This window comes from Periplaneta americana, chromosome 15 (assembly GCF_040183065.1).
Source record: "Periplaneta americana isolate PAMFEO1 chromosome 15, P.americana_PAMFEO1_priV1, whole genome shotgun sequence".
Lineage (NCBI taxonomy): Eukaryota > Metazoa > Arthropoda > Insecta > Blattodea > Blattidae > Periplaneta > Periplaneta americana.
Genome location: NC_091131.1, coordinates 81787035 through 81859123, shown reverse-complemented (window position 1 = coordinate 81859123; position 72089 = coordinate 81787035). Strand labels below are relative to the sequence as shown.

At 31.6% G+C, this 72089-nt stretch overlaps 1 protein-coding gene and 1 long non-coding RNA gene across 9 annotated transcripts in view; both read left to right on the top strand.

The window, feature by feature from the left end:
• Rbp6 (RNA-binding protein 6) overlaps positions 1 to 17757 on the top strand; it is a 1547649-nt gene extending 1529892 nt beyond the window's left edge. For all 8 annotated transcript variants that reach the window (XM_069847737.1, XM_069847734.1, XM_069847740.1 and 5 more), the window contains 2 exons: positions 901 to 967; positions 2690 to 17757. In XM_069847737.1, the coding sequence (XP_069703838.1) occupies positions 901 to 942 (42 nt within the window). In that variant the 3' untranslated portion in view covers positions 943 to 967; positions 2690 to 17757. The remainder of the gene's footprint in view (positions 1 to 900; positions 968 to 2689) is intronic.
• Positions 17758 to 46668: 28911 nt separating this feature from the next.
• On the top strand, positions 46669 to 55057 carry LOC138715648 (uncharacterized). Its single transcript, XR_011336527.1, has 3 exons — positions 46669 to 46783; positions 50911 to 50995; positions 54948 to 55057. It is a non-coding gene; the product is annotated as an uncharacterized lncRNA (long non-coding RNA).
• The last annotated feature ends 17032 nt before the right edge of the window (positions 55058 to 72089 follow it).

Below are 72089 nucleotides of genomic sequence, written 5' to 3'. Positions count from 1 at the left end.
TCACCTGCTGGCAAGACTTGGAACTAATTATTTTTATGCCTAATTCGCGAGCGCATTGCTTAATTAGATATCTACGAGGTTTCACACTCCTACGATCATTACAGTCCGTGCCGTGCCACGCTGAACACCGTCAGTTTAATTATAACCACCTTGTACTCGAGTTTATTGTAGGCTTCATATTTAATATATTTAGAGTTTCAGTCTTAATAATAATAATTTATTTACTCGTATTTAATCAGGCAGAGCTAAGCCAGTAGGCCTTCTCTTCCGCCCAGAAAGACTCTAGCCAGTCTTGGTACATTTATTATGATATACAAGACATGTTAATAATTATAATGACAACTTCTCTAGCACTTTCTAAATAGGTCTATGTGTTAAAAGTTAGGTGACATTGCATGTGTATCTATTCAGATAAAAAATATTTTGTAGAAGTTTATAAACTACATTTTTAATTACTTGATCCCCGTAAGTTTTAGAAACGATAAGATATCAATGTAAAGAACATTGAAAAAAATGTGTTTCTTTTTATTTCGGTTCCTTCCTTGTATCTCTTAGAATATGTGGGTATAAATGGCTTTAAAAGTACTGTAGAAATTTCTGTTAGTGATACAGTTTGAACGCCATTTGAACTACACCACCACATAGTTGGAGATAAATAATTATTGTCCTATTGAACCTGACCTTCAGCTAACAAGAGAAGTGTTAATTGATCATTGGTGGGCATTTGTTCTTGCAGACCAAATTCACGGTAAAATGTAGTTTTAGGTTAGGGAGGAAGTACAAATATGCTACGAGGAAGAAACGTCAGAACTTTCTTACTAATATTAAGATGGCGAGGAAATTGACACGATTTTCAGGTGCTTTAATTACGTGCAATGTGGTTTCTCTTCTATTTCGCAGGGTCCGCTGATTCCAGCGGCCTTTACTAATGGCTACCATTGAGGCTGGACTATCAGCTAATATACAGGTGAGGAATGCTAATTATTATTATTATTATTATTATTATTATTATTATTATTATTATTATTGTACAACATTCTGTTTTTAAGGGGACATTACAGGGTTGTTTTCGATCTCTGATAACGAATTTGAATGACGTCATGTGCGTCAGGAATCACACCGACAGCTGAATTACGGCGAGAGGTGATAGACCAGTAGTGAGTGATTTCATAATCAGAGTACATGGTGTACCACAGTAGTAATACCCAAGAAAATGGAGTCTTTTTGGAAGGGGTACATAACAACTCCTTCCAATGCCAAATACAGTTACGTGAAAATCATAGGAGCCTGCAAAAAACGTGGTTTCGTTATTTCCAAGAAAGACATCTTGTGTGTACCTAATAAGACTGGCAAAGCTCGGATGGGATTAATTCCAGAGTGGAAAACGCAAGAAAATCCATTCCCGTCACAAGTCGCCGCACCCCACGAGATGATACAAATTAATTCCATTTTAGTTTTACCAGTCTTATTAAGTAGCCTACACAGAAGATGCTTTTCTTGGAAATAACGAAACCTCGTTTATTGCAGGCTTCTTTCATTTTCACTTAACTGTACTTGGCATCGGAAAGGATTGTTATGTACCCCTCCCAAAAAAGGCTTGATTTTCTTGGGAATTTCTGCTGTGAGTCGCCGTGCACTCTATGAGATCACTAACTACTGATCTGTCACCTCGCACCACAGTTCAGCTGTCGTGTGACTTCTGACGTACATGATGTCATTCAAATTCGATATCAGAGATCGGAAACAACCCTGTATAATATGATAGTGTTCTCAGTAGTTGAAAATATTACTTCAAAATTATTTGGTATGTTTTATGAGTGTCACTGCGGTACAAAATCAAAACTTCTGAAAATAAGAATCTTTTTTTTTTTCATGTATATATTTATTAAACATCTGCTAAAAATGGGCATTCTTCTGATCTTTTCTCACGTTAGCACCGAGATTGTTGATTCGAAGTCGGCCTTGAGTGGATGTTTCTCGACATGTCGTTAAATCCTCTCTCCAAGGCCGACTTTGATGGCGCGTTCAGAAATCTCGGTGCTAATGTGAGAAAAAAAAACAGAAAAATATATGTTTTAGCAAAGCTTTAAAATATATAGGCTTATGCAAAAAAGACAATATTTTCTTTGGCATTTTTGTTTTTGTAACACAGTGACACCCATCTAAGACTAAACGTATCAAATAATTTTGTTAGTAATATTTTCAAGACTGGGAGCACTGAGCATGGACTATGAGTATTATTTAAAAAATGTCGTTTTCTGATGTGATCTTCTAATATTTAAAAATGTATTACTTATATAATACATGGCCTAAAATAATGACATCTAGCGAGGTACAGAATATACTAGGTACTTAAGTGTTCAGAAAAAAAATAATAGCTCTTTTGCAGCAAAAGTTTAAGTTCTAAGTGCTATTACGTGATATTTCGATGCTGTCTTAAGGTTTAAACCGGTTCTGGATGCCAAGATGATTTTTATCAAGCGATGACCAAGATTATTTCAAATCACCGGACCACCAGTCACTTAAATTTTTCACGAATCCCTTATACCATCTTTTTGTATAGATTAAAAGCGTGATGTAACATTGTTTTGTTTTCCAGATCTACAGCCTGTAATATAGCGTTGGTTTCTCTTCGTTTCGCATAAGTTTGCAAAATTAAGTGACAGTATTTTTTGTTTGTTTTACACAGGATTGGATCTTAGTGGGAAACTCAGGTTGTTCACTGGTTACTCGGCAACACAACTCATCTGATTTCCTCCCCTGGTCACTGCTGCCCCCTATCGGTCAACAGTGCAAAAAGCAAGAAATCGAAACAATTCGATGAGTATAAAATGACTTTTATTATACTGAACTATATATATAAATATTAATTATTATAATTATATATGTGACACGTCCTATCCTCGTAAATAGAGGAAGGCCTGAAAAAAATGAAAAAGCAAGAAACTCATTTCCGCCGGTTGTCTGTTGTGAACTTTAAATGTGTTTGTCTCGGTTTTTAAATTATCTGGTGTTATATTTTTTAAGAACAAGAAGTAAACTTTCCCTCTATTCACCCCCTCACCTCACCATCCGCTATGATTATATGTGTGATGACGTCATAAGAAGAATCAGCGGATGATGTATACTGAACTCTGTGCTTTTAACCACCCTCCACTCATTCAACACCCCTCAAAAACACCCTGCCAGGCCCCCTGATTACAGTGCTATGTAGTAAACGCTCAGATACGCCCCTCTTCACACAAGCTTTATTGGGCACTGCCATATATTCAACTCCTGACGGTGACGAAAAATTCAAGATGGCTTCAGCGTAGAAAATGGAGGGAGTTGCTGATGTCCTAAGAAGATTAATTCTGAACGACATAACTAAGGAGGCTTTAAATATATGAGAAGAGTTGAAAACGAAAGAGGCTATGTTGTACCCATTTTTTAATTTTTTTGGAAGAAAGAAAAATGAAAGGACTTAACTTGCACACTTCTGCTGCTCTATGAGAAACAAGTAATAATAATTAATAACTTTTCCCGGCGGAACTATAATAAAGCTCTGTGTGTATGTATATGTGATATGGTTTACCACCATCTTGTACCACTCACTACCCATATAATAATGGCTATTATCTATACTGTAGACATGTACAACACATATTAATCTTTTAAGAATGCTCCTAAAGGTACATTTCAATGGAAAAATATAAAATATTTAAAAATTTCATGGTGAGAAGAGAACAAAAATATATATATATTGATTTTTTTTTTTGTTTTTTTTTGTACAAATTGTTCGATGTTTGCCGGAAGAATGAATGCTGTGCTTCTTTGAACCCACAATGCACCGCGCCTTCAATGTCTTGGTAGATCGACTGCTTCCACAACCGCATTTGTCTTATCCAATCGTCGTATCGACTAAAAATATTAATATTAATAATAATAATACTATACGCTTTGGTGTCCTGTATTAATGTTATATTTTACAAGCTTTTTATGTTCTTTTATTGTAAGAGAAATGTAAAGATTTTGGTTCTGCGTTACATTTTATGGATTTTTGTTGTTTTATAACGAAAAATGACTATTTTATTAGATAAAAAGTTTCATTTCATCATCATCACGAACGACGAAATCACAATAAGGGATAAAGTATTATCCAAAATTGTCGCAGGATACTCTAGAAAAATATATTAGCCTATGTTTTATTACGTTAGACATTACTAAATCGCCTCCTGGCCAGGTTACAGGGTATCTAATTTAAAAAAAAGAGAAGATATGGAGACAAACTAAAGCTTAAATCCTCTATATATATGGAAACCTATCGTATATTTTATGGACCAAATGTGGTAACTGGAGGGTGCGAATTTGTAAACAACCCCTTGATGGCTTTACACACTCACAAGAGTATTATGGTGTATAATTGCGGATTGGTTTTGGCACTACAATAAATACATGGGCCTATACGATTTTTTCCTATACTGTTATCTAATTTTCGCATTGATTCACACCAGAAAAAAGAATTGCCCATTTACATGGAATGTGAGTTGTAAGTCCAAAGATGAGATGGAAAATTTTTGGGTCACCCTTCTGCAATCACGCTAAAAAACAATATTATATATTTTACATTTATATATACACACAAACTATATTTTAATTCTTTTATGCATTTGTACATATGATTATTGAATGTTTTAATATAGGCTATCGTAAGTTTTCGAGCATTGGGCACCTGGCGGAAAAAATATAAACCACGCCAGAAAAACAAAAGGAAGGTAAAACTATGCTGTATTGTACAGAATCTATAAATGCAAAAAAGAAAAAAATACTATTAAAAAGAAACAAAAAAATGAACAGAATATTAAACTGTCTAGTAGTAGGTATAGAACAAATATAGCTTCATGAAAAATACCTTTTAGATGTACTATTGGTTTAGGAAGTATAGCTATGATAATTGTTTAGAATTAGTTAGAGATATGAGAGCATACATGGGTAGCCATGTTTCCAGCAGTTGGAGAAGAAGAGGAATAAAATAATTGACTGTGGGAGGGGAACACTTGTGTAAATATATTAATATAAATGTCTTCTTCTTCTTCTTCTTCTCCCACTGCCACCCGATCTGCGACATTTTTTGCAACTCCAATGGACGGTGCAAGGATCGGATTTCCATGTAGGCCGCATACCACAAAACAATAATTATAATATTAATCACAACTAACTGCTAAGAAAGGAAAAAAAGCGATTCCAGTAAGCGTCTTATGATACGAATCTCGTTTTTATTTAATTTTTGAACTTGTTCTGATTTTATTTCTACTTTTTATAGTGATAATAAATTTGAGCTCTGCGTTATTCATTTCTTTCCATGCTTATTGTAATTAGGGACTGGAGTGGCCACCAGAGACGCCACTTATGGCCTATAGTGATGAATGATATGCGTAAAAGTAGTTTTTTTGTTAGACGAAAATTATTTTGATCATAAGGAGAATTTAATTTTTTCCTGGTGTATTACATATCTTTAATTCGTATTGAATGTATTTCTGTACCTTATTCTATACTCCCATTTGGTCTCTCTGTAAGTGAAATATGCGGGTTTTTTTCGGAAAATTAGTTGTTATGAATTTATTGCACTGGCAAAAAAATAACAGCATGAGTCGTCTCTTCGTAAAGGTGGCTTTAACTCCAAGTCCAAATATTCGTAAGTTGGCAGACCTGTTGGTACTCCTTATATAAAATGCTCCTCCGGTATTTTAACACTTTCCTTTTATATACCGCCCGTTAAGTTGTGGACCCGATACGATGTCTGTATGGGTTCTAAAATAAGAATATTTGATGATCCAGTATCATCGTCAGCAGCGGCAAAGAATATCCTCAGTACAAAACAAAAAACGGTATAATATATTATGGAAAGGCGTGTGGCCTATGATTACATGTATTTTTGTTTTACTCTTGTAGTTCACAACGTTTTTAGAGAAGAAACAAATTTGAAGCAGATAAATCGCGAAAGAAAAGTAGAAAAGTATCGCGTCGGTAGATAATATAAAATGGAATATATCTATATTATATATAAAAAATAAAATTATATATACATTGATAAAATGAAGTGTCCTATGATAATCAGTGACTGAATTAGTTAATATATTATAATTATTATTAATTATTATAGCCATTTTTAAATAATCGAGATAAATCGATATCTCGAAGTTGTTTCCGTTATTCTGTCACACTTACGTTTTTTTGAAGCCTTGTGAAGTAGTTACTTTCCGTTATATTGCGTGTTGTTTGGTCCCGATTGAGGTTAGAAGTCTCTTTGCATTTTGATGAGTACTATGAAACGTGATTAAATTATTTGTTAATAAAATAATAGGTTTTCAAAGGAGCAATAGAACAAAAGAAATAATAATAATAATAATAATAATGAAGTTGCGTTCATAAATTAAAATACGGCAAATCAGGGAATGGATATACATATAAAGTTTTCCTCGATAAGAAAAAAATGAATAATTAACTGTTAATTGAAAAAATTCTATTGTTAGGTCTGCGGATTTAGTTACATGTCTATTTTATTGTTAGGTGAGAAAAGAAACCAAATGAGAATATCGCATGACTTCCTATATGAAAAGGCGGGTAATGCAACCGTCTTTTTTTTTTTTTTTTTTTTTTTTTTTTACAAGATTCTGGAGTCTCGAATTAAGGAAATAATAAATACAATGATGTTGACTGTCGTCTATTTCAATGAGTTTTCTATTGTCTCAATGCAATTTAAATAATAATAATAACAACAGTGTTTTATTTGTTTCTATGCATCTTTTTATTGCGATAGAAATATTTTTATCTCTAGGAGAATTCAGAGCAATACAACTAATACTGTATAAATAATCTTCATTAAGCTTTTACTTCAAATCCTGTATTTTGATACGGTGAAATTGTTAAACAAATGATTATCAAAATGAAACATTGTATTAAAAAAGGGATATTTCTTTGAAGAGGTTATTGCGGTTGGTATTGATGATATGTTAATATGTTAATAATATAAAAAAACAATTGAATAGTCCGAGTGCTGATCGTTGGATTAAAAATGAACGTCGTCTTCATAGCTCTGAATAGATTTTTATATATAATTATATTATAAATCTCACTTATACTGGCAAAAAAAAAGTATCTTAGAGGAATGCTTGAACACGAGGTAAGAATGTTTGTGTGTGATCTTCGTACTGACTGATAAACTGAAAAGCAATAAGCAATAATGTTAAAACTTGTTCAAAGTAGTGTCCTTTCTAAGCCCTAAACCTCCCCTAAACGGCTGCGGCCATTCCTCACCCTCGTAAATAATGCTTTGCTTTGTACCCCTTTTAAATCTCGTCGTCATTATGAATTAATTGTTGTCGTAGTTGCTGTAACATGAATTTTTGAAAATTGCCTCGGTTTTCTGCAAGGGGACATCGATATTTTGATATAGTCTCTTGAGGACTTCCCCCCCACCCCAATAACTGACTGTGCAGGTCGTTGGGGGGTAAGTTCTGGCTGTTAAATGTGTTTCTTAATTAATATAATTTACTTAAGGAGTAAACCTTGTATGAATATGTTTGTTGTGATATGTATTGCCTCGGATTTGCAGAGAGGTATGAACTTAACAAAATGATGATGTTTGCAACAACGCTGCTTTGCAGTATGTTCTTAGTTTCGCCATATGTAAGACGTCCATTTTTCAATCAGATTAAAACTGAATTATGGCATTTTCTTATACTATTTATCAGGGAGATCTACCCTTTCCAACCGTACCCCTATTTAAAAAAAATGTAATCCAACAAGAGTTTAGTTTAATATTCGCAATTCCTTCCTTATTGCAGGCTACTCGTGCGCATTTAATTGTGTTTTTTTTTAATCTAACGGAAAGCTCTTATCGAAATGTATTATTGTATCCGTGTGTAATTAATAATTCACGTAAAAAAATTAAAACATATTTACAAACAAATTCTAGCACTCATTTTCATTTAATATCAATAAAATATATCCATTTTAACAATCAGAAACTAAAAAATTTGTAATACAATCCGAATTTGTTAAAACAAATTGAGTTTTTCTTCGTTATTGAAACTTACTTTTTTAATATTTCTAACGTTCATTTTCATATTGCCCTGAGTCGTCTGTATTGATTTATAGCGCTTTTAAAAATGTATTCTTATGTTTAATTAATTGTATAATGCATATTCAATATGAAAATATATTTACAAACAAAAAGAATAGCTAGCTTATATTGGAGATATTTTGTCTTTATTATCATGCGGTTATTATTTTTTACGACATTCTAAAATGAATACCTAATGTTAATTTTGATTTTCTTCGTTAGTATAACCAATTCGTGCAAAAATCAAATTGCGTTTTGAATCTAATGATGAAGACTATAAATCATCATTAATATGTAACGAAATATGCATTGTTTCTTTCATTTTTATGTTCTTTATTAGGTCACTTGATTTACAGCCATTCTTAAACGATTACTCAATACACAAGAATTATATAATGCAAGTTCAATATTAATTTACACAAAAATTTAGTTGTCTGTGGCTTTTAGTATCAAATAAAAGTATCTTTTCCAACCGTCTTGAGTTATAAAAAATATTCATTAACGTTACCTTCCTATATTATACATACTGCAAACAATTCGTGCAAAACTGCGGTTGGATTTTTTTTGTATCAAATTAAAAGGAATATAATTATTTCATTATTGCTTCATCAAAAATGTATAGCTTTCTATTCGCATTCTGATATTTATTACATTTCAGAACATTTAATTTACAGACTTTCGCGAAAGATATTAGCTTTTAGTATAAAATATTACATGCTTGCGCAATATTAATAAATACTTATGAAAACGTCATCTTTTTGTTTCTTTTTTTATTTTATATTTCTTGAAGATAAAATTTAGAATTCAAATGTGTAATGACCAATTGTTCCACCATTTTTGCACATGAAAATACTGATTTGAAATAATTGAAACTTCCTTTGTGCCATTTTTAAATAACTACAAAGCCCAAATAAATAATACAAAAATTGAAGTATAAAATTTTGGAATTAAAATACTTGCAAGTAGATTACAGTAGTATTAACAGACTACATAATAATACAAGAGTAAAATAGTTGGAATGGCAGAAATTCAGTCCTTAAAAAATACCTGAAAAAATTTCTTTCTACCAAGAGATTAGTGTCGTCTATAAATTAAAGAACAACTTCTGGGAGTTGTATTCAAATGTTTAAAAATTATACTTTTCCGCTAATAACGTAAGTAAAATGAATTGTTTTGATAAGTAATCGCGAATATCCTATAATTTTTTCAATATTAAGTCATTTCCTTATATTGCAAAGTGCCAAAAATTTACATTTTTGACTATAAATGTAAGCTTTATGCTGAAGATCACTTTATAAAATTAAGACAGTTGTGACTATAAGTTATAAAAGCTAACAATAATAATTGTAAACTATTTTCAAAACATGTGACATTGTTTCTACCAAAATAATTGCAATACTAGCAAATATAACAAATAAAAGATAAGCCTCTTCGTTTCTCACATCTGAAAATACTGGAACTTGGAGATTCACAGAATTGTGTTTTGATATATGTGTAGTTGTGAGTATCATATGCGGTGGCCCTTCCAATTTTTAGTGCCCCGACATGTCAATTGTTCAGTAGGTATAATTTTTATAGTATTCTGTAATTGCTTTCGTTGTGATTGTTTTACTTCGTACAATATCGGAATCTTGAAAAGTTTAGTGCTCGCTAATTTGTTACGTTTATATTTTATAACCAAATTCTGTATAAAGTGGTTTTCAGTAAGAAGCTTAAGTTGGACTCAAAAATTAATATTTTTAGAAATTTGTAAGAATAACAAAACTAATTCAGTCTTCAACAAAGTTGCTGAATTTGTTTAATTATTCCATACAGACATTGCATTTTATGTGTTAAGTATTTGAAAAGTTTTTTCTGAGTAAAGGCTGGTTCACAATAAACCGAGAACGGAAACGAAAACGAGAACGAGAAGGGAAATATTGTTAAAATAAATGTATTTAAATGTGAACATTAACAATTAATGCACACATTTAAATACATTTATTTTAACATTATTTCCGTTCTCGTTCTCGTCCTCGTCGTTTCCGTTCCCGGTTTATTATGAATCTGCCTTAAGAATTAACACTTTAATTTTATGGACGACCTTAAGCTTTTGAGAGGAACTGACTTTGGGAGCATAAATAAACACAAGGAAGCACCTAACTAGAAAGGGAAGATATCTATATTTTACAAATTAGAGATGAAGATATAGAATAAATAGCTTTGTTTTAACAAAAAGCAATGTCCAAGAGATTTAATTTAAGGGGTGTACAAAGAAGTACAACGAGGCAGCTAGAGTACCCGAAAGGGTACAATAATACCGAGACAATTTAATGTGTAGCAAGTAAAGACATTCGAGATATGAACTCAGGACAGATAGAGGACAAAGCTCGACGGAGGGACGCTTTGTTTAACAAGATGGATTATATAAACTTGTTAGGTTATGTCTGTGGCATGTTCAATTGCCTTCTAATGCAATTTTTGATATTGATTTGTTTTCAGGACAGAGATTACGTATATTAGCTTAGAGAAAATAAATAAATAGATGAAACAAAGAGAACGTTTTTCTTCAAACAGAAAGAACTAACGATCAGCATTCGGTAACGATATTTTAAAACACATCTTCACACATACACACTCATACACACATATACACATGAAACACACAATTTGTCCGAGCTGGGCATGTCTTCCTTGGTAGGCATGCAGTCATCAGAGTATTGTGTTATATATCCAATTTAACTAACACGTGTTATTGTGATTAATGTATTGTTCACATTACGGTATTATGTAAAATGTATGTTATTAATTGTAAAACATGGATAGAAAGCCGTTACCTCTTTGTTATGGAAAAATAATAATAATAATGTAATATTAACCAAACTGAACATAACAGTACGTGAAATATTGTATGCTTGTGTTTTTTGTGTGTGCATTGTCAAAGCATTATAGCAAAACAAGATAATAGTTGTAAGTGTTTATGTTGAAGAAAAAAGCTTCTTCTGATAGGAGGCTGTTAAAAATGACATTTTAGTGTATGAACAGAGAAATTCCAGACAAAAAAACGTTTAAAGTAATCACACAAGAAAATATAATGCAAAGTATATATATAACAAAGAATAGTGATTACGAAATACAAAAAAAAAGTTGATATCCGTGTATTATATGAAGTTATTCCCGTTTGATTATGAACTCCAACCGACTGTAGTGACGTAATCGCACTTTCTGAAGCACCTCCACACAGAAGTGACCAAAGCAGCAGGGGCTAGGAACAGTTGAAGATCGTAGTTGGCTAGGTTACTCTTCTAGTAATTTATTTTTTTGTCATTTTGTTCCTCATAACTATAATATTTTTTGTGTCGTATGACGTAAAAGGGTGATGACGTCATTATTATTGATAATAATTTTATGTATTTTGTATGCCTCATGAGAAGTGAACAATTATTGTTTCTTTTTTTTTTTTTTGTTTTTTTGAGGCTTTAGTTATATTGTCATTCTATATACATTCTTTGTATTAATTGTAATATGTCCCATACACATGAAACTTTGTATTATCTTTGGTTTATCCTTTCTGGGGAAGGTGATGATAGCCTTTCTTCTCTGGTGCCTCTTTGAACGTAGAGGTCAAAGTGATGATGATAATGATAATGTTGTACCTATATGGAATGAGATGTAAGCAGATTTTGTCTTCATACGGCCTGTAAATTTTACTGTGAACATGTGCTACAGTAATTGCGAACAGTTATGTACATCAGATTATAATTTACGCAGGGACGATGGGGTAAGTTTATCGCCTGTCTTGATGAATTTTTGGTCAATTTCGTAATATATGACTCATCTCAAAAGAGAAAAAACTGAAGTTCAGTTTCTGTGTTTAAACTATTTCTATTCCAATAATATTTTATTAAGTTTAGTGTTAATTTATAGTTTTTGTGACATAATTTCAGACTTTTTTTTAGTTGCAGCACGTAGTGTGGTAATCATTCTGTGCTTCTTTCACATATAGTTGGCATAGGCCTATGCCTAAAGTTATGACATAGCAAATTTGTGAGATTGGAAAATACATGAAAACCTATAACAACCAAAATAATTTATATAGATATTTGTTTTTTCTCAACTATGATGCATTTTGAGATGAGATCAAAAGTTAGATTTGCATCTCTCTTCAGTCTTCCGTTCTTTTCTATTTAACTGGATATGAGGTTGAAAATGTGGTTGGAATTAAACAGAAATTTGCACCTCTGAAAACATAGAACTGAAAATTCTGTGTTTTTTACTGAAACGTATTTCGAAACTTCTCTTACTACCACAATTATATTTCATATTTTACATTGTTATGGTTAAAATTGCGACATTAATGCAATAATAAAATTAATTAACTGTTTCAGTAAACATTTTAGAAATGTATCTTTTTGGACACAAAGTTTATGAAGTAGTGTATTTATTTAGATTTTTCAAACCAGCGCCTTTTTTTTTAATCTGTGAAATTAGACAGAAATATAATAAGAACTCTTTTAGATTGAATCGTATACTTAAATTACTAATACATAGTATAATAAAACTACTCCAATTTCCGCTGATTTTCATCTCCTTTCTGGTTCTTTTTGTGTTTCGACTGAAGAGAGCGGCATAGTCCTCCATCATGACAGGTGTTAACGCTAGATGTCTCTGTTGACCCTCGTTACGGCTTGGATGTTGATAACGTTCTCAATTTATAAGAGCGACGACTGCCGTTGTGATAAACACGTAGATATAGAATTAGAAATGTTATTATTGTCATTGTACTATAGCAACCAACCAACACCTCCTTTTCATGCCACCTCATCAAACTCTTACTCCATTCTAGTTCCAGTTTTTAAAAACAAAGGCGGAGGCGTTACGTAATCAGAACACCTCCCTCTCTCTTTCCCCATCCCTTTCACAAACTCTTTCCTCTCGTGTATTTTTCCGTGATTTTGTTTCAATTTGAGCAAAGAAACAAGAGAAAGCTTTACTTTTCATCGCATGTGTTCAAGAACGTTTTAATTTCTTAGCAACCTGATAAATAAGAACAAATGAATGCCTCCTGGAATACAGCCTTTACACTACCGTCTTTCTTTACTCTTATTAAAATATTAATATTTAATTTTTACCACTGACATGTTTATTGTTTCTAAAAACTTTCTAAAACATATACTTAAATCATTTTTCCCATAGTATTTATGTTACATGTACTTTTTTCGTGCCACGCTCCCTCAAATACATCGTACATGGTGATATCAGCATGGTTTTAAATATAACAATAATATAATAAAAACTATTGATATGCATCGTTTAACAGATGGAAAAGTAATAATCACAATATCTTATATATTTGAAACAAAAATATAATAAAAAATATACAAAGGACTTGAACAAGAAGTCCTGTTTCACTGCTCACAAAATATGTTCATAAGTAGTAAAAAAAGTTGTTTGTATTGTAGCTGCACACAATTTGGTTAAGTTGGTAACGATGAGATATAAAATAAACCAAATAAGTATTCTTCCTGTACCTAGAACAGGTCCAGCACCACCCCTTCTTCCACACAGACCTCCCTTCATGCAGCGTAGCTCTTTTTAAAAAGTACGTAGATTAAAAGATGAAGTTTAAAAAACAAAATGGATCTTTAAAACATATCAGAACACACCCCCCCAACCCCCGTCACTCTTTGAAAGCACGCCCATCCCAGAATGTTTTCGGCCTATCACTATCATAGCATATTTAGCACTCAAATAATGGGATGATTTCACCAGACCTCTCAGAAAACACCCATCCATATCCATAACCATCCACCTCTTTGTCACATTGTATCCAGAAACACAGGTATACTGTTATATGTTTTAAGTTTGTTCTTGGCTTGTTGGTGGAATTGTCGTTTTTAGCTGGATTCAGTTCCACAGTCCGAAATATCTGACACGGAGCCGCAATATTGTGTACTTTTTGCTAGAAAAATAAATTCCCAGTAAAATGAAGGGAAAAAATTGACAGCCGTTAATTATGGAAGCAATTTATTGTACTGAGTAGCGTATGCATTTCAGTAAAACTGATTTTTTAAGAAACAATATTTTAATTAAAAGAAACGTCCCTGTTAGCATTGTTATATTCAGAAGCATTTATGTTTTAAATTGGAACTATGAAGTTGTAAATTTTAAGGTGTAAAAAGATAGATGCATCTTGTGTCAATAAAATAAAAAGGATAGAATTTCATATTTTATAATTTGATTTAAAATTTAATTGGAAGTATCGTTATTCACATATAGCTTTAGATTTTACTTGATCACTCCAAGAGAATTTATTCTCCCAGTAGCCAAGGAACACCCTGCATTTTGTAAGTTCGTTAGCTAGAGTTATTTTGATGTAGTCTCTGTTGACACACAGTACTTAAATATTGTTTGTTTTTCTCTTTCCTCCTTTAAATTAAATATGATCATTTCTGTCCGTGGAAACTTATTTTAAAGTTAAATAAATGGAATATATTCCAAGATTATTTTAGGAGAAAAGTGTGGGAAAGACATTTTTTTATTTTTTCCAACAAGGACCCGTCTGCCTTTTGACTTCGGATGCACTCAAACCTGATGACTTGTAGTGTTCCACTTAAGCTTATTTCAGTCGAATCATTCAAAATTCTTATATCTAATGCAAGGCGATACATGTCATATTGAAAGTCAATTAAATTGATGAAATTGGGTTAGAATTAAATTACTTTTATGACGATTCTTGAATTTTTTTGGATAGAAATGGCAATTTAATGAGCCATTTGGATGTTTGAATTGTGTGAAAGATATAAGCCGTGAAATACGACATGAACACCATGTTTAATTTATTACATACGGTAGAAAATTTTATAATTTTTTAGTATTGTGTGATATGAATATGTTAGTAGTTTGAGTGTAAATTTTGAACATTTTTATAATAATTTTAGTAATTTTCTTGAATATCCACGGTAGATAGTACAAAAAACTTATGGCGATAATCCTGGGTGACTGTGAAATATTTGTGGCATTATTGTTGCACTTTAATCTCACTGTTTTCTATATTTCGCGGTTAGGACTAGAAACCCCTGTTATGTTTGAAGAAATTAATTATCTAGTAGATACTGAAACAGGTTACAGCTTTAATTTCAGATGAAGGTGAAAAAAATAGGTTTGATCAGCTGTCCTTCAATTCTTATTCTTTTTACAATTCCCTGTTTTTATTCTTAGCCACTCACGGTTTTATTCTAAAGAAATATCTTTAAATTATGTTTTTACATTTTTTTTGTTTATTTTAAGTTACAACAAATTTATTAATTTTCATGAATAAATATCCATATAACATGGATCAGGTATGAACACAATCGTAATATATGGGTAAATGCAATAAATTGAATGGTATCACTTTCTTTTAGCGAGACAGAGAGAGGGAGACGAGAAGTCTTGTTTTCTCGATTTTATTGACACAAAGTGATACAAGATGTATCATCGAAAGCCTCAAATATTTTACAGCTTCATCATTCCGATTGAAATGGTGTATCTCACTCTTGTTATTATTGTTTCCCTTGTAGTTCTTACGTAATTAAAATCAAAATAGTGGAAAAATGTGGCCGCAAAGAGAAAGTAGAAACGAGTGGAATGAAAAGCAATGGCATACGTTAGGTTAGAGAGGTTATGTCTGGCTGTACGCCCTCACAAGGTGTAAATTTTAAATATTTAAAGATGGGGGATAAAGATTGCTGAGTAAAAGTTAGAATTTTTAAGTGCCGACAAATTTTTGTGCTCTTTGGTAATATACTAGACGGAGGAACATATGTCTTGTACAGAATTCGGCCCTATTACGTTTCGAGGGGCGGTCAAAGGCCCCTTTTTAATTTTACCAGTATTTTAAATTAACGATAATTTATATTAAATTAATTTTTTTATCTTTTGCGTCACGTTCTCATATGTAGAATATTTGTAAATTGTAGTTACACTTGCGCCGAGAATGTTTTCCTTGATTCAGATTGAGATGATGAAAATATGAAGGATTGTATTATACAAGTTAGACATTAATTTCCAAATATGGAAGCAAACAAAAGTAAAACCAGTGAAGCACGTTTTCATCTTAGAAAGTAGAAAGAAAAACTAAATTTCTACCAAGTATATTGTTGTAAATATTTGGTAGAAAAGTCTCATAACTCAAAACGTGCGAAACTAAATCCCGTCCAGTCTGTTACTAAAGGTATTGAAACTAATAGGCATGTTTAAACAAACAAATTTATAAAGGAAAAGATGAAGATTAACACCAAATACTAGGGAATCTGTAGTGCGAAATGGTTTTAGTCTAAACAAAAGTAGAAGCGAAGATAATGAGTTTTGACCAGATTCTGTAAATCTCCCCGTCTTGTATCGTTGAACTGTACCTCGACTTATACGTGTTAAATGTCTTGACAATATTGCATTTACAATATAATAACTATTTTCAGTTAATTCAAACATGATCGTGGGCCTTATAAAAAAAAGTTGAAACTGAAAATATAACTGTTCAAATTTATTTTAAATCATTATTTGTTAACGCGGGATGTGTATATTTGAAAATATAACCCCCACCCCACCTAGTTTTTTGTCGATTTCCCTTTTGACAACGTGTGGAGCCACCACTTAAAAGAAGTAGCTAGGATCTTGTCTCCCATTGGTGTTTTAGACGAGTAACATAAGCGGAAATCAATTCTGTTTTTTATTTTTTAAATCTTATAAATATTATATTTTTTGACGTAGTCTCCTTGTTGTTTTAGTATTCCGGCACAGTTTATTTGATATATGAAATGTAATTTTAATTACATAAATTTAGTTATAAGAAGAAAACAGGTACGTAATTCCTCAATACTGCGAAATAAATTTTTCAGTCGTTGCTTCTTTAATTTCAATTGCTTGTGTGTGAACTTATTTTCCAAAGAGGAAGCTAGTTTTTTACATTCTCAGCAAAAGGAAACTTTTTAAACTATTCTGCAGAGTATCCTACAGTAACCCATGATATAATAAAACTTCCCCACGCAGTCCTTGTAAATGTCGCGTAATTGTCATAAGTAAAAAAAAAAAAAAAAGAATTTACTTGCAAAATGTTATATTTGTAAGCTTTTTTAAAAATAGTAAAAGCCTGATCATTATTTGATCAGTAAAGATTTTACGTATGGCCTGGACGTTCCTTATTTTGCCCATTTTACAGCCAAGATGGATGGCTTCTTGCAATAAAAAAGCAATAAACCATATTCTTATTATGGGTGATGCTTCTTCACAAAAAGGAATGGAAGTAGTGACTGTGTAATTTAGTGTTAAATCATACCTTAAAACGATATTTGCTGATAAGCTGGTGGTGTTGAGATGGATGTACAGATTAAGTTTTTGAGTGACAGAAGTAACAAAACTATTACTGTGTTATTATTTAATGGATGCATTACATTGTGTCCATGGAACAGAGTTGTTCTGTGTATATTCAAAAAGGGGGATACTGCTCTGATGTACCCCTCAACTTTAAGCATATTATTACTACTAATGATTATAAAAGGGTGTAAGTGTATGATGCTGTATACAGATTGTACCATGTACATAAATTAATACTATATAATGATAAGATAAGTTTCACAACGTGCCGTGTGTATGTGGGAAATATAATTATAATATGGACATTGTTCAAGGAATAATTGTCTTCTTATTTATTTACCCTAATCCAATCCAAAAATGCCATTTACATATATAGATACCGGGACTAATCTCTGCGCTTGGCGACCGTTGTACGATCGTTACAATACTTCGGTGAGGGGGCGGAGTGAGGCAAGGGGATTGCGAGGTGGTAGTGTTCTGCAAACAAACACTGCATTCCACCGGACGGGCCAACATGCAACAGATAAGCTAACTCGCAACCAACGTTTTCAATTTCGTTAGTCCTGCTAGTGCGGGTATGGAGGAGTGACGTACGCTAAGCGCACATATTGGTCTCGGTATCTGTACACCTTTCATAATTATACCCAGGCCGTTTTAACCTTCCACTTGACAGTTGTTATTTGGGTTGGCAACCCTTCCTATGAAAAAAATTGAAGAACGCTATGCGATAGCCTTCTGAACCAATCAGAACGTAGCATGTTCAATCAGCTGCTCTTGCTGCCACGCGGAGCGCTACTGTGTTGTCGGTTTCCTCATGTTGCATAGTGTTACCACAGTCTAATAGATACAGTCACGCAACTCATACGTATAAAATATGCCAACATTTGATAGCTGGCGCGACAGTAGCCCTCTAGTGGCAGGCAAGTTAAAAGTGTGCACACGACATATGATAACACATCAGAAAACGGGTTTTGCGTAATTTATTTTATATGTTTATGCTATACAATAAGTGTATATGGTTCTAATTAATTCTAGTTTAGAATCCTGGAAGAATTTCACACGCAGTTAATCTACAAGTTTCAGAAGCTGGGAATAAACGTAATTCTTTCTGCTCCTTACAACTGAATCATGGCCCTGATAGCGTATCATGGTTTGAAATAATATAATTGTTCGTGCGTGGTCGGTTAATTCAATTCATTTATAAATATATTTATGAATCATTGGAACTTTGTATTTCCTGTGAGAAGAGTAAAAATTAGTATCTTCAGAATTGTAGGGCATATCTCGTAGGGTACATCGCGTGGTGAACGCTCTCCCTATTTCCTGAGAAATTATCGATTTTGCATACCGCAAATTGGGGTAAACTCGGCCGCTGAGGTAAACTTGAAAATAAAGAAAAGGGGAGGATTTAAATATTAATATGAAGTTCATTATTTTTCCATTTCTTAAGCACCGGTATTTTCTTTATTATTTTGAGTCACAAATAGTGCTGATGTTATGGTTTAAATTTGTATGGTAATTTTACCGCTTTTTACATTACATTTCCAGTTTTCACACATAATGCCTAATTTTAACTTATCCTACCTATATAATACGTAATTTACATGCACTTACTGTTAATATGATGTAGGTGAGAACAAATAAATGAACACACAATTTTGTTGAAAAAATTGTAACTTCAATTAACTCAGAAAATGTAGGCCTAATTTTATTTTCAGAGCAGAAGTGGTGTAAGTCAAAAATGGGTAATGAGGGGTTAAAGTAAACATTCTATAAAATAGAGCGCAAAGTGGCAGTTAATATTGAATGTATTTAAACTATTAGTTGTCAGTGAATAGCACGAAGGATATATTAATTGCTACTTTGCGCTGTATTTTACAGAATTTTTACTTTAAACCTCATTACCTGATTTTGACTTACACCACTTCTGCACAGAACGGCTCAAATAATCACTGGGAATGTAAAATCAACACCAATAACAGTCATGCAAATTATTACAGAAAAGATTGCTTTTTATATTAAATTTAAAAAGCCTCTTTTATTTCTTGAGAACTTAATAAGTCTGGCACATGAATCTACACCAACACATCAGAAATTTATCGACACAGTCTGGATTTATTCAAGAAGTGAATATTTTGCAAAAGGATTACTATACTCCATGAATTCTTGCAAAATTATCACCATGATACCTACTTGAATGCTATATAACATTCTTGAAAAATATAAAGAAAAAAAAAACACGAATACAAAAATTATGAAATTACTCGCATTAAAAACTGTAGATATATTATCCAAAATCGGAATGGTTACACATTTACACATATGATCTCTGCAAAAAAATAATATACTGTAACAGGTATTTACTTTGTTTTTATTTAAACTGTCCTTCCTGACATACAAATAGGTAACTGATAAGTAATAAATGTTTTATAGAACACAATACGTAGGCTACCTACAACATGGATTATTGGTTATGACTGAGTTATGATTTTCTCTTGGTCTTTAGGGAATCTGAAGAACGACAAATTCGGAGATTTAAACTTGTTGTTACTGCAATTTTCGTCATTGCACACATTGCCTTTATTCCGACGCATGATTAAAACGTTATTATAACATCTCGCATCCCTTTAAAGCACGTGCTGGCTGTATCAACCCTATGACCAGTGCCTTGCCTGCCACTTGGGCGCTAGTGTCGCGAATGTTGGCAAAAAAAAAAGTGTTGAAGTTGCGCGACTGAAAGTATTAGACTGTGGTGTTACTATCATTTGCGTAATTTTTGTGTTAGTGTTATAAGAAATAAATAATTTGTAGCGCTGCTGTGAAAACTCTAAAAAAAGACGTCGTTCAGAAAATGATAATTCTCGTAGTGAGAATGCTTTGTGTAGTCAGGTGTCAGAATTGGTTCAAATGACTCGTCAGTTTCACGAGCAGGAGAAGAAATTTGTCGAATATATGGGCGTCCATCCATTCCTGCAGATAAAGTAGCGAATATAAAAAATTTTAAGCCTCTCCAATAGGATAACAATAAAGAACACACATAATATGTACTGCTTTATTTCCCAAGGTAACCAGAGTAGTAGCTTAAGTATTCTGTATGTCATTGAGTGCTAAAATGATTTAACTGTTAGTTTTTCACGGCCAGTGTTCGGGATAACATCTCAATATAACATGAGTGAAAGAAGGACAAATCTGTAGATATCAAAACTGAAGTTAAATTTTGAATTAATTGTCTCACAGTACTATGATAAAAACTCAAATTACGAAACATTTTCAAATTTCAAAATTTACTCCTTCGACAATAATTAAAAAAAAAAAAAAAGCAAGATAAAATAGACGCTGCTGTAACTTCTGGTTCATCAGGAAAAATTAAGCGGATTCGTGCAGCGAAATATGAACAAGAGGGATCTGAGTTCTTGAATGTTTTAACAACATGAGGGCAATACAAGTGAGTTAGAAGTGATTTAAATTAAATTCATTGCGGCAGTAAAAGTGATAATTTTTATAAACTGGTTAACCCCCATCTCTGGAAGAGGAACTTGGACCAACCAATGGAAAGAGGCCAGAAATGGATACTTCTCTAAAACGTAAGTATTGATGATACGTTCTCCTAACAGTTACCTGTCATCATATCATAATCTCTTCACACGCACGTAAAATAGCCGCATACTAGCCATACCAACACATAAGACATCATCGTATTCATCATCATACACAATCTCGCTCTCGCGCTTGTGGAATACCTTACCCAGTGACATCAGAGACTGTCGGAATTTAGTTCAAAAACAAACATATTAAGCATTTTCTTACAGCGTAGAGTAGGTTTAATTTTTATTTAATTAATGAACAATTTTTTTCTCTTTTCCCTCTTCTTAACTTTTACAATAAACTGTCTAGCCTTTATTAGTCAGTTAATTTTTTAGTACTTTGATTTTTATTGTATTTGAAAATTTAATATTAATTGTAATTATAATTGTAATTGTAGTCTATTCTTAATATTGTAGTTGTAATCCCCTGGTACAGGGGAAGAGAAGGCCTGATGGTCTTTTCTCTACGAGGTTAAATAAATAAATAACACAGTATTCAGAAAGGTTCGCAGGTAAGTAATTCGAAATTCATTATTAGGACAAACCATGAGAAGATACTTTGAACTGAAAGAGTGATGGTGGATTAATTATAACAAAAATCGATCAGAATTCGGATAAGACGAACAGGCGATTTTTCGGTTCCTTGAGGCTCGTCTTAACGAGAATTTATTGTAATTGCTATTTGAATTAACGGAGCAGAATAGTAAACTTCGCTGAAGTTAAGTCAGCTGTTGTGTAATAAGTGATCATTGTGGCAATGTCGCATCTCTCGCTACCAAAATAACGCTAAGCTGTCAGGAGCAAGGTTACAACGGCCTGGGTATAGTGGCATTCTACTGAGTGGTCCAAAAGTACATTTTGTTTAGGAAATTAAATTAATTTGATACATTCTAAATGTATTAATTGGAATGCTTTCTAATAAAATGTTTAGGACACTTCAACGTGGCCGCCTCACACCCAACGGCACTATTATTTTCAAATATTCCATAGTTGATTTAAAAACATCTCGCAGTATGTTTTCTGACATGATTCACAAATATTCAAATATCTGAATCATGTTGGCATCTTCTTTGAATATTTGTCAATTTGTAGGTACTGTGAAGGCGCGCGGTAACGTTGCGGTGCAAACGGACAAGTTGCTAGTTCGATTCCTTACGGGGTAATGGATATTTTATATTGATTTAATACAGGGCTGGGCACCGGGAGCGAATCTAGACTCTAAACGGGGACGCTTAATATTCATCCCTCACGACATCAACGCTGCGCGGTGTTTGGCGGGGAAGAAAGCGGTTGAAGGTAAGTCATATGGCTCCCCGCGAGAGAGTAGAATTCGCTCTTGGTGCCCAGCCCTGATTTAATACTTTCTGTCGATCCTGGATTTCACACATCTTGTAACAAATGAGTACCAGAGATATTTTCTTAGGATTAAAGGTGAAAAACGCATAGGATTGACACCCCTACGTACTGGTAGTAATGCTGAATGTTTGTAAATGGGGGAGCGTCAATCTCTCCCAACTTTGTGGGCTTTCATGACCTCTAATAGAGACAGATTTGTTTTACTTTACTTTACTTTACTTACAGTATATCGAGAGGAGATTTTCTTTTATCCAAATGGTAGGACCTTTAACTTACTGTTATTTGTCACGACTCTACGATCGTATTCATAGATGTTACTAATGCCAAGAATTGTAGACCTCTTAGTTCGTGAGTTCATCACAGGCGGTGGATCCACATTGCACTTGTAATGAATGATGTTGATAATGAATAAAGATGATAAGTGTGAAATGTACCCAAATTATATCAAAATAAGTAATTTTATATTTAAAAACATGTTAAATATATTATTGTAATATTAAATTCGCTTAAAGAAGGCAAAATTGAATTCAAAATGTGAAATATATGTGTTTCTGAGAAATAAGAACGAAATTACATTTTGAGACATTTTTAGCTTTTTGTAAAAAAAAAAAAACCATCTACGGGCCCCGACACACAGAGATTCTTACATTCTCTCGAATAGTTTGGTGACCCCTACATGTTACCTCTTAGTCAGTCTTATAAAGGTCACTGGCCACTACTACGAGAGGGTTGTGGCTCGCGTAGCAATCGTAGCAGCTGTCTCTTATAAAAAATTATATACTACGAACTACAATCTTGGGATACTTACATACATTACAACTTACTTACGTTCATGTTAAATTTATGATACTACACGTAAAATCCAGAACTCTGTGCACAATATGTTCGTAATGAAATAGATTCAGACAAGCGGTTTACTCCGAAACTGTAATATTAAACATGCTTATTGTAAAATAGCTTATTAGTTCTACATAATACATTATTTTTATCCTTTACGTATTGAATAATGCATTTTAAACTACAGATATTTTTTTTAATATTTTGAATTATGGAAAACAGGTTTACAAACATTCCATTTTTCAAACCACTGAACTTACATTATCTCACACTTCAAATATTGCACAAGAAGATATCTACTTTATTCGTAAGTATTTTACAGCATGTAATTGTACTAGAGAACTAAAAGAAAACAAGAAAAGAAAAATAAAGTAAACATACTTTCTGTATTCACAAACTATCAAGGTTGTACTTTTTGCTTCTACTAGAAAACTGTGTTATATTATTAGAATAATGATACACTTAAAAAAAAGTAAACTCAATAGTACGACAAGTACTCAAAAACTTTAAATCTTCTGAAACAGAGTACAACCAATGCTTTCAGTATGCTTGCTATGACAGGAGACAAGCAACTTAACTTCGAGCAATCGAACCCTCAATGTCGCTGAGCTGTCAATCATGCGGCCACTGTAGAAGAATCGAACCACGGCTATGGCAAATGCCATCTATGGATCGCTTTGACATTCCTGTACAACATAACCTCTTTAGGTCCATTTCACTCACAAACAAATTTTATGTGGTAGCGGTTGATTGTAATTGATTATCAAGATGGATTGGAATGAAATCACCATGAAGCAACGAGCAGATGATTATGAAGGTAAGTATTTTTATGTTACTGATTCTAATATTTTGATGTACAAATTGTGTAATAGGAGGTTGACTTGGGACAAAAAATAAACATATTAGAGAAACATATAATTGACACAGACGAGCGAAGCAGATTGAATGAGAATCATGTTGAAATTTGTTCCATGCAACTGTCAATGATTGTCTTTGAATAAAATAAAAGGATGTATTGTCTTGAATATTGATTTAAATGTAATTCTGGGTTAGCAGGTCCATATCTTTTGGCATGTTTCGTAATGTTCACAATTTCACTGACATTTTATATGTTCTTGTTACATACAAATGGCTTTCAAGGAACCCGCAGGTTCATTGCCGATCTCACATAAGCCCGCCATTGATCCCTATCCTGTGCAAGATTAATCCAGTCTCTATCACCAAAACCCACCTCCCATCTACGTCTCGGCCTCCCCAAAAGTCTTTTTCCCTCCGGCCTCCCAACTAACACTCTATATGCATTTCTGGATTCGCCCATACGTGCTACATGCCCGGCCCATATCAAACGTCTGGATTTAATGTTCCTAATTATGTCAGGTGAAGAATACAATGCGTGCAATTCTACATTGTATAACTTTCTCCATTCTCCTGTAACTTCATTCCTTTTAACCCCAAATATTTTCCTAAGCACCTTATTCTCAAACACTCTTAATCTCTGTTCCTCTCCTAAAGTGAGAGTCCAAGTTTCACAGTCATACAGAACAACAGGTAATAGAACTGTTTTATAAATTCAAACTTTCAGGGCGATTTCTAAAACACGGACGAAATCGTGGTTCCAAACCTCGGCTTTTAAATCGCGATCGAGGTCTGAATTCTTATGCGATTTCTAAAACGAAGTCGAGACGCGGCTTGAGAAGAAACCGAGGTTCGTGGGTTTTATATAATGGCAACGCAGCTTAGAATAGATTTTTATTCTTTAAACAGTCGATATTAGAAAGAAATGGACATCGCGATTAATATTTTTATTGAATTGCAGTAAGTCACATTTTTTTGTTCTCAGCTAAGGTATTGTCACAGTCTAGTATATAGCCACGAAGCTTGAGTTGTTAAGGCTACTAGGAACAATAGACTGTGGCTGTACTATTTCGCATTGTCTGTAATGAGGCGATAGTAGCGATCCTAATGGTTAGCAACTATCTACGGATGCATATTCCCTACGTATTGAGCTTCGTGACTGTATATACCAGACTGTGGTATTGTTATATTCACTATAGAATATATGTGCGTTTAAAATACTAGCTTTACATAGTATTTAACAGGGAACGGATTTTTAGGTACTAGAATGATATTCCCCAAATAATTAGCACAAATCGAGCGTTTATGTTGTTTATCATTTGTTCATAACTGGATCATTTGCAAAAATTGTAAACAAATGGACGATTGAGAACGTCAAAATTAAAGTACTATTTAGTGCATATTCTGCATGTATTAATATAGTGCAATGTCTCTGCCATAGTAATCAGCCACTGTACACTCTCCTTGCTTTACAGCACTGTTTTGAATGATGTAACAGATATGACATGGAGTAACAGATCTGACAGGTAACAGACATGACAAAGCAAACAAGCATGTGCGAACCTAAAATGTTTTTGCTAAAAAATCTTCAAAATAGCAACTTAACTACGGGACACGTGTACTATTATGTCGTCTTGATCTTGACTTTATATGTTGTTATTTGTGGAAAACACAACACAAACAGATCTGACAGAGTAAAAATGCACGCTTAGACTAAAACACAAAGCAAAAGTTTGACACACAAACTCGCCAAATCAAAATGAGTCAACATTGCAGTACAATCAAAATGGGTCTTTGTGCATCATCTTGGCTTGTGCCGACATCTGTGGGATTTCTTTTTCAACTCTGTATCCATAGGAACAAAATAGTGTAACATACCTGACTGACTTACTGGACTAGAGTAATTATGTAATCATATTTAAGGAAATATAAACTCAGACATAAATGAAGAAGTTTTGATAATACCAAATGTTTCTTTAATTTTTTCTCAATTACATTATTAAACAAACTTTTATCTGGAAATAATCATGCTCCATTTTAAAAACTTAACTAGTATGGACACTGCATTTTAGCTGTTACTATGAGAATTTTATATTATTCTCGTGAAATATTTCACATGAAGGAAATAATTATTGTGACGTTTACTACATTAGTATTGAAACTACTCACTGTTAGGAATTTATAGCTCCATCGTTATAAATGCAATAATGGGAAGGGTAAGAATTGATGGACATCATTTGTTATACAAATTCTGCAAATGACTCAACTACTACCAATATTAATTACCTGAAAACTCGCTTCTAAGGAATTAATTACCTAAATATTAACTGGATTAAAATTTCAATTGAAACTAAAATGTATTTTCACATATAATAGGCTAGTACTACGTGGAAAGCCCCAGTAGCATAAAACTTAAAATAGTAAGACAAAAATCACGTTTGCTTCATATTCTCATAGGCCCACATCAATTTCGAGTATTAACTAAAATGTCCAAAACTACACTGTAAAGACTAAGAATTAAGTTATATCGGCTTACAGGCATAAATATATAATTAATATAAAGTAATATATCTTACTTCCCTGAAAGCAACAAGAAGGTGTAAAAAATTTGTCAACCCGCTGCCTCTTGCATTTCGTTGCAGATTATTATTTAGCATTCTTCCTAAAATTTGCGTTGATTCCTTCGAAAATCGAAATATTCGCCTGAAAATATTGTCCTTATAGTTATAAAGGATTATTCCTGCCTCTCATCACTCTAATCCGGGGATTAAATACCTGTAGAGACAAATTTTCCTTTGATAACCATTCAGCTGATCTACTATGTTCATCTTGTATACATGGAGCCGTGGTTTTAAACCTACCCCAGCCGTGATCTCTGCTTCAGTCTATGGTTTCGAGCCATGGCTCAGAAAAATGAAAAAGACCTCGTTTTATAAACCCAAACGCGGTTTAAAGCCATGGCCGTGGTCTAGACCTCGTTTTAGAAATCGAGCCTCAGGCTGCTTGACAGCAGACTAGATGACAACAGCTTCTCAACCGAATAATAACAGACATTTCCCATATCTATTCTGCGTTTAATTTCCTCGCGAGTGTCATTTATATTTGTTACTGTTGCTCCAAGATATTTGAACTTTTCTACCTCTTCGAAGGATAAATCTCCAATTTTTATACTTCCATTTCGTAGAATATTCTGGTCACGAGACATAATCATATACTTCTTCGTTTCGGGGTTTACTGCCAAATCTATCGCTTTACTTGCTTCAAGTAAAATTTCCATGTTTTCCCTAATCGTTTGTGGATTTTCTCCCAACATATTCTTGTAAATAGTTCTCTTAATCTATCACAAAATATTTCAATATCCGGTATTTTCATCACTATAGAATTTTGTTATTCTAGGTTTAATTTGTAATTCAGTAAATACAAAAATATTCTTTGTTCTTAACGTCTATGATAAAATGTCTAGCTTTCATTAATCAGGTAATCTTGTCGTACTTTAATTTTTATTATAATTGTAAATTTAATATTAATTGTAATTTTATTGTTCATATTACAGTTGTAATCCCCTGGTAGAGGGGCAGAGAAGGCCTGACGGCCTTATCTCTACCAGGTTAAATAAATAAATACTACTACTACTTGTTTGTTTTCAAGAATTTTATCTGGAAAATGTAGAAAATGCGCCTATGTTACATTTTTGACATTAAATTTCTATCATCAAACTTTCCATAAAAAGTATTTAATCCCAAAACGTTACAAAATACTAAATTACAAAATTAAAAGTGTTATCTGTACGATTACTGAGAGATGGTACATTAAATTCAACAAGCATGGATTAATAAGATTGGAATATGTTGGAATATGAATGCTTTTTCATATAGCCTATAGCAGTTTTAGGATTTTATCCTGTACTGCCCCTAGAATGACCGAGTGCGAGTGATAGTGAGCATGTGTTATTGGTCCTTACTATGTGGTTAAATTTTCATAGCCATAGGAAAAATTGACCGAGTTTAGATTTTCATAGATACATTGCATTATTTATTTAAATTTAAATATACAGAATAAAGAATATAATTACAAACAAACAAGAGAAATAGAAATAAAATAATACAAACAATATAAAACAGGAGATACAGTAATATTAAAAAATTTGAGACCGAATGAGCAGCGCTCGTGTTCGGTCGCAGTTCAGATGTAATATTAATAGGCCTATAAGAGAATATAAAATAAAATAAAATAAGAAATAGAATTAAAATTACAGTTACAGATATTATATAATACAATATTAGTATAAGAGAAATATATAAAATAAAAAAATAATAATAATAAAAATAAATAAGTAAAATAAAATAGGAACTAAAATTTACATTACAGCGGCAATGGAATTATATAATATAATAAGAAGAGATAATAGCAGAAGTGTTCTTAACACCGCAAATGAGAAACCAGAGAGAGGAAATACAATAATTAAAGATCAACATATCACATTAACAATAAAAAAATATATTAACCAATAAACAACACGCAATGCGGCACACTTGTAACAACGGACAATGACACAATATGCCGTTACATAGCCTACATATATACAAACACAAACATGTATATATTATAATAATTATATGAGCTAGAGGAGAGGAGCAATTTAACTGCTACTGGTTTTGACGGGACATTGTTCAGTATGCTGAATGATAATTATTAACGCACGTATGCAAATCCAGCACCAGCAGCAGCATCGGCTGTGCCAGTTGCAGACGTCAGAGGGCTTGCAACCGTAACGACTGAGTCTGGAGAACGACTCCAGCGCCGCACAGCGTCAACATAATGCAACAAATCACTCAGAAACATGAAATGACTGTTGGGGTATGAAATGACAATTTATTACCATGCGATGTGGGCAGTTTTGAATGTGATATGAAGCTTCTACCCCCTCCTCTCCAACGAGCTCTCAAAGTCCTAAAATGTTTTGTATTTTTTATGTTATAAAAAAAACTGTAATTCCATTTAGCCGTTTATCGTTGTACTACCATTGGAACATACAAAATTGAATTAAGCTTGGGACGGAAAAAAATTCGTTATAAACACTAGGTACTAATTGGGCTTGCTAGACTGTCAGTTGTCTGTGATCAAACGCTTTAGTCATTAGGGCACGTCACAATGGTTGGAACAGCAGCGCCAATCACAAAATTAGGCGCCAATCTAAATTGATAGCAAGAATCAACATACGAACAAATAGAACAACCGACGCCATTTACTACAAATAACTGAACTGTGAACGCAGTTCTGTGACATTTCAGGCCGGAGAAATTGTTACAAATAGTTCTCACATTGTCGGTCAAGATTTTAATGACGATGCTTCCGCATTACTGATTTATTAAACCAGGACTCAAATATTATTTCCTTTTGTTCTAAAAGGAGCATTGTTCTCGATATATCGTTATCACAATAACATTAATTAAGAACGAAAAGCAATTAATCACTTGCAATTATTGTAGGCATATCTCAACTAAACTTTACTGACATTCCAAACTATTATAATTATCTCCCTTTTACACGTGTTACAGAAAGAAAGAATTGAAGGGTTCAGAGCCATAGTGGACCAAGCGCCACTTATTAAAAACGGAGGAAGCAAGGGTTAAATTTAAGTGAATACCATAGTTTAATGAAGATTGACATATAACTTAGTTTTAACGTGTATACTTTATATTACTTGCTATATGTTTCCATTGAATTATGGTAATAACTTCATTTTAACCCCTGTATTCTACGGTTTTAGTAAATGGCGCTTGGCCCACTATGGTTCTGAACCTTTCAATTGTGATAGGCCTTCTCCATATCATATCATATCATATCATATCATATCATATCATATCATATCATATCATATCATATCATATCATATTGTTACTTTTATTGCTTAGACATAAATACATTATTCAAAGCAACGTCAATATAAACAAGATCATATAAAAGTATTTGCCAAGTAAAAATAATCGTTAATACTATATAAACTTCATTCATTCATAGTGTTCTGCCCAAGGGCAGGTCTTTCACTGCAAACACAGCATTCTCCAGTCTTTCTTATTTTCTGCCTTCCTCTTTGTTTCCTCATATTATCGACATATCTTAATGACGTCTATCATCTGATATCTTCTTCTGCCCCGAAGTCTTCTCCCGTTCACCATTCATCCCAGTGTATCCTTCAGAAGGCAGTTTCTTCTCAACCAGTGACCGAGTCAATTCCTTTTCCTTTTTCTGATCAGTTTCAAGATCATTCTTTCTTCATCCACTCTTTCCAACACATCTTCATTTCTTATCCTGTCTGTCCATTTCACACACTCCATCCTTCTCCATAGCCACATTTCAAACGCTTCTAGTCGCTTCTCTTCACTTCGTCGTAATGTCCATGTTTCTGCCCCATCAAATACAAAACTTCACACAAAGCACTTCACTAGTCTCTTCCTTAATTCTTTCTCTAGAGGTCCGCAGAAGATACTTCTATTAAAAGCTTTCTTTGCCATTGCTAATCTCTTTTTGACTTCCTGGCAGCAGCCCATGTTACTGCTTATAGTTGACCCCAAGTATCTGAAACTGTCCACTTGCTCTACTTCCTCATTTAGACTGTGTTCATACAATTTTCTTTTGATTAACGATTTGAATAAATCGTATTTTAAATTTTTATTTGAACTCGGTAACCTATTCATCTTCAGAGACATATAACAAAAATTATTGTGTGTAATCTTGTACCTGCATAAATCAAGTCTTATGTCGTTGCAACTTTTCATATGATGTTCATTAAAATTTAAATTCAGTGGGAAATTATTGATATTCAGTTTAGTATATAACAAACACTGCAATACAAATAGCGATAGAAGAATGACAATTTGACAAGATTGAAATAAAGGTTTACAATGTTCTTTTGGCCCAACATCACAAATAATTCTCACTGCTTCTTTTGTAACTTAAAATATTAAAAGAGAAACTAGGCTATGATTCTCCCATAATCAAATACCGTATTGGATATGACTACGTATATATGCATAATATACAGTTAATAACAGTTTTGTACAAACAGTTTTATACAAACATCTTAACATGAATATTCCTTTAGATATAGGCCTATTTCCCGAAATCATGTTGATGTTACTATCCCAGCCCAAACCGCATTCAATATAAATATCCATATGTTAAGTTATGTTATGTTATGTTATGTTATGTTATGTTATGTTATGTTATGTTATGTTATGTTATGTTATGTTATGTTATGTTATGTTATGTTATGTTATGTTGTGTAGTCAACTGTTCGAAGACAGATCTGAACCTCACAAGTGATACCGACTATGTCATGTTATGTTATATTACGAGTATGTTATATAGCTAGTTCCCTTCTAAACGGCTGGGAAGATCATCGTGCTAATCACACGATAGCTCCGTTCTTGTTAGATGATCGTTCACCTCAGCTGGTCGGCCAAGACCCTTCATGGACTGTCGCGCCTCGGATTTATTTATTACTTATTTATTTACTTTACTTCTGAAAGGAACCAAACCAATGTTTTGTGCTGTCTTTTTAAAAACCCATCGTCCTTGATCGAGTGTGAACTTACAGACTTGAGATAATACTGTATAATGGCAAGCATACCGTCGGGGGCGACATGCAATTGAGTCACATGTCTGAAAGACTTAAGCCAGAATAATGGAATGGGATAGAAAATTTTGAAGGCAGCTTCTAGGACGTAGGCCGGGCTTGGTTATATATGCACGCTCCTGCTATAATAAGCTTACGAACAAACAAATATTTAGTAGGGAGCGGATTACAGAGAAAGATCAAGCTTTGCGAAAGCTGTGTCTCCCCACTGCTTAAATAACCATCTCGACCAGCAGCATAATATGACATAATTAATAATATAAAGGCAATTGTGTGAGCTGGACTCACTAATGCTACCGGCACCCCTGCAGACCAGCTTTTAGAGCCGGATAAACTGACACAGGGACAAACTGCACTGCTGGAATGGCCAGTTGCGTTAGCGAGCTCCCGTTTTGGCAACTTAAAGTGACACTCTGGTAGCTTTCAACACATTTCTTCAGCTTTACAGATTTCAACCATATTCACAATATGTTCTGATTGAAATTGTATTCAAATATGGAATATTTGAAAGTAATTGACTTTCTAGTTTTTTTTTAATAATAGATTTTAATTATATTTTTTACGAGTAATATCTTTGGACACTCTGTACTTTTAGTCGAATTCAATTCTGAGTTTATCACATTTTAATGTGTGGTGCAGAATAGTTAGAGAAATAGGTCCTAACATGCTACAATTTTTCCTATAATATGTCCTTAGTTTTGTAATTGTTGCCTTCAAAATTTATAATTTTAGTTTTTTTCTTATTTCGAAATCAATAACAATTATTATTCTGAAAACAAACAAACTTTGACAAAATTGATACTTGGAACTGATCAAGGGTATGGTGTGCATTCATCCATAGTGTTCTGCCTAATGGCAGGTCTTTCACTGCAAACCCAGCATTATACAGTATTTCTTATATTCTGCCTTCCTCTTTGTTTCCGAATATGATCCATATATCTTAATATCGTTAATTATTTGATATCTTCTTCTGTCCCGAACTTTTATCTCGTTCACTATTCCTTCCAGTGCATCCTTCAGTAGACAGTTTCTTCTCAGCCAGTGACCTAACCAGTTCCTTTTTCTCTTCCTGATCAATTTCAGCATCATTATTTCTTCATCCACTCTTTCCAACACAGCTTAGTTTCTTATTCTGTCTGTACATTTCACAAGCTCTATTCATCTCCATATTCACATTTAAAATGCTTCTAGCCGCTTCTCTTCACTTTGTCTTAATATTCATGTTTTTGATCCCATACAGTGCCACACTCCACACAAAGCACTTCACTAGTCTCTTCCTTATTGCTATTCAAACCTTCTTTTGCCATTACTATACTCTTGTGACTTCCTGGCAGCAGCTCATGTTATTGCTTATAGTATACTACCCCAAGTTTTTGAAGCTGTTTACTTGCTCTACAGTGTCACTTAGAAATGGTGCCTGTGTACCTGCAAAATTTAATAAAGCTTGAACAATATTTAGTATAAAATATAGGACAGAAATAGGAAAAAAGTTAAGGTAAATGGCAATTTATAAGTACTATTTTCATTCTATTGCCCACACATTCATTGTAGAAACATTTTTAAAGCAATTTAGAAGCGGAATTAAATAAGTTCCTTTGGCAGGATGAAAATACATATAGTAATGATGCTTTCAAGTGGAAAAAAATCTCTAAAGTTTTCATATTTTTCAATGTCAATTCGGAAGTCCTATTTTCATTCTATTTTCCACAGAGTGATTGTAGAAACATTTTGAAATCAACTTATAAGTTGAATTGAATAATTTCCTTTGGCAGTAGGAAAGTACACAGTAATGGTGTTTTTGAGGGAAAAAATCCCTAAAATTTTCACATTTCTCAATGACATTTGGAAAGTACTATTTTCATTCTATTGCCCACATAGACATTACAAAAACATTTAAAACCAATTTAGAAACGGAATTGAACGAATTCCTTTGGCAGTATGAAAGTACACATAGCAATGGTGTTTCTAAGTGAAAAAAAAATGAATAAAAATTACACTATTTTCATCAGTTTACTCTTAAGTGGCTACGATATTCGAGCGTTCAAGCATTGTCAAGTACAATAGATTCTTAAAGGCGAAAAAAATATTTTAACATAGATACACCGCATTACTCATCTGCCCCAAAAACATGTCGTCAGGGCCGTTTATTTCAGTCAAACAAGTCTTATAGACTTGTCTCGGGGAGAGTCTTAATAGAACTGGAAAACGGATCTACACCGTCCTCCAAAACTGCCTTTCGATCTTTTCCAAATTTGATATATGCTCACTCCGCCTTCCCGAGGTTCTCGGATGTAACTCCGCTGAGTGCTATGAATTTTAAAGGGAGATAAAATCCTTAGCATGGCTTCCTCCGGAATGAAGCTAAAGCTGGGAGACCAGAAGCCAGTTTCCGATGAGTTAACCAGAAAAAATTTGTCTCCCATGTCTTACTCACGTTGAATTTCGACGCTGAATAAACTCCGTAGTTGAAAGCGTCCTTAAATGTCGTGGTCTACGACATACCTGGACTCGCGTTACGAAATGAGAACTGACCCGAGTCCTCAATTCAATTTACAGGATATGCAATTGATGATAAGTTGAGCTGTACAAAGATAAACAAAACATACCAAGCGGATTGATTGAATTTACAAGATATGCAATACATTAGTTGAGTTATACAAAAATACGCAAAACATACCAAGCGGATTGATTAAATTTACAAGATATGCAATACATTAGTTGAGTTATACAAAAATACACAAAACATACCAAGCGGATTGATTAAATTTACAAGATATGCAATACATTAGTTGAGTTATACAAAAATACACAAAACATACCAAGCGGATTGATTAAATTTACAAGATATGCAATACATTAGTTGAGTTATACAAAAATACACAAAACATACCAAGCGGATTGATTAAATTTACAAGATATGCAATACATTAGTTGAGTTATACAAAAATACACAAAACATACCAAGCGGATTGATTAAATTTACAAGATATGCAATACATTAGTTGAGTTATACAAAAATACACAAAACATACCAAGCGGATTGATTGAATTTACAAGATATGCAATACATTAGTTGAGTTATACAAAAATACGCAAAACATACCAAGCGGATTGATTAAATTTACAAGATATGCAATACATTAGTTGAGTTATACAAAAATACACAAAACATACCAAGCGGATTGATTGAATTTACAAGATATGCAATACATTAGTTGAGTTATACAAAAATACGCAAAACATACCAAGCGGATTGATTAAATTTACAAGATATGCAATACATTAGTTGAGTTATACAAAAATACACAAAACATACCAAGCGGATTGATTAAATTTACAAGATATGCAATACATTAGTTGAGTTATACAAAAATACACAAAACATACCAAGCGGATTGATTAAATTTACAAGATATGCAATACATTAGTTGAGTTATACAAAAATACACAAAACATACCAAGCGGATTGATTAAATTTACAAGATATGCAATACATTAGTTGAGTTATACAAAAATACACAAAACATACCAAGCGGATTGATTAAATTTACAAGATATGCAATACATTAGTTGAGTTATACAAAAATACACAAAACATACCAAGCGGATTGATTGAATTTACAAGATATGCAATACATTAGTAGATCTGTACAAAAATATACAAAACATGCCAAGCGGATTGATTGAATTTACAAGATATGCAGTACATCAGTTCAGCTATACAAAAATATACAAAACATACCAAGCAGATTGATTGAATTTACAAGATATGCATTAAATTAGTTGAATTATACAAAAATACACAAAACATACCAAGCAGATTGATTGAATTTACAAGATATGAAATACATCCGTTGAGCTGTACGAAAATATACAATACATAGCAAGCAGATCAATTAAATTTACAGGATATACAATGGATCAGTTGAGCTATACAAAAACATACAATACATAGCAAGCAGATTAATTCAATTTACAGGATGTGCAATTATTGATCAGTTGAGCTATACAAAAATATACAATACATAGCAAGTAGATTAGTTCAATTTATAGGATATACAATTGGTGAGTTCAGCTATACAAAGTATACAATACATAGCAAGCAGATTAATTCAATTTACAGGGTATACAATTGATCAGTTGAGCTATACAAAAATACACTTTACATAGCAAGCAGATTAAATCAATTTACAGGATATACAATTGATCAGTTGAACTATACAATACAGTACCATACACAGCAAGTAGATTAATTCAATTTACAGGATGTATTAATACACTAGTTAAGCTATACAAATATATACAAACATAGGAAGTAGATTAATTCAATTTACAGAATATACAATACAACAGTAGATGTATACAAAATATACAATACATAGCAAGTGTATTAATTCAATTTACAGGATATACAATACATCAGTTGAGCTATATAAATATTTACGATGCATAGCAAGCAGATCAATTCAATTGACAGGGTATACAATTGATCAGTTGAGCTATACAAATATATATAATACACAGCAAACAGATTAATTTAATTTACAGAATACGGTATACAATTGATAAGGTGAGCTATACAAAAATATTATACAATACACAGCAATCAGATTTATTGATTTTACAGGATATAGAATATATTAGTTAAGCTATAAAAATATACAATACACAACAAGTAGATTAATTCAATTTACAGGATATACAATTGATAAATTGAGCTATACAAAAATATACAATACACAGCAATCACATAAATTCATTTTACAGGATATACGATAAATCAGTTGAGCTATACAAATATGTACGATATATAGCAATCAGATTAATTAAAATTAAAAGCATATTTTAGTTGAGCTGTACACAATTGTACGACACACAGCAAATACATTAATTCAATTTACAAGCATAGACATAAATCCTCAGTTGTGTAGAAAGTATGAGTATGCAGAAATTTGGTTAATTGTATTCTTAATCTTTTCTAATGACCCTTCAAAGCTTTAACATAATTATTAATTAGCCATTGCACTGAAGTCCATAATACATTAATAGTGAACTGCTTTTCTATATCAACTTAGACTAACAGAGTGCATATATAGATCTAATTAGTGTCTTGTATTAAAATGTGTTGATCTGTACTAAATGTATCGTGGTTCTAAAATATAAAACATCATCAGGGAAAGAATGTACTCAATAAGGAGAGGGCTAAATTTCTAAATTTTGGAATACCTTTTCACATAGTGTTCGTTTATGCACATAAGCATAAGCTCATGCAAAGGGCTAGTACGACACTGGGGTGCGGAGTTTCTCTCGAAACACTGCTAATCGTGTTAGCTATTAAAGCAGAAGAAGTCCTAACGCTGCTCTCTTCAATCCCTGTAATGTGTATCAGGTGGCGTGGATTTCAGATGCAGTCGAAGCGCACTGCTTTACAATCGTCTGCCGTTTCTCTTAATGTCCATTAGCATGGGTTGAGCCTCAAGTTCTATATTGCTGTTATTCGTATTGCTTCAGTTTCCTTCTCCTTATGATTGCCCACATAATTAAATAATGATTTTATATGTGGATCCAGAGTTAATATAGACTGGAGACAGTAGCTTTAGATATTCCTGATACTCGTGAAGACTAATGCCAATACATCACTCATTACGGTACTTATGGAAACGAAAAGAAATCATGAAGATGAATATGACAACTGAATGCGTCATTCGTTGCTCATGAAGAGTATGACGAGTAAATACCGGAAATTGTTCAAATATACAGGGTGAAAGTGAAATAATTCTGGCAGACTGAAAGGGGCGATAAGGTACACTTAAGTGAATAGAAAACCTATATTACGTTTTGTGATTAAAGCTGCGGTTTGTTTAAGACGCACATCGCTGGCGATTGACGCCTGGAGTTGCTAGAAGCTAAAATGAATGCGCACGGTTTCTTTACAGCAATGATCGCCAACGTAGATCGTTGGACGAGACGCAGATCGCTGGAGGTTGCTTCTGAAGCAATTTCAGGTCGCACACCGCCGCATACATGTTCAATAATTGATATTTAGAGAAGACCATGTAGAAATATTGAATCGAGTTATGGCAGCAAAACAAATGAGAATTGACAGCGATGTACGCTGATAAAGAAACCACTTCCTGATGATCATCGCCAGCGTTTATAATCTCCGGCGATATGCGTCCGGCGATAATTGCCGTAGCTTAAATGCACAGCTAATTACAAAATTAAGTTGGAAGTTCCAGCAATCTGACAACAACGCTGCTAACACAGTCCCCCCTTTTTTTTCGTAATACAGATGTAAGAGGTCTGTTTCCGCACGTGAATTAACTCGCGTTCCGTCTCTTGTTACAACGTTGCAATCTGATTGCATCGTCCAGTGGCTTGAAATTAGTGGTCTTTAATTAAATTTACATGACAACCGTTCACGCTATTCAAATATGCCAGGGAGATAAATGATTCTTTATTATATTTTCTATTGATATAGACAAAATTCACGATCCTACGCGCAATAGTTACCGGATAAGAGGGTGTTAAACGTTTGGGAAAAACATTTTCTTCTGAGAACTATGAACTTTTCACCAATATGATATTACACGTTCTTGTTACCCTACAACATAAGCTTTTCGTTCTTAAAATGTGCAGGGTTATTTCACGTCCACTCTGTATATTAATCCTTTCTTATGTCTTTAAATTCTTACGTGCCAACAGGTGAAGTATTTTGGCTTTATAATAAAATTCCCCAAAACTTACTTTGACAAACACATATTATAGGTCACCTTTGCTTTAAATTAAGAAAATTAATGTTTAAGATTTACCAGCTAACAGTCTTTTCTGACGTGAATGTTAATGCAGTCTATTTATTTACTTGTAGCTTTAGTTCTGTCAGTTATTCAATATGGAATAATAGATTGGGGGGTATAACAAAATCTGTTCTGTTTCCCTGAATCAACTTAATAAGAGAATATTTAAAATTTATATAAATAAGCATTTAGATTATTATCGAACAATTATAATTATATAAAGTTTTAAATGTTCTAGACACCAAAAAGATTTACGAATTTATATTATCATTAATATATTAGAAATGAAATTGCTTCCCATTTTGGCTGGCTACATTCGTGTTAAGCGCGTACACGGGTACGCACGAAGGTTAGGCGCCCACACGTTTACGCACGAGTGATAGGCACATACACATGTGCACACGAAGGAAAATCGCGTACGCGGGTACGCACGAAGTTTAGGTGTTTACACGATTACGCACCAAGGTCGGCACATGCACAAGTACGCACGAAGTATACACGAGTACGCAGCAATTTTAAGCACATACACGAGTACGCACGAAAGTTAATCACGTATATTGGTACGCACGAAGTTTAGGCGCCTACACGGGTACCCACGAAGTTTAAGCATATACACGAGTACGCACGAAGGTTAAGAGCGTACATGGGTAAGCACGAAAGTTAGGCACGTACAAGGGTACGCACGAAGGGTAGGCACATACACGAGGATGCACCAAGGTTTAAGCGCGTTCAAGGGTACGCACGAAAGTTAGGCACATACAAGGGTACGCACGAAGGGTAGGCACATACACGAGTATGCACCAAGGTTAAGCGCGTACACAGGTACGCACGGAAGTTAGGCACATTCACGAGTACGCAGGAAGGTTAAGCGCGTACACTTGGTCAAAATTAATGTGGCCGGTCTCTTGAGCAGTGAAAATTTTTTAAGTCCCTTTGGGTGAGCATGCAGTTCACTACCATAAACCTCCGTGCACCATTTTAGTTAACTCCGTAATACAAGGCGCTGATTTGGGCTACCTCCACAGCATGCTTCGAATCTCTGTAGAGAATTTTTTGTTTTGCCCTTTCTTTTATTTTTTACAACTCATTTTAGTTTAATATAATCAAATAATTTTGCTTCCATTAATTCATGTTACTTAATGATAATTACAAAATTTGTGAAAATGTATGGTTATAATTCCAGGAAATCAGGATATATTTTGTAATCAGAATTATGGTTTTTCTTCTTGTTTACAATTATTACGTTTAGGCCCTGATGATCACGGATTTAGGTTAGTATAATCATATTCCCTGTAGCACAACTTGCAAATTAATTATTGCTAATTATTTAACCTTCAACATATTATTTACTTAATGTTCCTTAGACAATAGAAGGAACGTAAGTAAAGTGTGGTATGGGTAGTTAAATAACAGATGGTAGATATTTAAAATCAATAAGGAGAAATTGACTGTTGAGAGTTAAGTTAATAGAGGGAGTAGAGGAGTTATTAGTTAAACAAGCTGTCGGGATTCCATACTAACTGTAGGTATATGTAATAGAAAGTTATGGTGAAACCCTTATGCAGAAATGTGGTGATATACCATAACTGGTATAAATACTGATTACAATATAAATAAATAAATAAATGATTAAATGAGTAAATGAATAAATAAATAAACAAATAAATAAATATTATTATTATCGTCATCATTATTAAATTCATTACTCAGGATTATGAATATACATCATTCATTAATCTAAAAGATGAATACAGTGATATTATTCTCGTGGTTGGAAAGTTCGCTTACATGATCATAAAATTGTAGGCCAGATATCTTTGAACGCTAGTTTACAAGGAATTAATATGATAAATATTCGAATGATGGCGTTGCTGTCTTATGCACTACCAATTGTCTTACAATACGTGCACTACTCCCTTTAGTTTTGCATTAATTTTATTTAGGTAGGTACGTTAATTTTTTACATTTTTATTAAAAGAGTTTTTCGTATTTGCGGACACACTTGACGCCATATAGATCTATTACGTCATCCAACTTATTTATAGGAAAAACAGCGATTGTTTTTAATTCACACGGCTCGGTACAGCCTGGTAACAGCTTAGTGGCACTGCTCTACATTCAGCTATATTCAATTGTTCCAAATCAGTATTTTATTTGGATCAAATTTGTGGCCAAACATTTTGCCCATTACTGGTCGCTCACAATAGCTTCTTACTTTAATTTTCTAGGTTATTAGAGTGATTTCAACCAGACACACACTAATAGAAAACCAAGGTTTTATGAAACTGGAAATTCCCGAGAGAAAATAGCTCTATGGCATAATATTAAATGTAAACAAGCCTTAACTCTGGCATATCTACATATGATAGGTGGAGCTTTATGTGTGATTGTGAGTGATATGAAGATTTAAATCACATATTTCTGTGTTGCACCTTACAAGCCAATAACGCAACTAGTATTCTATAGAAAATTGATACAACAATGGGTCATGGTCTGTAGGACATAATAGCATTAACAAGTGTACACTGGCGTTAAAAAATATCCGACCTACGATTTTATGATCGTATAAGCGAACTTTCCAACCACGGGATAAGTCAGAACCAAAGATATAAAAAAACTGACAAACTTTGAAACAGTTCCGCTAGTTCTCAATAGGTGGCACCATTATTGGGGCAGTTAAAAAGTGTCAGAGAAAATGATTATGTAGATTAAGCAGTATTATTATTATCACAATTGACAATATCAGCGGTTTCCAGCTAAACCCAGTGTTGTTTTACAATCAGTTGAGTGGGATGAAAAATTCAATTTCATAATGCGGGAATGTTTATCTACAATTGGCAACAGTGACTATTATCTTCGCCATTTATTCATAGAAGCAATAACTAAAGAATCCACATTTACACCTACAAATTATCGATCACTATCGATTAGTCGGATCAGATCTCTTTGAACGTCAGTGTACACTGACGTTCAAAGATATCTGATCTACGATTTTATGATCGTGTAAGCGAATTTTCCAACCACAGGATAAGTCAGAACCAAAGATATAAAAACTAGAAAAACTTTGAAATAGTTGTCAATAGGTGACTCTATTATTGGGACGGGTAAAGAGTATTTGCGAAAATGTTTATGTAACTTGGTTGTAGTTTAGCCAACTGTCAGAAGACAGGTTTGAAACTCTTAAGTAACAGCAATAAGGCATCACTCATGAGGCAACTAGGCCAGGAGATAATGAGGTAGGGTGGCTAGTTCCTTTCCACCTCCAATGCATACATCGCCGACTAGCTACATATTCCACTAATCAGACTTCAGATGCATACAAACAAATTGTTCTTCCTTTGACACATACCGTCAAGTGAGTAATTAATTAAGTATAAATTATTCCATTAATTCACGGTATAAGGGGTTTCCCGCTAAATCTAGTGTTTTTTCACATTCAATAGAGGGGGGGATGAAATTTTGAATATTATAATGCGGGTATATTTATGTACTATTAACGACACTGAACTGTTACCTTCGCCATCTATACACAGAAGCAATAACTAAAGAAGCGACACTTACATGAGCTAATTATCGAACACAGGGCGGCTTCTTTAGTTACTATTTCTATGAATAGATGGCAATGATAACAAGTGTTGTCAATAGTAGTTAAATATACCCGCATTAAGGAATTTAATATTTCAACCTCCTCTGTTGATTGTAAAACAATACTGGGTTTAGCAGGAAACCGCTGATATTGTCAGTTATGATAATAATATACTTTAACTACATAAATATTTTCCTAAACACATTTTTACCCGCTCCCATAACAGAGCCACCTATTGAGAACTAGCGGAACTATTTCAAAGTTTACCAATTTGTTATATATTTGGTTCTGACTTTTTCCGTGGTTAGAAAGTTAGCGTACACGATCAGGAAATTGGAGGTAGATATCTTTGAACGTCAGTGTACACTGAAACAGCGATTTCCCGCTAGACGTAATGTTTTTTCACAAGTATTTTTCTTTTTTTTTATGTTTAATATTGGTCGACCAGCAAACTTGCTATACAGACCACTGTTAAATTATGGAATATCACATGCAGAATATCATGTTGAGGTTGGCTCTAAAGGCTCCTCTAATTAATTTAAATTAATTAATTAAACATTTTTGTCAATTATGTGAACAAAAATATGATGATTTCTGTGTCAAATTTATGAAAAGTCGTCAGTATCACTAAGAAGGATGTCTTGAGGGAGTTTCCTTTTAAGTCGAGATGGCTGACAAGATCTTGCTCCAATGTTATATGTCACAGCTCCAGGAACACCAGGAAGTTTGTTGAAGAAAGATTTTGACATTGAATGGATGTACTGTTCTAGTGGAAGAATTCCCAATTCTTGATACAGTTGTTGATTTCTTACAAACCAGGGGGCATTTGTTGCAGTACGCAGGAACTTGTTCTGAAGAACTTGTAGGCGATGCATATGTGTCTTATTTGCTGTCCCCCACACTGTCGCTGCATAAGTTAAAAGAGGTCGTACAAGCGAGGTGTAGAGTAGCATTGAACAGTCCAATCCAATTTGTGAACGTCTATTAACCAAAGGGTATAATTTTCGAATTCTAGAAGAGGTTAGTGTGACGATGCGAGTTATATGGGCATTCCATGTAAGTTTCGTGTCTAATAATATTCCCAAATATTTGACAGCTTCTTGACTGGAGAGCCATGTAACTTGTTCATTTAGAAGAACCAAAGGAGGTGGATTATGAATAGGCCTTAAAGAGAAGATTTTAGCTTCTGTCTTGATAATGTTGAGTAGTAATCTCCAGTGGGAGAACCATTTAGACAGCTCCTGTAAGGATGTCTGAAGTGTGCTGATTGCAGTATTTAGGTCACTATGAGAATAAAAGAGAACTGTATCGTCAGCATACATAGCTATGTGTGACGGTTGTAAACATGGAATGTCATATGTGAAGATATTGAAGAGAAGTGGTGACAGTATAGATCCTTGTGGTACTCCGGCTAAAACTGGACGAAGCGTTGATTTAATGCCATCTATACGTACTGAGAACTGACGCTCAGATAAAAAAACTTTTCACGATGCAAATGAGATAGTCAGGAAAACCAATTCTATATAATTTTAGCATTAGACCATCATGCCAAACAGTATCAAATGCTTGGGCAATATCCAGAAACACAGTGGCAGTATACTGCTTTTCTTCAAAGCCTTTTATAATGGATTCAGTGACTATTTGCAGTTGGTGTTTTGTAGAATGTTTTGGACGAAAGTCAAACTGAAAATCTGGTATTATCTTGTTTTGGAACGTAAATTTACAAATGCGATGATGAATAACCTTCTCAAACTATTTCAATAGCGTGGGTAGTAAGCTAATAGGTTGGTAACTTGATGGCAAGTGCTTAGGTTTGTTAGGCTTATGAAAAACAATGATTTCAGCAAGCTTCCAGGCTCGAGGAAAGTACCCAATTAAAAGGGCAGCATTGAAAATTATCGTCAAGTAAGTAAGAGCTTTGTTGGTGAGCTTCTTTAGTACAATGTTGGGTATAAGATAATGGCCTGGAGATTTTTTTATTTGGAACCTTTGAATGAAGTGAGACAATTCTTGTGGAGTAGTATAAGAAATTTTCTCTGGCACAGTCGGTTTATTAATATTTTCTATAAGTTCTTTTTATAATTCAGAGGTAGTCTGTTCATTTTTATTTTCGTTTGGGGTGAATACATGTTGATAATGAGATGCAAGCAAGTTACATTTCGACTCTGTGTCTGTGGCTATTTGAGAGTCTAACCGAAGTGTCGGGATGACTGTTGGCTCGCGTAGAATACGCTTTGTAGCGTACCAAAGAGTATTATCAGCTTCAGATGGAGATGATAAGTAAGACTGATATGACTGCAGGCGATGTTGTTCGAGATTTGTCTTGACTAATCGTATTAGATAATTCAGCTTCTTCCGCTGCCATGGTTGTCTCTCTCGTTGCCATTGTCTACGAATACGATGTTTTTCCTTAATTAATTGGAGTATGGAAGATGGTAAGTAGTAGCGCGTTAATGGCCGCTTGGAGCACATTGTAGAATAATTTACACATGAGCATATTGTGTCCGTAAAATGTTGAACATCATTGTCAATATCTGTTGCTGTTAGTGGATGATATTCTGTGACTAACATTGAGTCTAGAGTCAACTGAAATTTATCCCAATCAACAAAACCATTAATAAGGCGTTGCACTTTAGGTGTTACACTTCACAAGTATTAGAGGGGGGTGAAATTTTGAATTATAATATAATGCGGTATATTTATGTACTATTTGCGACACTGACTGTTAGCTTCGCCATCTATTCCTAGAAATAATAACTACAAAAGCGATACTTACACGAACAAGTTATCGAACACTATCGAGTAATTATGTCAGGTATCTTTGAACATCAGTGTAGCAAATCATGACACTAAATTCAATATAAAAGACATAATTACAGATGTAAAATGAAACTTTAATAATGACAATATCTTTGACTTAAGTAGAGAGCATAATTTATATTATAAATGAAGATAAACCATAGATGACGTTAACATCGAAGTTGGATGATCCGGTAGGACGTCAATAAATCGATAAAGAAGATGAAGAACAAGAAGATGAAGAATAACGTTTCATAATTACTGTACAAGGTAGGTACAATATATTTAAGATAATTTAATTGTTTAAATGTCTTTAGCAAATGCATCAATCTTCGCCACATAAACTTATTTTGTCCAAAATACCTTGTAAAAATTTGGATCATCTTAAGAATCATGGAATTTCAGTAATAAATTTATGGTATATTTGTGTACTATTGCGTTACCATGTTAAAGTGCATATGTATCTACATTCTTCCTGACTTCTAGTCTAGTCATACGTATCGTAAAAAAGAAAAAAAAATGATTGTCGACGCCAATTTGATACCAAAAATAAGTGTCGAAAGTTACTGTGAAATTGGAAGCCGGCGGTGAGGTGCGGGACTCTGTGAAAGGTTGGGTTAGGTTATTTTAGGATTTTCGCATGCCTTGCATATACGAATGTGTCACAGGTTAGGTAAGGCTTTTGATATGATTTGCATAAACGAATTTCAGACAGGTTAGGTTAGTCTTTTGGCATGCCTTGCATAAACTGATTTCTGACAGGTTAGGTTAGTCTTTTGGTATGCCTTGCATGTATGTTAGAGATTAATTTAGGCTTTTGGTATGCTTTGCATATACGAATCGGTGACAGGTTAGATATATTCTCACAATTATCTAAAAATATCTGTATGCCTTCCTTTGGTAACGTATTGTAAAGATATTCAATTTCACAAGAAATATTGAAAATATGAATGATAGCTTTTCATCATTGTAAAAATGCAGTATGCTGTGCCCGTAGAAATGTTTATAGGTAAGTGTAGTAAGTAAAGGAAAATCACGTTGGTGGTAGGATTAGAAATGTTTATGTATTCAGTAAAGTTACTGTAATTAGAGCGTTAATGGAGGTGAATGTTTAAATAGGTTGGTGGTGTTTGTGATGGTAAAATATGCTCAGTGAACTGCATTTCTACCACAGAAAAGAAATTATACAACTTAAAGCAAAACTACTGAATACTACAGGATATGAAAGTACCTACTGTAATACCTTCATATTAAATTTTTTCACTGTTAATTATAATGATTATAAACGATATCTTTTCAAATTCGTATGGAAAGTAATGTCAGTCAAGACATTTAGATGTGGTAGCCCTACAAAATTCGGTATGAAAATTACAATTTCTCCATCCTTCACTTGAACCGCAATATGATCAATTTAATTTAGCTAATGATATTGCTTTTTCTGGGTTTTCATTACGCTTCAGGAAGCACTGGTTAAACTAGCGCTGAGATTGTTGCCTTCGTACTCTGCTTATACACCTTGCTTATAAACGAATCTGTAACAGGTTAGGTTTGATTAGTTTGGGACTTTCAAATATTATGGTAGAAAGAACTTTAAAATATTATGGTACTTGTGAATATATCATGCAATAAGCTTGATAAAAGAAACAGTAATTATATTGAGTCAAATTTACTATGTAAGGTTGTTTAAAGTGTTGTTTGTAGGTTATATAGAATACATACACATATTTATATTCGTTTCATGATTAAACATTTATTCAGAAGAATTGTGTTAACAATTTTATTTTTCTTCCGAGGACCGCTGCTCAGTGGGAGGATTGGAACAGAAAAAGATGTAAGAAGTTTCCATCGAACCAAGAGAATCTGAAGCTTTTTACTTCATCTCTTTTCTGCAAGGTAAGCCTACATTTTACCACACATTTTGACCGACCGTAAACTGGGGTTACTTTGAACACAGAGGAAACTTTGAACATTTTTTTTTTTTTTCAGAAAATCATATTTAGGTTTGTACATGCTGCACTTGTTATAGATGAAGGCAAATTATTATAAAATCATTCTCATACCAAATTTACCTCCATCTGTAACAAGAGCAGGATGTAGAAACCTAAATATTATTTTCTGAAAAAATGTTCAAAGTTTCCTCTGTGTTCAAAGTAACCCCAGTTTACAGTACTGGTGGACGCAAATAAGTCTTTAATCACATTTTCTGTCCAGATAAGATATTAAATTTCAAGTAAAACCATAATTTTGAAATTTGTGTACATTTGTATAGTAAGAAACGAGCAAACAAAATTCGTAGCTAAAAAAATATAAGTATCTAATTTTATTTCACGAAACTTAAAATAACTTACTATTAAGAATAAAATTAAAATATTACATTTTTAAATGACTTGCCTGTGGTCTCCTTTTTGTGAATAAAGGACTGTAATCTTTTTCGGCATTGATTTTACTAATAAGCTTGTGATGTCTGCCCTAATATTAATCCATTACTGTAGAAGCAATCTGGACTCCATTATTTGTTTGTAACAGTTACGTAACACTATTTTCTTATTAATCTTGAAGCATTAGGGTAGATGAGGGTAATTTTATTGTAAACAGGGGGTAATTGGAAACAAAAGCTGTGAGAAATACAAAACTGTCAATATAAAAATTTTAATTCGGGGGAATATTTAAAGTAACATGTTGGCTAACCTTCAAATCAGTTTGGCGCCAAATAGGAGTAACTGCATAGTTGTGAACGAATATTTTGTAAGAGTCTACAAAAAAAGTTGAGAAAGAATTTTGCTTCACCTTCATTTTTGGCGATGTAAGTAAACGTACACTGCTATTTTTAAGAATATGTTGTTTTTATGAGTAATGTATAGGAATTAACATTTATTAAAATGGTTTTGAGATCTGCCGTAACCTCAGTTCATTAAATTATTATGACGTGTTTACATTTGCCCCATAGTTTTAATTGCTTGGGGGTAATTATAAACATGTTTTACTATAGTTACATTTCGTACTTTTCAGTAATCAAAGAGACCCCCACCCAACTACACTGTAGAGGATTTAGAGAGGGTTGTCACAGATGTGAAATATAGTAATTACAGTTATCGTGAAGCTCGGGAGAGGTACTGAGTTCCTATATCGTCATATATCATAGGTTAAAGGGACGAAATGTACCAATGACCAAAATTGGAGTAGGAAGGAGTATAGCTCTTTCTTCTGAAACAGAACAAAAATGTTCAGTGTCTGATAGCCCGTGCGAAAATTGGTGTTTACAATTACTCTCTCTCAAAGGGGTAAATGCAAACAGGTGGGGTAAATGTAAACTAGCAATTAATATATGAAAAAAAGTCAACCTTTTTATTTTAAACCTATTTTCAGCGAAAACAAAAATCTAAAAATAACACAATGTTTCTCTGTCATGCTTACCGTTACTGAGGGTTGTGTAATGTTGACATATATTTGAAATCACTGACAAATGTTTACAATTACCCTGGTCAACCATATATCTTTTTCATTCCACTTCTTTATAGAATTGACAATATTTCGACCAATGTAGGCCTATGATTTTAAATTGTTTCAAGGCTAAAAGTACGATAACTATTAAACTTCACGATTGTCTATTGCTGAAGATTCTACCATGGCTTTTGTCCCCGAGCAATTAAGTTATGTAGTAAGCATCGTCCGGTTCATTTTCCCGCAATAAAGCTCCGGAGTACGTACGTACATTACCAAATATAGGCTATACATATAATTTAATTTAATTTTCAACGTTTTCTTATGATTGACGTATTGTCAGGCTCTTTACACTCTAATTGCAAAGTGTGTGCCCTGGACCTCATTTGCAGTAAGATGGCGGCCTGATCGATGCTTACTGCATAATTACCCTGACGACAAGTCTCTAGGTATCTCATTTATTTTGCTATTTATTTTATGATCCTAAAGTTAGTGACAAAATATTGAACCAGTACTAGCAACTTTTACAACTGATTTTTGTTGGATATTATTAGCATTTTCTTAACTTTCCTCTTCACATATTCCCATAAATGGCCAATGGAATTTAGGTCTGCGAGTTGTGACGTAGTAATCAAGGAATCCAGTGCATTACACACAATTCAACGACGTACAATCACAGCAATATATTTTTCTTTCTGGAAGGAGTAATTTTGTGTTACTCAGTTTTTAGAGAGCGATATTTTCCAACATTTCTTTTAAAATGTTCATATAAACGAACTTATTCATAAATCCGTCAATGAAGAAAAATTCTCCACACATATTTGACTGTGCACTGGAGAACAAGGATTCAGTTCGGCGTTAGTGTTTCTCCACATTAAAATTGTACATTCATTCATTCATTCATTCATTCATTCATTCATTCATTCATTCACTCACTGACTCACTCTCTCACTCATTTATTTGCAGAATACAAAACTGATCTAGATGTTAAAATACAAAAAATGCAATAAAATGAACAGAGTCATTAGAAGAACTGAACAGAACATATAGACTAATACAGAATAATACATCAGGCTACAGAATATAATTACCATAATAGAAATAGAAATGGAAATAAAATAATACATCAATATAAAAAAGAGGCTACAATAATAAACACAAATTGACTTTTATATTAAAAAAAATAACTTCCAGTACTCAATATTTTGGTTATTATGGAGAACATATCACATTCATCACGTCTGTTAATGGTTTAGAATCCATTTTTCTCTGGAAATTTCTGAAAAATATTACAGCGTTATTGTAATTGCTTAAGAAACATCTATTATCGAAATTGGGGTATTATTTGGTTAAACGAGCGTTGAGCGACTTCCGCCGATTTTGGAATAGACACCTACGCACTTAGGTTAGGTTAGGTTAGGTTAGTTTAGGCTTTTATTATCCCGTCAAGATGAAGGTGAAAGCGATTGAGTGTGATTTTTTGTTTTATATGTTGGCAATTCAAGTACGTCGGTGTCTATTCCAAAATCGGCGGAAGTCGCTCAACGCTCGTTTCACCCCCCATTTATTATGCGGATCTTTACCCTCCATGACAGGCTAAAGAATTTAAGCTAGTGCTATCATTTAGAAAATAAATTATGAAACTTCGAACTATGCATGATGTTCGTCATAGATGTCGAAATAAACAACGAACAAAGAAAGGTGGTTACTATTATTAATTTATCCTGAATTTAATGTATTTAATATTGAACAAATTTATAAATATACCCTGTTAAAATTTTATAATAAAAATTGTAATAAGTCTATATTACACACATAATCATGACACAAGACGAAATAATAATTCAACATTAGTAGAACCTAAATGTTTCACATCTGGTGGTCTAAAGGATAGCATTAATTTTGGCCCTCGGTTGTATAATTCTTTAGTTAAATTACATCCAGAACTTCTAACACGTAACCCACTAACATATGACAAGAAAATTAGAAACGTGTTAATGTCTTCAATTTGATTAAATAAATTTATAGCCTATGTGTATGAATTAATCGGCCTATATTATATTTGTATTCTACAATTTTGGAATATATATTTTTTTTATAAATTGTCCTACTTTATTCACGTACGACATTATTTTTCTCTATGTCAATATTATAATTTAATTGCTGCTGTAATTTTAATTTTAGTTTCTATTTGATCTGAGTTTATTTTCTACATTCCTCTTATATTAATATATTATATTACATAATTTCACTGTAGCTGTAATTTTAATTTTAGTTTCTATTTTAGTCTATTTTATTTTTTATGTTCTCTTATAGGCCTATTAATAATATATCTGAACTGCGACCGAACACGAGCGCTGCTCATTCGGTCCTCAAATTATGTTAATATTACTGTATCCTCTCTTTATATTGAGGGTATTATTTTATTTCTATTTCTTTTGTTGTAATTATATTCTGTATTCTGTATATTTAAATTTAAGTAAATAAGTATTAACATTTTAACGTCTACTACTAGTAATATAAATGGACAATATTGTAGCAGAATAATGTTATATTTTAAAATATCTCATTATTTACAGTACATTCGACTGAGAACCAACAAACACTAACACAGCTTCTAAGATGGCAGAATTACCTCGACAATGCAGCTACCTGCGGATTCAGGTAATCAAAATATTAAGGATATTATTATCTTTACTCTAAGCGAATTTTTACCCCCCGGTTATTCTAATTTTCCCTCATTAGGCGTGGTTCCATTTAAGTGATCAATTTGCTTCACAGAATCCCGAATAACTGCAAGCATAGGGAATGTATTCAGGTTAAACCTTGAGTCATTAATTTCAGGGGGCTATTCTTTGAGATATTTCAAACAGAGCGGTTTAATACAATTTTGTTCGTTTTTGCTTCCTTTCCTAGATAAAAATTGTTTTATGTAAAACATTTCTTAACGTGTTTCAGGAAAGCCATTGATTTAATTCCCAATATACTTAGTCAATTTAAGAGAGCAGTCTATTATGATTAAACATTATTGAAAGAATTTTAGTTTTGTTCTTTAAATAAGTCGGCCTGGGTAGCGTAATCGGTATATCGCTGGCCTTCTGTGCACGAGGTTGCGGGTTCGATCCCGGCCCAGGTCGATGGCATTTAAGTGTGCTTAAATGCGACAGGCTCATGTCAGATTTACTGGCATGTAAAAGAACTCCTGCAGGACGAAATTCCGGCATACCGGCGACGCTGATATAACCTCGGTAGTTGCGAGCGTCGTTAAATAAACCATAATTTAAAATTTCTGCACATTTAAAAAATAAACCTAAAATTATTTCGATCATTTATTATCATAATACACTGCCCTTTTAAAGTGACTGAGCATATTGGGAATTAAATCAATGGCTTTCCCAAAACACACTATGAAACGTTTCATATGAAACAATTTTTACCTCGGAAAGGAATCAAGAAGGAGAAAAGTTGTATTAAAATTTTTTGTTTGAAATATATCAAAGAATAACTCCCTGAAATTAATGACATTACTTACGGTTCACTCTATATTTTTAAGACAGAGTAAGTTCAAAATAGTAGGCTACTGCACACAAAATACTCGACCGTTTCTTCATTTGTTGTCAGATAACGCGAAACTAAATTATTCTTTTCATCAAGAAACTGTCGCAAATATTTTTTGGGATTATTTAGATGTTTAATGATAGGATAATTTCTAGTGTGTTATAGCCTCCATGTTCCCCAGGTTTGTGTAAGGCTATTTGTGGGGAATACTAAAATAGTTGAAATGAATAATCTCTATACTGAGAGTTTAATGGTAAATAAAACATACTAGCTTACTTTGCCAACGAAAATACTTTAAGACAAAATTTTCTACAGCTGGTAAAATTATAAAAGTACAATTTCGTAGATATTTCCTTACAGAACAATAATATTTTCAATTTTACGGACATTTCCTAGAAGACCTTGTTTATTGTAAATGTTCGATTATTAAGGAGTCTTCTGAAGTTAGTATTTAGGCATAATTTTCGACTGTCATTTAAAATGGAACCAACACATTAATTACCTTTGTAATAAATTACGTATAATAATATATTATTTTGTTTTATTGAGGAATTACTTGTCAATATACTTAACTTTATTTCAATCGGTAATTATGTATGGAATTATAGGATGAGGTAGCTTATTTAAATCCAATTTTAATCAACTTTATTTATTACAGAAGAAAACAATTAAAATATGTCTTCATAAACCTATTGATTTTCCATCTCAAAAATTGCTTTCAGATCTTAATGTTCTTAAAATAAGACAAATTTATTATATTGTATTAATAAAATTCATACATAAAAATCGAAATAATTTTGAATTGTATTCTCATAGTTATGACACAAAAGGTATGAATTCTTTAAGATTGTTTGAACTAAAATGCAACACTACTACAGTATTTAATCATAGTAGTTATTTGGGCCCAAGAATATATAACTAATTTATATTTAAATATCCTAATCTTGTAAATTCTAATAGTTGTAGTATTAAATTTAAAAAGTTATGTATGGATTTGATAAAAATTGAAAAATTGTACATTTAAATTTATGTATTCTTATTGCGTAGTAGACATAAGACAAATTGTATTATATACTTCTTAATTTTAATTCAGGAATCCGACCCTGAGCACGAGTTCTACTCTTTCAGGGCGAGCTAAAGTTTTTTTGTTTATATTATATTTTATGTTACAATTTTTAGCAAAATAAATAAATAAATATAAATAAATAAATAAGTAAGTAAGTAAATAAATAAATATATATATATATAAATAAGTAAATAAATAAGTAAATAAATAAATATCCAGTTTCTATAAATGCAAGGTTTTTTTGTTACAATTTATTCAGGCAGCAGAAAAGTACGTTCATTGTTCTTTCCATTCTCTTTAAATATCCTTAACTACTCGAGTGCCTCATTTGAACCTAAAAACTCAGCAAGACAATCAGCTGATCATAAACCTTATCTGATTTCATTGTATTTCATAAGTCTGAATAAGTACTTGGCTTCAAGGAATGGTGTTTTCAACGATACTAGGAAACTCGCATTGCAGGACGCTGAGCATTTTGAAGGGAAAGCGGTTTTTCGTTGCATGTGCTATGCCTAAGTATAAAACAGATTACTATAGAGAGGCAGGGAAAAGTTACCGCACTGTGCAGGGGAAATCGGAGAACAGATTGTCCGCAATCCATTGCTCGACTCACCGGTAAGCTGTAGCAGTGCGGCGGGCGTTCAGTTCCATTACGGTGGACCTAAATGATTAGTTAAGAGTTACCGAATGAATGACTGACTGAAGTTGAAACCTTGTGTAGGTCTTACCTTTCATCAAAGCAGCTGTTGAAAATGATGTCCAGCGTTCTCGATATATCATCATATTAACAAACACTCTTTGTATCTCCGTCTCTGAAATTTCAGTTATCATTCGTCTGATTTCATTCTCCAAGGCTTTAAGATTATGTAGATTATTCTTGTACACTTTGTGTTTTAAAGTTCTCCATCGACAGAAATTCACGCTGGCAGCTGGATCCCGTTGTGTTAACTGATGAATCACTGACACTTTGTAAGAATAAAAGTGGAGAATTTTCAGTTCCCGTAATACCGATCTCTGTGAAATACCACACTTCTGCGCCAATCGGAGTGCTTCTCGTCTGTTAATACCCTCTTCTCTGGTTCTCTCTTTTTGCTTAAAACAGATCCTGTTTCTTGCAATTTTCTGAATAACCTGGTTATGTACTGTCTAGAAGGCATTGCAGATCTGACGTAGAAACTTGCGAACGGTACTGTCATACGATTTTTTTATGGGAAATGTCTCAACTAGAAATATCCGTTGTGCAATACTATACGTCACCATACTGATAGCCATCGGCGTAGCTCAGTCGGCTAAGGCGCTTGTCTGCCGATCCGGAATTGCGCTCAGGCTTGGGCTGATTACCTGGTTCGGATTTTTCCAAATCGTAAGGTAAATACGAGTAACAGGTAATCTATGGCGAAACTTCGGCCTCAGCCCGCTAAATACATTCTCGCTATCACTAATCTTATCGACGCTAAATAACCTAGTAGTTGATACAGCGACGTTAAATAACCAGTAAAAAACCATTCTGATAGTGAACACAAATAACACGAGATAATGTTCAATAACAAGTGTAGTAATGCAACACCACTCGGTAACTTGAGGTCTACCATAATGAAACTAAACGCCCGCCCTCGCTGCTACAGCTTACCGATGAGTCGAGCAATGGATTGCGGGAATTCTTTTTCCCCGAAGTTCCGTGCGTAGTGCGGAAACTTTTAGCTGCCTCTCTCTGTGTATAATTTCTTACGTTGTAACATAAACATGTATGAAATATGCTTGATGCAGTACTGTACATTTAAAGGATTATGAATAATAGTGAGCATATACAATTTCATATTGTATTGATGTCATCTATGGAATGACTTGCAAGTACAGTTTTACCAAATTAATGACAAATATATAGTAAAATTTGTTGAATGTTCTCAAGTTGCATTCTCTGCTTTTAAATTCATATAGCCCTACTGTAGGATGAGTTATTATAAAACATTTTCCTCTTTCACTAAATTACAGTGGATAAGAAATATGGCTGAATATGAAGATGGGAGGCTACTCGAGATGGGGTCACCAACGCAGGAAAACCTCTTTGAGTAGCAGATGGAGACGCACTGAAGTGGATAAAGGTGAGTGTTAGTTAATGCGATATGTACAGCTTTTAGAGGTAAGAATCAGCTAATATTTTGTTCGATATCATCTTAAGACTTGAGTATTAATCGTAGGATAACATTACTTAGGGTTGCCAACCTTTTTTTAGGCAGATAGACTGAGGAATCGACAAAATTTTGCATAGAAAACTGATAAATTATTCAGTTCAGTTACTAAATAACAACTTTATTCTATACTTTGACAGTTAGACTTATTTTCAGACACATTTTTCCTCACATTTTGACGAATTGTAAAAATTTCCAGCATGAGTAGTTGAAGATGATCTCAATTTTGCAGTTCTGATTTGATTAGATATGTCGTGCTCCTGTTTCGAACATTTGTCTACTTACTATTCATGAGAGAAAACACTTTCTGTGTGTGAACATTATTACCTGGTATGCTTGGAACAAAACTCACAAGCAAACATTCTCATGGGGACAGATAAGAAATCTTTGTATGAAATTGTGTTTTCTTTCTGTAAACGGCTCCAGGCAAAACTTACTTTCTGGACGATCCTCGTAATTGCGCTCGAATGTCCAAAATTTGTACAAGCACTTGTTTTGATATTATTAATATGGTGGAAAAAAATTAACTTCTTTATTTGCCCCCATAAGAATTTTTGCTTGTCAGCAGTTTTTCTTTTTAATTTGCAACATTAAGATTAATTTTAAAGTGTTGAATACTAAATCCCAGTTCTAGAAATAATTACCTTCTATAAACACTGCACATTTTAATGCATCTTTGGAGTCTGGAACAATTAAGTTTATCATATAAATAATCTCAATTCACGGCAAAATTGAATCTTTGAAATAAATGTTTTTATAATTTCTGAAATGAAAGCTTTTATTTTTTACATTATGTAAATATGCGAGAAAAATGCTCGATGGGAAGAAAAATACAGAATCTGGAAGGCTATTAAAAATTAGGGCTAAATACGAGAGATCCCGGGAAATAGGAAGGTTTGACAACCCTACATTGCAGGGATGAATATATCAGTTCACGTAAAGAATTTTTAAGATTTCGTGACATGCAGAAAATGAAACTTGTGTTTGCAGTTGTTTGTTGCTATTGCAATATGATCCCTCCAAGACTGAAGACGAAGGGATTCACTTGCACTATTTCTTTTCTACCTTAGACCACCTCGCTCAGTTATTCAATTAACTTATTAGGCCTACATTCATTTGATTTACTCAATTTTATACGTTTCCTGAATCGTAACTCTTCACTTATTGGTCATAAACTTTGAAACAAGTTTATAAAGTATACTGCAACGCTGACCTATTTCAAGGTAAAGAATATATCTGAAAAAAGAATGCATTGCAACTCTATTAAGGTATTCATGACTTGATTTTAATGTATTATCATTAAATAGTCCTAACTTCACATTAGGATCCCTTATATATGTATGTTTAATCAACCGTCCGAAGACTGGTTGGAACTTCATAAACGAAACCAACAAGGCATCACTCTCGAGACAACTAAGCCAGGAGTTAATGGGGTATGGTGGCGAGTTCCTTTTCACCTACATTGTATATATCGCTGACTAGTATAAGGTATAGCTTCACTGACAAAAAAAAAAAAAAAAAAAAAAAAAGATAGGCCTACTAATCTTAAAAAAAAAGCACATTCATACAATTTAAACATATAGCAAAATTATATGAAATGAATACATTCTGAGATTAGAAAATTAGTTGCTCGTAATTTTTTCTGTCGACCATTTCTAGGATTGGATTCTAAGTTAAGCTATGGCTTCCCATTAATTTAAGGATATCTCGAATTTTAAGTACCGGTATCTCGACAATATTTTCTCCATACATGGCTATCTTGGACTTTCCGATTTCTAAGGGAATAATTAAATAAACTTGAAATGTGAAATGAGGTGAAGTGTAATGCAGTGGAGTGCAGTGTTCGAAACTGAAAATGCAACGGGAAGAGAAGAAAATTGAAGAGAAGAAATAAGGGAAGTAAACAGAGGATTTGAGTGAACCTTATTGAAAAGAATGAGTTTGCTGGAATTGAATGGAATGGAATGGAATATGTCTGATAAAATGTAAGAGTTTAGGTGGAACGGAAAATGTTGAAGTAAATGAATGGAATTTAATAGATTTGATGACATGGAATGGAATGTAATATTTCTGATTGAATGGAATTTAAATGAATGAAACTGGTCTGATGAAATATATTTGAATAAGTGTAATTGGATTGAATAGATTAAGTATGATGGAAAGGAATTGAATGGAATAAGAATGATGGAATGGAATGGAAAATATCTGATGGAATGAAACGGGATGTTTCTGATGGAATTGATTAGGTCTGTTGAAAGAGAATGGAACTGGACTGATGAAATGAATTGGAATAGATCTGATGAAATGGATTAAGTCCGAATCCACGGTTAGCATGCCTGACTGTGAAACGAGCAGGCCCGGGTTCAAATCCTGGTTGGGAGAAGTTACCTGGTAGATGTTTTTCAGGGGTTTTCCCTCAATCCATTAAGCTGGGTAACTTTTAGTGCTAGACACCGGACTCATTTTGCTGGCATAATCACCTTCATCTCATTCAGACACTAGATAATTACAGCAGTTGATAAAGCGTCGTAAAATAACAATTAAAAACAAGCCCGATAACATTTTAAAATTTGACGAGCTCTGGCATTTATGTACCTGGGACTAGAGGATTGTTATTTGCTCTGTGGGTGGAACTCCTGGGCCTCACTGCCCTACAGACATCAGCTTTCTTCTCCTGCACAATCGGTCGAGTTATGGCTGTGATAACGTGCGAGGAAGGGTAGCATTGATATATTTTTTTCGAAAGTCAAAGTGTCTTCGGACTTTCGATATTGTTGCTACTGCGTCCAGTTTGGGTCAGTGGTGAATACAGCACTGTGCCCTGTTAAACGATCTTGCTTCATAAATTCAGATTAAGGACTGAAATATTCCGGACCATTTCTGATCAGCTCAACAATTTTAATTAAAAGTAGATCTGTAGATGGCAAAGGAGGAGCTCTCTCTCTCTTTTTTTTTTTTTTTTTTTTTTTTTTTTTTTGCATGTCACCACTAGTCCTACGGGCAGGGTTGGCATGTTTAAAACATAACATTTTAAACGAAGTGTTCAAAATTGTTTAAAACAATATACGGTGACTAAAACAGGTTTTAAATACAACGTTAAAACTAAATAATGATATTAATTTGTAAGCCAACAGAAATCTCTGTTAAGTTCATTATTAATTTCTCCATTAACAATAATAAACTATGTTTAAAGCTATGTCATCGATACATAACCTTCCCCCACCCCAGACAAATTATTTCTCTCGTTTTCTGATTGTTTTATTTTATCCTAATTGCTTACAATATAAAATCATGCTTGCCTCCTATTCAGGCCCTTATGAATTGTGTGCATACGATTCATCTGCAATACTCGTAAATTTGAACATATAACGTCTTCCCTCCGGTTACTTTCATGGGTGTGTTTGAAGGAACGAAGAACAATACATTCTCTGTCTCTTCTATTTAGAATCATACATACTTCTATTCCGAATTATCTGCTATTGCGCTTTCAATATCTTAAACTCTTCGAAACCAGCATCAAGCACTTGTTTCTATTTCTCATCACAGAACGTCTTTATACTCATCCTCCTATAGGCCTACTGTAGAAATACTTCGCCTCTGGAATTCGTTACCTAATGATGTCAGGGACTGCCGGAAAATTTTATCTTACTTCATTGTTTTTAGGCATTGCTAGAAGTGTCAATTTGTGCTTTTATCTAGATTAAAATTGCAAGTTTGTTTTTTATGTTCGTTAATTAATTAGGATATAATTAATTAAGATACTTGATCCTCTCTTACAGTTTGTGTGACTGCAACTTGTGCATACTTTTGTATGGCTTTACTTTGTTGATAGTGTGATTTCTTTTATGTATAGTAATGTATTTGTATTTCTGGTGGTGTGAAAAAGAAGCCGGATAGCCTTTACTTCACAAGAGTAAATAAATAAATAAATAAATAAATAAATAAATAAATAAATAAATAACGAAATAAATAAATAAGTTAATAAATAAGTAACTAAAATAAAGAAATATGTAAATAAATAAATAATTAAATAAATAAATATTAAAAAATAAATATAATATAATATAAAATAAATCAATAAATATAAAATAAAATAAATAAAATATAATATAAAATAAATAAATAAATAAAATTAAATATAAAATAAAATAAATAAAATATAATATAAAATATATAAATAAATAAATGAAATATAATAAAATAAAATACATAAAATATAAAATAAAATAAATTTAAAAAATAAATTAAACTCAATTAAATATAGAAAATGAAATATTTAATAAAATTAATAAATAAATAAAAATAAATTAAATATTAAATAAATAAAACATAACACAAAATAAATAAATATATAAATAAATAAACAAAATTAAATTAAATATAAAATAAAACAAAATCAAACAAAATAGATACATAAAATGTAAAATAAATAAATAAATAAATAAATAATAAGTAAATAAAATAAAATAAAATAAAAAATGTAATGAAATAAAATGAAATAATATAATATATAATATTAAATAAATAAATAATAAATGAATAAATAAATAAATACATAAATAAATGAAATATAATTTAAATCAATAAATGAAAATGTAAAAGAAATATAATGTAATATTTAATAAATAAAAATAAATAAAAAATAAAAAATAAATAAATGAATAAAATAAAATATAAAATAATATACAATAAATAAAATATAATGTAAATTAACTAAATGAAAAAATTAAATTAAATTAAATATAATACAAAATAAATAAGTAACCAAAATTAAATAAAATATTAAATAAAATAAGATAAAATAAATATAATATAATATAAAATAAATAAATAAATAAAATTGTATGTAAAAGAATATGAAATAAATAAAATAATTTAAAATGAATAAAATATAATATAAAGTAAATAAATAAATAAAATAAAATAAAACAAAATAAATTAAAGTAAGATAAAATAAATCATAAAATAAATAAATAAATAAATAATTAAAGTTAAATATCAAATGAAACAAAATAAAATAAATAAAGTATAATATTAAATAAATAATTAAAAATTAATTAAATATATAATGAAATTAAAATAGAATAAAATAAAATAAATAAAATAAAATATTAAATAAATAAACAAATAAATAAAATAAAATTCAATATAAAATAATATAAACTAAATAAAATGTAATATAAAATAAATAAATAAATCAATAAAATTAATTTATATACCAAATAAAATAAAGTAAGATAAAATAAAATAAATAAATAAATAAAATAAAATATCAAATAAATACAATAAAATGAAGTAATTAAAATATAATATTAAATCAATAAGTAAATAAATAGAATTAAATTAAATATAAAATAAAATATACAAAATGTAATACAAAATAATTAAATAAATAAAAATAAATAAATAAAATATAATATTAAATAAACAAATAAATATATGAATAAATAAGTAAATGAATAAATGAATAAATAAATAAATAAAATAAAATATAAAATATAGTAAAATAAATAAAAAATATGCTGTTTTATTGCAATAACGAAAAAAAATAATATAAAACAAATAAATACAATTACATTAAATTAAATGTAAATGAAATACAATGTACAATAAATAAATAAATAATATTAAAGGTAATATTTAATATAAAATAAAATAAAGTAAAATAAGTAATACATAATACAAAATAAAAAATAAATAAATAAATAAATAATAAAATTAAATTAAATATGAAATAAATAAAAATAAATAAAAATATATAAAATAAATAAATACATAAATAATTAAATAAAGAAACAAAATTAAATTGAATATGAAATATTAAATAAATAAAAAAATTAAATTAAATAAGATAAAAATATAATATGATATTAAATAAATAAATGAAATATGATATTGAATAAATAACTAATATAAAATAAATAAAATATAATATTTAATAAATGAAAATAACTAATTAAATAAAAATAATATAAAATAAATAAATAAATAAAGTTAAATGTAGAATAAAATGAAATAAAATAACAAATGTAGTATAAAATAAATAAATACATGTATAAATAAAATTAAATTAAATATAAAATAAAATGAATGTAATATAGTAAAACAAATAAATAAATAAAATTAAACAAATAAAATATAATATTAAATAAACAAATAAATATATATATATAAATTAATTAATTAATTTACAAATAAATAAAATGAAATATAAAATAAAATAAATAATAAACATCTTTTTTTAGCACGATAAATAGAATATGTATTATAAAATAAATAAATAATTAAATAAATGGAACATGCTGTTTTAGCACAATAAAGCAAAAGATAAATAAATATAATTGAATGAAATATAATATAAATGAAATATAAAATAAATAAATAAAATATAGACTAATATAAATATATGAATAAATAAATATAATTGAATATAAAATCAAATTAAATAACAAAAATGTGGTATAAAATAAATATATAAAATTAAAAAAATAAACTGTAATATAGTTGGTTATTTTACGACGCTTTATCAACAGCTTAGGTTATTTAGCGTCGGAATGAGATGGAGGTGGTAATGCCGGTGAAATGAGTCCTGGGTCCAACACCGAAAGTTGACCATCATTTGCTCATATTAGGTTAAGGGAAAACCTCAACCAGGTGACTTGCCCCGATCGGGAATCGAACCCGGGCCACCTGGTTGCGCGGCTAGACGCGCTAACCGTTACTCCACAACAGTAATATAAAATATATATATAAATATAATAATAAATACATGAAAAATAAAAGAAAGAAAAAATAAATTGATTAATTACTTAATTAAATACGAAATAAATTAAAATTTTAATTAAATAAATAAATAAAGTAAAATAATTGAAGTGTAATATCAAATAAATAAACAAATAGCATAAAATGTACATAAATATATAATATTAAATAAATAAATAAAGAATTTAATAAATAAATGGGTAAATAAATTAATTAATTAAATTTAATTTAATATAAACTAAACAAAATATAAAATAAATAAATAAGTAAATAATATAAAATAAATAAATAAAATTCAATTAAACATAAAATAATATAAATAAGTAAAATATAATATTAAATAAATAAATAAACAAAATTAAATTATGTACAAAATAAAATAAAATAAATAAAATATAATACAAAATAAATAAACAAATAAATAAAGAAATTTAAATCCAGTGTAAAATAAAATATATTAATGAAATATAATAATAAGACAAATAAATAATTAAATAAATAAAAAATAAGTATTCATTGGTAAAGACAAAAAATCCGCTTTAACACTCTTCAATCACGCAGTTCAACAATTCCATGAAATCGGACTAGATATTAACATTAACAAGTGTAAAGGCATGTGTATTAAAAAGGGTCAGCTGTTTGAAGAAAATTTCCACATCTCGTCAGGAAATGAAATAGCTGGTTTGCAAAGAGGTGACTTCATTCGCTATCTAGGAGTCAATTTTTATGACGAGATTAATTTTGGTCCTCTTTCAACATTGTCTAAACTAAGAACAAATGTAGAATTGCGTATTTCTTCACCACACTTACACGCGGATCAAAAATACATCATTAACACCTCAATCTGTCCTAGTCTAATATATCCATTTCAGATAGTGCCTCCAAAAAAAATTTCTAATAAATTCATAGTGGGTGCAGATATTATGATAAGGGGTGTGCTGAAAGAAATACTGCAACTGCCTAATGACCTTCCTACAGATATGTTGTAGTATACAGACACAAAATTCAAGGGATTAGGTTCATTCTGTTCAGCATGGGAATTATACTTACAAAATATAAACGCATGTAAGATATTGCTTAAATCCAATAATTCCTTCCTACATGCTACAAGGAAATTATCCCAAGAAATTACATCCAGTCTCACAGCACTCAATATCACCGAATCAGCAAATATTTTGGACAAGTACGGCACTGTAGATACGCGAAAGGTAAGGCAAGTATTAAGAGAAAAAGCGTTTCAGAACTGGAGCCAGAAAAAACATAAAGACAAAGGCGTGCTCTTATACCAACAATATACCCTGGCCAGTAAGTGCATCCGGAATCACAAGGGTCTTTCCTGTAGTGAGTGGAGGGAAGCAATCAAGATGACTGCGAACGTGTCAGCTGTGCGTAGTGTACCTGGCAGGTCTTCGGGCAGTAACCTCTTTCGACGTTGCGACAGGGAGGTTGAAACCCTTGCCCATGTCCTGGGGGCCTGTCCACACGGTGAACTTCTACGAAATACGCGGCATCATACAGTAAGATCTATAATAGCAACAGCCTTAAGGAACAAAGGTTATTCAGTATATTAAGAAGTACATGACATATCCAGTGAGGGCAGTAATCGAAGAATTGACATAATTGCATTTAAACCTCCCTCTCTTGAAGGTTACATCATAGATCCTACTGTGAGATTCGAATCGCACGAACACCAGCCAGAAGAAGTACACGAGGAAAAAAGGAATATATATGAACCTTCCATCAGTTTTTGTAAGGACAAATACCATCTGGAATCCATCGTCATTACGGGACTAATGATAGGAGCCCGTGGGACCATACCCCGGTTCCTAGTCGACTTCTGTAAATCTTTTGGCCTGCATAAAAGTATTTTAAGAGATCTAACAATTGCAGCACTCAAAGGCTCAATAGCTATTTTCAGGCATCATACATATGGACCATGACTAATTCGCATCTCCTTGGCGTTACTTCGTTTAATATCATGTGTTTCAATATAATTCAAATTGTTTATTTTTCATTCTAACAACAATTTATCACTAAGCCTCAAGGCATTTACTCTATTGTATCATGGTACTTTTTGTCGATGGCAACCTGTAGTGGTTACAGGAAGAAATTAAATCAATCAAATTAAATTAAATATAAAATAAAATTAATAAAATATAATATTAAATAAATAATAAATGAATAAGTAAATACTTATATAAGTAAATAAATAAATAAATAAATAAATAAATAAATAAAAATTAAACATAATATAATATAAAATAAAATAAATAATATATAATATTAAATAGATAAAATATAATATGTAATAAATAAAAATAAATAAATGAAATAAAATTAAATATAAAATAATATGAAATAAATGAAATATAATATAAAATAAATAAATAAATAAGTAAAAAATGAAAAGTAAAATAACATTAAATATAATATAAAATAAATGAATTAAATTAATTGAAACACTAAATAAATAAGTATATAAATAAATAATATAAAATAAATAAATGAAGAAATAAAATTGAATGAAATATAAAATAAGATAAAATAAAATAAAATAAATTAAAATAAATAAAATGTAACATAAAATAAATAAACAAAATAAGTAAAATAAAATATAATATAAATAAAATAAAATAAATTAATAAAATAATATAAATTTAATACAATATTAAATAAATAAGTAAATAAATATGTAAATAAATAAATAAATAAAATTAAATATAAAGTAAACTAAAATAAATAAATAAATAAATAAATAAATAAATAAATAATATTAAATATGAAACAAAATGAAATAAATAAAATGTAGAATAAAATAAATAAAGAAAATTAAATAAATACAATATAGTATAAAAATAAATAAATATAATAATAAATAAAAAATAAAAGAAAGAAGAAAAAAAATAAGTAAGTAAATAAATAAATAAATAAAATATAAAATAAAATCAATAAAATATAATATAAAATAAATAAGTTAATAAATATAAAATAAAATAAAATAAATATAGGCCTAATACAAAATAAAAAATATTTATAGAAATAAATGAAATTAAAATAAAATATATACTACAAATTAATAAATAAATAAAATTAAATTAAATAGGAAATAGAATTAATTAATTAAATTAAATATAAGATGAAATAAAATAAATAAAATGAAGTAAAATATATATAATATAATATAAAATAAATGTGTAATTATAATATAATATAAAATAAATTAAAACAAATAAATAAGTAAATAAATAAATAAAATAATTAAAACGTAATATAATATAAATAAAAAATAAATGAATAATTAAATAGAAAAGTAAAATAAAATTAAATGTAAAATAATATAAAATAAATAAAATATAAATTAAATTAATTCAAATATGAAATAAAATAAAATAAAATAAATAAAATATAGTACGAAATAAATACATAGATAGGAAAACTGAACAGTTAATACTGAATAATCTATATATATATATATATATATATATATATATATATATATATATATATATATAATTTAAACTGGTAATGGAAATTACGGGAAAACAGCTGAACGGATTTTAATGAACGAACCGTCATTTTGAAGCTTGGCATCCAAGGATTTTCATAAAAATAGTAACTTCCAGTGAAGCGTTAGTTTTCCTATGTAATTTTCCTATTTTCCAAAATCCATCTTTCGTCAGTTTTGAGCACTACTGTAATTGCATTTCAGCTCGGCCGTGATTTCAGAATAAAACAAAACACACTACAATAAACAATAGGCTATTACACGAAGGCCATTACCTGCAGAATTGCTATCATATTTAGAGCTCATATTGAATTGGTTATTAAAATCTTCAAGACTTACTAAAAATAATTTATAGGTCTGATTCTGCGGTGTGTAATTTTCTGAGTACATATTGGATATTAAAATCTACAAATCTTAAGGTGGTTTGATGACATTATTACCATTAGAAATCAAATATTATTATAATTAATGCCATGATATGACTATTTTTCATTAAATATACATATTAATGCTATAATATGAATGAGTTTTTGAAAATGATCTAGTATTTTAGTTAAATTTTATTATTTTTTACTCTTTTAATATTTTAAATATTGACACATTGTTTTTTATATTATCACATTGACGAGGCCTCTTGTATTCGTGTACCTTCATGCAAATAAAGAATATGAATATGAATATGAATATGAATATTGATGACAATATGGAAGTGAAACGTTTTGGGGTTATGTAAGTAGATGTAGAGAATATCTCAAATTAGATCTTCATTTCTATAATTTACTGAGTGGCGGCTATACAGTACGTATGTGTGTAGGTCTATATATATATATATATATATATATATATATATATATATATATATATATTTACAAAACTTACGTAAGCTAATAATGTTATTTCAAATATTTTTATAGTTCTTAATCAAGTGGGGTTGGGTCTTTTTCATATACTTAATGGCGGTGTGGTGTAGATATGCGTCATTCTCTTCAGTATTGGCTCGAGAGAGCGCAAAAATTACAGTCTCTAAGGAAAGACCAAACGGTATTACTTACTGATAAAATAAGAAGCCTACAAAATTATGTAGTCTCCCGATCATTTCAGCAAGATACCTTAGCAGGATAAAATGATTTTACCCTTTCTACATTTCAAGCTTCACATGCAGCAACTATACCAAGATGTAGTGTCTATTGTTCGAAAGCATATGTAGTAAACCTGACATTTTTTTTAACTTTCACCTAAAATCCACAATGACCTGAAATAGCTATTGCTTTACTCCCACATGAAAAACTCACTGATCGTCCTGACATTGTTACTTGCGTTTTCGCGTTGAAACTCACAAACTGAAGGTGGATAGCTTCAAAAAAAAGTATTTGGCATAAAAAACAATTCAGAGGGAGTATGTTTCATTGTTATGAAAGCAAATAACTTTCAAAATGTCTGGTATTCTTCATTGAAAATAAATCTGAAAAATTTTTATTTGTACCTGTAATGAATGAACTTAGTTTGCAGCGTTTGCTGCACAAGCCACTAGTTACGTATAATTTCGTTTATTTTTCAGTATGGGTATTCTGGCAGGTAGAGAGAATCATCCTACTGGAATGTGGATAGTTTCTTCATGTTTGGAAGTAACTGGGAAGATAAACAGGAAATATAAGTACTTGCTAGTAGTTTTTAGAATTTATTTATTTATTTATGTTTTATTGCTAGTAAGTTTGAAATGAATACAAGTTAATAAATACAATGAAAGATAAATTATCTCACTCCTGAATGAAAAGGACTCGTGCTCAGTAGGGGATTCCGATCCAAGAGTAATAATTTTAACAATTTGTGTCCGATAACTAAAGTTGATACATTTTTTTGAGTAATTAGTGCGTTACATTGCAATTATCTCATGAATATCTACAATATTTCTTGTAAATAGTTAAATTTCTGAGTAATAATAAAGACGGTTAAAATTTTCAGTTATTGTAAAGATCTTATTCCTTAACCATAACCTGAATCCCATATGAGATTTAGTATAAATTAAAAGTATTAAATATGGAAAACATGGCATTGATTATTGAAACACGAATAATTTAGTATTGAAAACTAAGCGCTGCTCATATGACACTGAAATATAGATAATGAATACACTAAATGGGAGGTAACAAAGTAAAGTCCTTTTGAGAGATGAACCAGGAAGGAGAGATACTGATCTGTTATTATTGTGGTTGGTTGTGAACAGTTTTCGAAACACTGATACAAATAAAAGCATAGTCGCATAGTCTTTCTTTCGAATTGCTTCTGCCGACAACGGTTACACACGTCTTCCTCTCACAGAGTTCCGGATCTTCAATGAAATTACGGCTAAACCGCCAATGTTAGGCTACAAAACTGTAAAGAATACATATATAGGTAATAAGTTATTTTCTGCAAAATCCCCTCCCGACATTACTTCTCCAACGTCTCCCGCTTTTCTAGAGGGCCCTATACTCATTCAAAAACGGAACTAAAATACTACTTTTCTCAAAACCCATTGTGGAAAAAAGTCCACACTGATATTAGACTTCTATCATTAACTCGCTAACCTGATTTATATCTCAAAAGTACTCTATTTAATCCCCTTCCACTCTGTAGATGCTGAACACTGAACACTGAACACTTAGCAGTGAATACTGATAAATAAGTACTCTTTTCAGAAGATTAATTCCTTGTGTGGATGAAATTATCGGGGATGATCAATGTGTTTTAGGCGTAATAGATCGACTATTGATCAGATATTTTGTATTCGACAGATATTGGAGAAAAATGGGAGTATAAGGGCACAGTACATCAGTCATTCATATATTCCAGAAACGACATATTCTTATTGAATTTGATATTCCCAAGAAACTAGTTCGATTAATTCAAATGTGTTTCAATGAAACTTACAGCAGAGTCCGTATAGGCCAGTTTCTATCTGACGCTTTTCCAATTCACTGCGGGCTAAAGCAAGGAGATCCACTCTTACATTTACATTTTAACTTTGCTCTAGAATAAGCCATTAGGAAAGACCAGGAAAACAAAGAGGGTTTAGAATTGAACGGGTTACATCAACTGTTTGTTTATGCGGTTTCCCTCATTTCACCATCATTTCATGCGTCTCAGCTGCCATTTTCCCCAGTTTGTAACAGAAATTGATGTTCACGCGTTCCTCATTGCTTTGTGACACTATTTCTCACACTGACTAGTGGTTAGTTGGTCCATTTGATGTATTTTGGTGGAAAGAGATGGTTATCTAGCCGATATGTCATAATTTTAATATTAAAACGATAAAAAGCAGCAATTGATAGAAAAACGATATTACTCCTCCGTTATGGTTCTGGAGATAGCGTTTATGCTTTCTAACTAAGCTGTCCGTGGTTCAATTCCCGTCTTGTGACTGGATATTTGTCCCTTCTGTTGTACTTTTTCTATGACGTCATTGGGCCGACTTGCATCGTTCCGACCACAAGTTTAGGGTGACCTGCAATGTAAGAGAGTCCAGTATAATATTGTAATTAACAAGTTAGCAGATGTAATAAATGTGGACACAGACGAAAGATTGTTCATATAGCTACATGATGTAGTTTCAATCTCACTAGACCTAAAAAATATTGAAAGTGAACCTGGAATATGTTAACTGGTTGTATTAAACCAAACATTCTAATTGCATAATATATCCATGATCATTAAATATACTGTCAATCTCACTAGACCTATAAAGTGTTGAAAGTGAACCTGGAATAGAGAAGAAATGTATTAATTGGCTGTATTAAACCAAAAATTCTAATTGCATAATAATATATCTATGATCATTAAATGCACTGTCGATCTCACTAGATCTGTTAAGTGCTGAAATTGAACCCGAAATAGAGGAGGAATATGTTAATTGGCTGTATTAAACCAAACATTCTAATTGCATAATAATATATTTATGATCATCATTTTTTTTTAAATTTATATATCTTCTCACCATTCGTGAGCTGCCACAAGGGACAAAGAGTACTTAACCATAGAAATTTTTACAAGTTTATGAAATAACCATTAATTTTGTTTTAACAATGAAATTCTTACAAGTACATAGCTGCAAGTATTTTTTTTTAGATTAGTGGAAATATACCTATTTTTAGAAAGGTAAGTGTTACAAAAAAGTAAAGAATGCTACTGAACTTAGTTTGATTTCGAATATAGGTGATTCTTCAGGAGAGCAATTGATCCTTTCAATGCAGCTAAGGTTACGATCACTAGATCTATAAAGTGTTGAAAAGTGTACCTGGAATAGAGAAGGAATGTGTTAATTGGCTGTATTAAACCAAAAAACATTCTAATTGCATAATAACATATCCATGATCATTAAATATACTGTCCATCTCACTAGACCTATAAAGTGTTCAAAGTGAACCTGGAATAGAGAAGGAATGTGTTAATTGGCTGTATGAAACCTAACATTCTAATTGCATAATAACATATCTATGATCATTAAATATACTGTCCATCTCACTAGACCTATAAAGTGTTGAAAGTGAACCTGGAATAGGGAAGGAATGTGTTAATTGGCTGTATTAAACCAAACATTCTAATTGCATAATAATATATTTATGATCATTAAATATACTGTCCATCTTACTAGACCTATAAAGTATTCAAAGTGAACCTGGAATAGAGAAGGAATGTGTTAATTGGCTGTATGAAACCTAACATTCTAATTGCATAATAACATATCTATGATCATTAAATATACTGTCCATCTCACTAGACCTATAAAGTGTTGAAAGTGAACCTGGAATAGGGAAGGAATGTGTTAATTGGCTGTATTAAACCAAACATTCTAATTGCATAATAATATATTTATGATCATTAAATATACTGTCCAACTTACTAGACCTATAAAGTGTTCAAAGTGAACCTGGAATAGAGAAGGAATGTGTTAATTGGCTGTATGAAACCTAACATTCTAACTGCATAATATATCCATGATCATTAAATATACTGTCCATCTCACTAGACCTATAAAGTGTTCAAAGTGAACCTGGAATAGAGAAGGAATGTGTTAATTGGCTGTATGAAACCTAACATTCTAACTGCATAATATATCCATAATCATTAAATATACTGTCAAAGAATGCGCCAAGATCTTTGAGAACACATCTGTTCTGTAAAGCGTTGTGTTAAAGTTTCAGACAAGATAATGATTAAAACAAAATCTAGAGCACTAATGTTACAACTGTAATGAGTAGATAGCGGATTTTCGGTCCCGATACTGAACGTTAAATGTATGTCAGCAGCCGGGAACTCCTTGCTATAATTATTCCCTACGTGACGTTTTGTTGCTGTGTAAGGGCCGAAAATCCGCTGTCTGATAATGAATATCTACTACACAATAACCAGTTTGTTAATTAATTCCAGTCGCAACGAAGTCTCAGAGTTAAAAAAAATGTATGTTGAGTAACGAAATAATTTGCAATAAACATAAAAAAATTATTATAATTCTGTAAAATGTATCATTTGATAAGCAGTGGTTAATAATACATGAAGTGAACTAGAAATGGATATCTTAATTAATGAATGTTATTTTACAATAAATTCATATCGAAGTTGTTTGAGTTCAATACGTCTAGTGAGAAGTAATCAATAATTTTTATAGGAATGTATAATTTTAATTGCTTATCTGAATCAAGTATGACAAAACTTACTGTTTCATTAACATATTATAAATTTAATTTAACAAAAGTTTGTGGTAACAATATCTGATATATGATGTGAAAATATGTATATACTGTATATTTTAAATATACACAGTTGTATTTATAAGATATCTAAAATGTTAATTTAAGAGACATTATTGATCCGGCAAGTTAAGTGTATACTAATTAAATGTAAATCCGATTTTAACTTCTTTCTTATGCTTTCAAAACATATGCTTTTCTTTAAAGCTTTTTAACTTTAATTGTTTAACTCATCTCAAAAAATAAATAAAATGAAAATATTCTTCAATACTGTCACAATTTATTAGGCCTAATGGTTATATAATGGTTTCGCCGTGTGTGGCATCGTCAGGTCTAAGAGATAACATATATCCAGTTGCATGAACGTAAAAACATAAGGTGTGTATAAATAATGTAATCTTACAAAATACATGCAGTACTGATGAAAACGATAGCATACAAGAAACATCTCAAAGATAAAATTAAAATAAAAACAAATTTAGATGTGCAATTATTTACAAATTAAAATTCAGTATATTGAATGTAAGTAATGAAAAATCTTACAAAGTCATTAAGTTAAAATTGACATATAACATAAGTTGAAATAGAAATCTTCAAAAGTTACAATATTTAATGTGATCTACATTCAATTATTAAAATGTTAATAGCAAATCGTGGTTTGGTCATTATTTGTTTATTGAAACTAAATATGCATATTGAAATTCAATAACGTTGTTTTGGGTATCACAGATTTAATTTAACCTCGTGAAGTCGCTCCACAAAAGATTGAGCGCACTCTTGATAGCGCATATGGCGGAGTCACGACGCTTCATTCACACGAGCACGTTTTGTGCATTTCAGGTAAGTTTACATGTTAACCGCATCCTTATTCGAACGTGTAAGAAAGAGAAAGAAGAAGTCGGAGAGCAGTGTGATAGCTACTCGATTAGAAGTACATTACTGAATGGAATCG